The 72,089-nt window shown below is 42.5% G+C and overlaps 1 pseudogene; it reads left to right on the top strand.

Annotated features, from left to right (window-relative positions):
• Positions 1 to 53,497: 53,497 nt before the first annotated feature.
• LOC133748858 (cyclin-dependent kinase 2-interacting protein-like) lies at positions 53,498 to 54,109 on the top strand (annotated as a pseudogene).
• Positions 54,110 to 72,089: the final 17,980 nt, after the last annotated feature.

Genomic DNA, 72,089 nt, shown 5'->3' with positions numbered 1-72,089 from the left:
GGCTTCCTCCTAGCCCAGCCCAGCCCGCGCTGGTGTGGCTACTGGGGAAGTGAACCAGCAGATAGTAGATCTCTCTCTGACTATATCTCATCTTCTCTCTCTGCAATTGCTCCTTTCAGAAAAAAAAAATAGGTCTGTTTTTTATAAAGAAAAATGATTCTCACTATGAAAAAGGTGCTTGCAATAGACATGACAAGTCTCAGATGTGCTTGTTTGGGACACAGCTCTGTTTACTCTGCTTATACAGCCAGAAAAACCACTTATCTTTCCTACATGGGGTTCTCCCAGATTTTTTTGGTGGCTGAACAGGGTGAGTCATTGCCGCTGGGGCTGTTGCGTGGGGTTTGCATGCTTTCACGCTCAGTGCCCATCCTCGCTCTGAACCTGCTTCCAAATCTCGGGCTGGAATTTGACTTGGGCTCCAACCGCAGACAGAGCCCAGGTTTCATCACCTTCCCTGTCCTTTGTGGAAAGTAGCACTTTCAGTCAACACCTGAGACCTGCCAAGGACTCAGACCTGGTCTCAAAGGATGTCTGAAGCTGGGATTTGTGTCCAAATTAGAAGCTTCTCTGAACACTGTAAGGCTTGCCAAACAGTCTGCGTCATAATAGACTTCAAAAAATTACCTGAAAGTAGAACTGTTTCCCAAGAGATGGAAGATCTCTTCAGATGCCATTCACCTCCTGGCACACTGAAAACAAAATTTCCCTAAATGAGATCAACACAAGCTCCAAAGCCTGAACAGATCTCAGGGATTATTGTTGGGTCACGAAGCATTCTCATGAATTCTTATTTGTTCTTCAGGTGACTCCAGTGAGATGGGCAGGGCAGAGATGACCCTGGCCGTCCAGAGTATGGTAGAGTGGGCAGTGAGTAGCAGCTTGCCAGAGGTCCAGTCCTGTGCAGGCAATGGCCGCACTTCCTGGCCCCAACTACGATCTTCCAACTCTAAGTACAATTTCATTTTGCCTGTGGAAAACTGGGGAGACTCACAGTTGACTCTCAGCTTTTTCATTTAGTAGTTAACCGATCCTGCAACATTTCCTTAACTTCTCTGTGTCCTCGGCTTCTTCCCTGTGTAATGACTGTGACACAGATGTTCCCTGACTAATGATGTTTTGATTTCAAGATCTTTTGACTTTACAATGGTGCAAAAGGGATACCCATTCTGTAGAAACCATCCTTTGAATTTTGAACCTGGATCTTTTCCCAGACTAGCGCTGCATGTTCCCATCCTGGGTTTTGATGCTGGGCATCAGCAGTAGCTGTAGAACCTGTTCAGCCCCACAATTGAGAACTCACCTTCTACGTGTGCTGTTGTAATGAGCTACGCATAATGTCTGGAAGGGTATGTGGCTTTGATGCCTTTTCAGCTTATGATATTTTCAACCTTTTTTTTTTTGTTAAGATTTGCTTGTTTATTTATTTAAAAGGCAGAGTTAGAGGGAGAGAAGGAGAATGAGAAACAGAGGAAGAGGAAGAAAGAATGATCTTCTATCTACTGGTTTATTCCCTAGATGGTCATAATGGCTGAGACTAGGCCAGGCTGAAGCCAGCAGCCTGGAGCTCCATCCTGGTCTCCCATGTGGGTGGCAGGAGCCCAAGCAGTTGTGCAGTCTGCTGCTTTCCCAGGCACACTAGCAGGGGGCTGATTGGAAGTAGAACATCCTGGACTTAAACTGGTGCCTAGATGGGATGCCAGTGCTGCAGGCAGGGGCTTAACATGCTGCACCACAATACCAGCTCCAATATTTCCAACTGCTGATGGTTTTATTGGGGATGTAACCCCAAGTGGAGCAGCAACTGCATTTTTCTCGCCTGGTAATTAGGAGGTTCAATGAGATTGCTTTTTAAAGTACCCAGCATAGTAGACATTCAATAAATCTAAACACCTTTCTCCTTTTCCTTTACTTATTTTTACTTATCACAAATTGTTTAGGTGTCTAATATGTTCTGTTCCAGAAGCCAGATGAGGTCTGGGGATAGGAGGCGTTAACAGCATATACATATGTGGTCTCTTTCCTCAGAAAATGCATTGCTCATTTCATGTTGCCTCTTAAGCAAAGACACAAAATCTCTGCACAGTGTTGTTCCTCAACATTTCTGCAGGTGCACCTGGGGCCACTCCTCCCACCTTTGTCTTCTCTTTCTGGAACATTCCAAGCTCATCTGCCCGTCAGGGATGTTGCCCCTGCCAGTCTTCCCCTCCTCCTTGTCACATGGCTTCCCTACTCCTTCAAGCCCCAGATTAAATGACCCCTCCTCCTTCCCTCTCTTAGAGTTTCCCTTCTTCTCCTTCTCAGTACTTGTCATAACTGATAAATAAGCTACTGATATATATTTGCATGCCTGTTTGACTTTGATCTCACACAAAGCCATGAATGCCACACAGCATCCATTTATCGATAGCCTACCATGTGACTTGACACCCATTGTAAATTTGGGAATGGAAGAAAAAACTACGCACATAACTGAGTGAATAAATTTTCCCAAATATATCATTGAAATTAGATAAATAATTAGGCATATATTCTATCTGATTCCTTGAGAAAGTAAACATGAGTCATTCATTCATTCATCATAATTATGATGGCAAAGATGTTCCTGCTTCACCTTAGCTTGTCCCTGGCACCCATTAGCATCAGTTTTGGCAGCTTTTCCACTTGTTGAGTGGAACTGCACTCCTTTGAATGTGGCGTTTCCTGTGCACACTATCAGTCGATCCCAGTGGGCCTGTGAGACCTCTCAAAGGCTCAGAGACCATTGTTGCTCTGTGTCCAGCCTGCAACCAACCTCCAAAATCCCTTTGACACAGAAAGCTTCTGTAGTCGCGAAGACATCACTGGTGTGTGAACGAATGTTGATCATTAGGTTGGGCAGCATAGTGATGAAGTTACTGGGATAAAGTCAACAAGAGCTCCTGGAACTGCTTCCTCTCCCCTTTCTCTGTTTACTTTCATTGCCAAGCATGCCAGTAACACATGAGAGATTTCTTCTCGGCTCCTTTGGAAATTCAGAAACAAAAGTCCTTTGAGCAGAATCACCAGGCACCACCAGATTGTAACTGCTCTTCCTCTAACCCTAGCACAGAGAGGCTTTGGAGATTTCATATCGCAGTTGTGTTGAATCCCATCTTACTTCTCAGGGCATTTAGCACCTGGACTCTTTTCTTAGAGATTTCTCTACTGCAAATGTCCTAGCCTATTTGCCTTCATGCAACTTCCCAGCAGACTGCAAATCCATGATTTCTTATGTTGCATGAACTTAAATGTCCCTAAAACCTCTAAGTTCAGTCTTTCCCCTTTCTCTGGAGCAGAGGTTTTCAGCTTGGATTTGTTTTCCACTCCAGGGGACACTTGACAGTATCCAGAGTCATTTTCCCTGTCGCAGCTAGGGTGTTGGGGGATAGGTGCTACTAGTGTCTAGGGGGTACATATTGGAGATTCTGATGAACAGGACATCCTGCAAACAAAGGCTTCCAAAGCCAAGCGTGCTGAGATTGGGAAACCTTGTTCTACAGCAGTTGATTGTTCCTTCTGGTGGTTCCCCTGGAAATCTCACCAGGACTGGCATACTCCCTGAGTGCATCTCCTTCTCTTCCGTTCTGTAGCTCCAGCAAGCATAGGGGTAATCAGATGGTGGGAGAGAGGGTCTCTTGAGCATGCCTCCACTTTGTTGTCTAAAACAGAGAGCATAACGTGAGACTTAAATAAGAAAGCGGAGATACTTAACAGGATGCCCTCCCCAGTCAGGGATCTGTGCACAGAAGCTGTCTTGCAGGATCCTTGTTACTCCTGTACTTGCTGTCACTATTATTTTCTCTCCATGGTATCTTTCTTTGATCTTCTGTGCAAGGCTGTTTTATCCCCCCCAACCCTCTTTTCTTTTCACACTGCCTTGGGAACCTTGATACCTTTTACCAACTCCAAGTTTGAGGGGAAAAGTAAATTCAATTTCCCATTGCTATTTGTCTACCCTGTGAATCTCTTGGGCCCAGCGTCAAGTTTGCATCTGAAAGCATCCATTTCCAGAATAGGATTCGCAAAGCAGAAGGACAGGTAACCCAGGACACCTGAGAACTCTTGATAAGGATGGGCCATATCAAGGCTCAGAGACTCCAAGCAGCTTTTTGCTGACTCATAAGGACCCAGCAACTCCCCCAGAAAGGGCAGTCATTAGCAAAAGAGGCATTATATATTCTATATATGGGACATGAGTGGAATTTCAGGGAGATCTGTGTAAGCTCAGTGGGCATAGGCTATGGCACATCAGAGCCATTTTAAAATCTTTATTTTTACAAGTTCAATGGATACATATTGCTGGGTACCTCAGATCCATTTTCAAAAATGTATTATTGAAGTATAGCAAACATTCCAAAAAAGTGCACAAATCATAGGTGCACAAAGACTTAACCAAAAGAATATTAACATCTGACTCACAACCCAGATCAGAAAATGCACTTATTAGACCCCCAGAAACTCCATTCACTGCCACCCCTGTTCCCCAGTGCTCACCCTGATCTTGATTTGTATCATCTTAGATCAGTGTTGCCTGTTTTAAAATTTTATGTGACTATTACATGGATGCATTATTTCTTATTTGCTTGTTTGCTTTTTCCTTATTTAAAATTCAGTCATGTTGGTATGTGTAGCAGTAATTTATTAATTTTTATTATTACAAGTGACTCATCTTAAAGTGCATACTTTAGTATAATGACCCATTCTGTGTTTGATGGACACTTGATGTTTTTCGTGTTTAACTATTACATAATGATCTCATAGACATTTTTGTCACTATAATTTGGAATATACATTTTCTTGGGTTTATACACAAGAGTGGAATTGCTCCATCATAAATGTTGCATGTTTTTGGTTTTAGGAGATACTGCATTTGTCTTTTCCTTTTATTAAATGACAATGAGATTATTTTTAATCCCCTTTGGACATAGTTAATCTGTGATGATACTCTGTGAAGTAAAGACTGCTGACATATATTTTTGGTGAGGCTTAGCATTATTGCATTTTTTCTTTTTTCCTTTTTTTTTTTTAAAGATTTATTTATTTATTTGAAAGTCAGAGTTACACAGAGGGAGAAGGAGAAACACAGAGAGAGAGGGGTCTTCCGTCCGCTGGTTCACTCCCCAGTTGGCCGCAACAGCTGGAGCTGCGCCGAACTGAAGATGGGAGCCAGAAGCTTCCTCCGAGTCTCCCACATGGGTTCAGGGGCCCAGGGACTTGGGCCATCTTTCACTGCTTTCCCAGCCACAGCAGAGAGCTGGATTAGAAGTGGAGTGGCCGGGACACAAACTGGCATCCATATGGGATGCTGGCACTGCAGGCAGCAGCTTTACTGGCTACATCACAGCACTGGCTCCTGCTTTTTTTCTAAGTGACAACTTGATAATTCAAACAAAATTCTATGTAAGCATGCCTTCTGAATCAGGAAATTGACTTCCAAGAATTTATTCAATAGATATATGGACAAGATTAATCAAGATTTGTATAATGATTTTTTTGGGGGAAAGCTATTTGCATGATTTTTATTTTTTTTAATTGTAAACTTCTTTATGATACTGTATTTTTCAGAGTGGTTGTAACAAGTTACTCAAGTATAGATGAATTCTGATTGCTCTACATCTTTGCAGATATTTCGTAACATCCATCACATTTCTTTTCATTTTAGCTATTTTGGTTGGTATGTGGTGATATTCCTACATTGGCGTTTCTCTCATGACTAAAGGAGTTGAACATCTTTCATAAGAATGTTGTTCAGGTGCTTATTCACTTTTTAAAGTACCTATTCAGGTCTTTTGCTTACTTTTCTGTTGTTTTGTTATCTTTTAGGACCTTGACTGATTTAATCTTCAGCTTTGTTGACAATCCATTTGGAATGTATATTTATATATGGTATGAAAGAGGAATAAAACTTCAAGTTTTCCAATAATGGATCCAGCACTATATATTGTAGAAAAAAGATTAAAAAAATAGTTCCTCTCTGCACTGCAATATCTTTTATATAATTGAAGTCTATTGTTTTTTACATATATGGAGCTGTTTCTGAATTCTGTATTTTGTTTAATTGATTTATATACTGTTGTATCAGAAAGTATGATTTAATTACCATGCATTTGTCCCAACTATTCCAGAACTTGTTCATTTTCATGTAAATCTCAGAGTTTTCACAGCCACCTGTTGACATTTTCATTGAGGATTTATCCACTCCACAGATCAATTTGAGCAGGATAAATATCATAACAATTTTTTATTCTTTTACCTTCAGTCTTTGATGACTCTTCATATTTTTGATATATCTCTTATGAGCAGCATAAAATATTCATTTATGTTTAATGTAATTATACTACTTGTACTCTTGAGTTTTATTTTGCTATCTAACTATTGTTTTCTTTGCAGCTGCTTTTGGATTTTTTTAAGGATTTTCTGTGTGTATGATATTGTCAGCTTCAAATAGACATACTTTTAGTTCTTTAATCATAATCTGGATGATTTTAGTTCTTTTCTTCTTCCAATATCTTGTTGAATTGAAGTAGTGAGAGAAGACATCCTTGTCTTATTTTGGATCTCAGAGGGAAAGCTTTTATTATTTGAGTATGATGTTAGCTGTGGAGTTTTTATAGATGTCCTTTCATAGATTGAGAAAACTAATTTCTATTGACTGTTGAATGTTTTTATCATGAAAAAAATGTTTTATCATGAAAAGATTTTGCCAAATGACTTTTCTACATCAGTTGAAATGATCATATGTTTTCTTTTCCTTCATTTTATTGATACGGTATGTTACATTGATTGATTTTCATATATTGAACTACCCTGGCATTGTTGAGATAAATCTCACATGGTCATCATATATAATGCTTTTAATATCCTGTTGGATGCGATTTGCTTGTATTTTGTTGAGATTGCTTTATCTTTGGATTTTAGACATTTTATTAGGATATCCATAGTTGTGTATGTCTTTGTATTTTCTGGCCTGTGTGTTTGTGTATTGTGGCTTTAAGTCCTTCCATCACTTCTGGCAAGTTCTCACATACTGTCTCTTTAAATATTTCTACTGCATCTCTCTTCCTTCTCTTTTTGTCTCCAGTTACACATGCATTAAACCTATTTTACATGCCTCATTCATGTCTTACACTGTTTTATGTGTTTTTAATTTTTTATTCTATTCATATTTCTTTTTTTTAAACTTTTATTTAGTAAATATAAATTTCCAAAGTACAGTTTATGGATTACAATGGCTTTTCCCCCCCATAACTTCCCTCCCACCTGCGCCCCTCCAATCTCCCGCTCCCTCTCCCATTCCATTCACATCAAGATTCATTTTCAATTCTCTTTATATACAGAAGATCAATTTAGTATATATTAAGTAAAGATTTCATCAGTTTGCACCCACACAGAACATAAAGTGTAAAATACTGTTTCAGTACTAGTTACAGCATCACTTCACATTAGACAACACATTAAGGACAGATCCCACATGAGGAGTAAGTACACAGTGACTCCTGTTGTTGACTTAACAAATTGACACTCTTGTTTATGGCATCAGTAATCTCCCTAGGCTCTAGTCATGAGTTGCCATGGCTATGGAAGCCTCTTGAGTTTGCCGACTTTGATCTTATTTAGACAAGGTCATAGTCAAAGTGGAAGTTCTCTCCTCCCTTCAGAGAAAGGTACTTCCTTCTTTGATGGCCCCATTCTTTCCACTGGGATCTCACTCGTGGATATCTTTCATTTAGGTTCTCTTTTTTTTTTTTTTTCCCCAGAGTGTCTTGGCTTTCCATGCCTAAAATATCTCATGGGCTCTTCAGCCAGATCTGAATGCCTTAACGGCTGATTCTGAGGCCAGAGTGCTGTTTAGGACATCTGCCATTCTATGAGTCTGCTGTGTATTCCGCTTCCCATGTTGGATCGTTCTCTCCCTTTTTTATTCTATCAGTTAGTATTAGCAGACACTAGTCTTGTTTGTGTGATCCCTTTGACTCTTAGACCTATCAGAGTGATCAATTGTGAACTGAAACTGATCACTTTGGCTAGTGAGATGGCATTGGTACATGCCACCTTGATGGGATTGTATTGGAATCCCCTGACACATTTCTAACTCTACCATTTGGGGCAAGTCCAATTGAACATGTCCCAAATTGTACATCTCCTCCCTCTCTTATTCCTACTCTTATATTTAACAGGGATCACTTTTCAGTTAAATTTAAACACCTAAGAATAATTGTGTGTTAACTACAGAGTTCAACCAATAGTATGTACAATTCAATACTTCATCCCTTTTAGTATTTTTTGTTCTACTTAATACTATTCTATTCATATTTCAATCTAGATAGTGATTGTTTTCTTCCAATTATATTGATTCTGTGACTCAAAATAACTGTTAAATTTATCTATAGATTTCTTAATTTCAGCAATTTAATTTTTCAATTCTAGAACTTCCATGTTATTCTTATCATATATTTCAGTTCTCTTGTAAATTTTCTATCCTCTCATATTTACCTAAAAATCTGTCTGATAACTTCCCTATTGTCTGATGTGTTCTGTTCCATTTGTTAGTCATTTTTATTTGTTGCTTAGCCCTATTTCTTATTATTCCTGCTAACTTTTTTTTCCCAAAGATTTTCTTATTTATTTGAGAGGCAGAGTTACAGAGAAAGGTAGAGACAGAGAAGAATCTTCCATCTGCTGGTTCACTTCCCAAAAGGCTGCAATGCCTGGAGCTGAGTCAATCTGAAGCCAGGAGCCAGGAGCTTCCTTGGAGTCTCCCACATGGCTGCAGGGGCCCAAGCACTTGGGCCATCTACTTCTGCATTCCCCAGCCATAGCAGAGAGCTGAATTGGAAAGAAGTAGTTGGGAGTTGAACTGGCACCCATATGGAATGCCAGTGCCCAGCCCCTCCTGGTAACTCTTTATTGAGTACTGGATACAGACACTGTAGAAGCACCGTAGATGTTCCAGATGACCATTCAGTTTTTGGAATGCAGTGAGAATGAGCTGTTTCAAGCTCAGAATTCAGCCTTGGAAAAATCTTGTCCTTTGCCTCTTTGTATTGTACCTAGAGTGTGGTTCTCTCCAAGTTCTGATAGGACGCATGCATTTATCTCTGCTTAGTCTGCTTGGTGGAAGCTAAGCTCCAAAATTCATCTCCCCAGGCCCGTGAGACACCTGAGAGCTCTACTTGTCCCTTCAAGTCTCCTGCCTCCTCTCTTGGTCTGTGGAGCTTGTGAATTGGAGACTGCCTGCTGGGGAAAAATGGCTCAACCCTGAGGCTTTTACATCTCTGTTTCTTTTTGCAAGATTTTAGCCCCTCAAGTCTTGGTTATTTCAGAAGGCTAAACCTTAACTTCTCTCTGCCTCACCCTTGAATACTGTCAAAATCTCTGTTCTACGTCTTTGCTTCCTACCATCTAGCAAGCACTGCTCTGCTTCTCTCTGTCTGTCCTGCATTCTTACAGATTGGTAAGTGCCACAGAGGAAAATGTTATGCAGAGTGTTGTGATAGCTTCAGTGAGTTTTTATTCTCTCCATATCTTGGCTTCTGTTGTTTTGGTCGTCTCTATAGATCTTAAATGGTATTTAGGTTTTCCAGCCATTCTCAGTGAGTGGTGTAGACCCTGGGCTACTCTGCTATTATGGCAAGTAGAGCCTGCCCTGAGCTGCATGTGGCTATCAGCCATGCCTTAGAGTGAATTCAGTAATCCATTTGACCACAGACAGCGCTTGGAGAAGTTTCTTCCCCTTACATCTGTGAGGAAGCCCATGCTCAGGTCATCGTGCCCTACTACCAGTCTCCCTGCCTCAGTCTTTCAGACCATAGGTTTGGTGTTAACATTGAAAGTGGGAAGTTCAACTAGGTGGTTATGCTTTAAAGTAAGCCGTTGTCTCTTAGTGATTGCTCTCACATCATTAGTGATAGAATGAATACCACCTAAAATTTGCTTTAAAATAATCTAGCAGGGAATTCCAGTGGGTTGAGGAGGTTTGCCATATATTGCTAAGTGTTGAAACAGGGTGATGCAGATGTTATACTTCGTGGCCCATTATAGTATTTTCTGTCAGAGTGTTTGAATATTTCCTTAATGAAATTACTAGACATGTAAGAAAAGTCACAGACATAAAAACACACCCACTTCTGATGGAATAAAAATTAGAACTCCTAGGCTATTTTCCAAAGAGCCAACTATACTCCTTCCAGTACCTGGTCGTTCCATGCTCAGTCCCTTACCCATCCTGGTATCTTTGCTTATTATAATTTCTACACTTGATCTTAGCTGAGAAATGATGCTTATTATGATTTCTTTTCTAGTATCTTTTTAAAGAGTTGGTTCCCATTGTCTTTATCACTGCTAGGGTGAAGAGTTCACAAACCACTGGAGGTACAGCAGAGGCCTCTGAGGAGTTTTGTGAGCTGCCACGGTACACAGACACAGATAGGCATCCTCCCAAGCTTCCCACACTATTATGAGGTCACTGCCATCAAAATCAGGACTAACCTTCACCAACGGCTGTGTCCTCCCATTAGATGCTTTCAGTGGGCTGCTTTGCTAATCCTCACAGTGTCTCGTGGTTATTATTATGTGTAGTCCCTTTTACAGGCTGGGCAACTAGGGTGCAGAAAGCCTAAGTGGCTACACACAGTGGAGCAGTTACCAAGTGACTGAGCCAGCATTGAAAGCTCAGGCGTCTGACACCGGAGCCTCAAAACTGATAGGAGAAGGAGTGTTCAAGCTGAGCAAGCATCCTGATCACCGGAGGGCTTGTTGCAGCACGTGCTGCTGAACCTCACCCCCGGTGTCTGATTCAGTAGGTCTGGAGGGGCCCTAAGGATCTGTGTTCTAGTTGTTCCCGAGGTGTTGCCAGTATATGTCCAGGGACCACACTCTTAGAGATCCATTGTACTAGGATCAACAATAGTACGATCTGTTGCCCTCAGATCTGCACAATGATCCTGATGATTTCTTCTAGGCCCCAGGGTAGTAAGGGACACAACTCTGTTGAGGATGGAAGAAATGATCCATGATTTTGAGTACTTTTGCTTGTGAAATGTATTTCCCCCTGCCAGCTGCCATAGGCAGGCAACTGGACCTTCTTCCTGGACCTGGAATGCACTCAGAATCAAATGGAGAATGAATAGTTAGGAAGGAGGGAATAAAGTATTTTCCACCTTCCACCTTAAGAATAGCCCAAACCATAGGCAAACCAGTGTATTGCTGAGACTTGTTGCCCAACATGTGGTCCATAGGTGAGCAGCTACTGCTTCCCCTGACGACTGTTAGAAATGGGGTCTCAGGTCCCAGTACAGGCTTCCTGAACCAGAATCTGCACGTAAAGTACATCACTGGGGGACTTCTGTGCACTTTGCCATTTGAGAAGACTGGTCTAAGAAAGTTTAGGAGACTAGGTGTGAAATCTTGCTCTGCTTCTTACCAAGTTGTGTGGACTTAACTCTCCATGGCACTTAGTTTCCACATCTGTCAAATGAACAGAATAGTAGTAGCTACTTCATTGTCTTGTTGCAAAGATTAAATATATTAACAGATGTCAAATGACTTGCACAGTATTTGTCAAATGGTAAGTGCTCAGTAATTATTAGGAGTTGTTACTATCCAGGTCCCTGTGACTGCCCATGAGGTCATGAAGAAAGAAACAAAGAACACAGAAGATCTAAATAGGTTCTGTGCCCTTGTGTTTCCTCTTCACACCCTGTAGCTTGTGGTGGGCACCAGCAAGCTCTAGGTGGCCCCTTCCTGTGTGGGGCTCCCTTAGAAGGGCACTGCTGACGTGAGCTGCACGGCCTTCCTCTCAGCTGAATGCCCTAAGCCCAGAGCTTCCTGGAGCTGAGGACACCAGCCAGACAGGGAGAACCACCCTTTCCCGGCGCTGAGTCATGCTGTCTCTATTCAGACAGGGATCAGGGCAGGTGGGAAGCTCAGCAGGCCTGGCAGAGATGCTCCAGGCAAGGGATTGGGTGACTCACACTGGAGCATGAGTCATACGATTACATAAGGACAGACCAAGAGTATGCAAATGCCACACAAGCCCAAATCTGTCCCCAGAAACTGAAGAGGGGATGTTGGGGGTTGGGGGAGAGTTACCCAAACGCTTGTCCTGGAATCTTGAAAACAAATGGGCCCCACTTCACATGGATTCCTTCTTTCATACATGCCCAAGGATGATATCATCCTCATCCTCATCCTAGTCATTGCTGTGGTTATAATTAGAAACAGAGAAATTGCCTTTCAGGGCAACAGAGATTCTGTAGGTAACTTATTTTAGCTTAAGGAGACAAAGATTAAAAGGCATCCAAACACCAAAAGTATGAGAGACCAATAACTTCTTCTTAAGAGCAAAATAAAAATATTTAAAAGCTATTCAATAGGGAAATAAATTTATTTAACCAACACGAGAATGTAGCTTTTACACGGACTCAGTTGACTAAGTTCTTCCTTTAACATATGAGTGTCAGGGATTGAGGAAGCACAGACCGTGAATACCGCCATTCTGAAAGGGTGGCAGAAATCAGTGGATGCTTTCAACCTTAGAAAGCCTGTGACGTTGAACCTTCCAGGCTTACACTGAAGACATGACCTGAAACAACAAAGAGATTCATGAAAGGAGGAATGGTTCCTCGACTATCAGCTGTTATAAGGGAATATTCAAATCACCTTTGAACTCGAGATTTGCAGTTTGGTTTGGTCTTTAAGTGGCAAATGTACTGGCCATACTGCTATTGAAAAACGCTTTTATAGTCCTCAATACCATAGAAAATTCTATTGCTGAAGGACTGGGCTAAATAATAAAGCAGAAAACAAGATCTTTTTATGTTATAGGCTCAAAGATGCATTAATAACAACAAATAATTTAACGCTGAAAAAACCCCCATCAAACTATGAAAGAGTAGAATGTAGCAGTTCAGTGTAATAGACATTTCCTTCCTTGTATACATTTTCAAAACTTTCTGTATTAACATTATTTTAATGATGTAAATGTATGTATGTAAGATATATAATATATGTTGTACATATATAAAATCAACATATGACATGTATGAGATATAATACACTGTGTGAGTAAGGAAGGGAACTCTAGATAGCTAGTACTTGTATTAATGAACCATATTCTTTTTTATATTTATGTGCAAGTGGCAACAAAGATCAGCCAGTTTAAAACTTCAGTACATTATACTTTAGAAAATAATTATATGGGTGTGGATTATGTGCTGTATTAATCCCTATGGATTAGATATTTCTGTGTAAAGAACTCTGTTGGATTTCTCTGTGGCTGGCCTAGCTGGGCAACAGCTTGTACTCAAGATAGTTACAAGTGTTCTGACCTCACAGTAGATCAAGTCGGGTGGCAGTAGAATTGGTACTCACTCCCTTTCATCCTTTCCCTTCCCCTTCAATAAATGTCAATGAACTGGGTTCCTCTGGGCCATAGAATACACGTCATGTCCAAAGACCAGATTCTTTGGCATTCCCAAATGCAACCAGAGTAGTGGCACTCTAAGACTTCCTGAATGTCATTAGAGCTCTGGCCTTCTGCCCAAAAAATGTAAACAGAAGAGTCCCTCACCTTCTGCATGATCTCCAGATTCCATTTTATGTCAAATGGTTGGTCCCATTAGAAGAAATTGGGCAGAATGAAATACCAATATCCTGATACATCAGCCTGGCTAATCTCTGATGTCGCTAAGCTCTCCACCAGTCATTCCACCAACGATGCGGCATGAGGCTCTTTCCCAGCACTCATCTCCCATGCAAACAGTGGTTGCTGACTTGCAGTCCACGTGGTCTGCGGGACCCATAGTCTGTCTCCATCCTCAGCATTTCCCCAAGCTCTTCTCATGTTGTTGGTCCTTGTGACTTTTCCTCTGTGTATCCAGCTCCTAAACTGCTACATGCTAATTTTTTTCTTTAAATCCTCTCACCTTTTTTCACTTGCTGTTTTGTTTATCAGTCTGTGCACACTGGACTGAAGTCCTTGCACAGCCCAGGCTCCTCACTCTGCCTGGCTCCCATCTGAGCCCCTGTCTTGCTGCTTTGCATATCTCATGGGAAGTTTGGTGCAGCTGATCATCAGAGTGACTCACGGTGGCGTCACTCGGAGCTTGCCATGTCCTCAGCTGATCCTAGGATTTGTTTAGGTGGTTGAGGACACTGACCCTCAGAGAGGTATAGGAGCTGGTTGAGACAATGCAGTGAAGGAAGCAGGCAGAGCAGGACCTGAAGTCTGGGTGGTGTTCTGGTGTTTGTTTTCTCCAGGTGCAACTCTTCACCTGAAATGAGCATTCTTTATATCAGGATACAGAGAATATCAGATAGAGACGTCCAGGAAGGAATAGAGGTTCAGTGCTTTCGCTGCTTCTCCACAACTGCTCAGGGAATGAGTAGTGACCACGAGGCCCTATTGAAGTGACCTGTGTCATGCAATGCCATGTGGGAAGCATTATTGTGTTGGTCAGAGGAGGAAAAACTTTTCTCGAGAGAGGAAAACATCGGACCAGTTCCAAATCAGCAACGAATAAAGGGTCCTGCTTATTTATTTTATTTTTTACCTGGTGCAAACTCTTATTTATCCAGACAACGCATTTGCTTTGCTTCTTTTATCCCCGCTTCAAGGCCATCTCCCTTCAAGGCCGAGGAACGAACAGAGCTGTGAGAAGTAAGCTGTGTTGTGGGTAGGCAGCCTGCCGTTCAGGATCTCTCTTTATACAACAGTTATTTGTAAACTAATCAATAAACTTTTCTTATTTTGTTTGCTCCTTTAGAACTCTTAGCAGCCGCTTGCTGAACCATGAAGCAACTTAAAATAGCGATGATCTCCCTTGTGCGCTGCACCGCTTTCCCCCCTTAGAAGCCGCGAGCCAATCTGTGATGTTTATACTTGAGGCCATATGAAGCTAATCTGTATGGAAATAAAGGATAGAAATATTCAGATTGAGTTTTACTAAGTGAACCTGAGGTTTTTCTGTTCAGCAAAATAGGCCAGGTAAATGCGTTTCTGATACAGAATAAATCACTGGTTTGAAGACCTATATTTCCCCTTTACCATTTTGCTTAGGAGCGAAGAATTCACAGCCCTCTGCACGGACTGTGAAAAGCACCAGTCCCTCTCCCGCAGTAGTTTCCTGAACTAAACTCACTTCCCTGGTAGAGTCTATGAGTCCTGTTCTCCCAGTCTGTGGCTGAAGGTGCGCTGGTCTTTGCAGAAGGCCAAGGAACAGAGAGGAAAAGAGCAGAGCAAGGGATGCATTTTTGAGATGAGAGTAGGGGCTCCCTCGAATTCTGAATTCTGGGAGTGTTTGGAGGTGGCTCAGTGTCTGCAGGGGTTTCTCACCTGCTCCCTCCCTCCTTGTCCCTCGTGCCTCAGCACAGACCTGGCTTTGTCAGGAAGTCTGCCAGGACTGAAGTGTTAATGCCAAAGCTCTTCTTCAGATCCTCAGGTCTAAGAGGAGGGTGACAGCAGTCAGGATGGGGAAAGTCATGATGTGGAGGCATATCCTCCAGCTCTCAATATTGTGATATAGTCTAAGTCTGTGTCTCTGTCTCCCCAGTCCTCCTCCCCACACCCCATCCTTCTGTCTCCTGCTACATCTCCAGCAAGCATCAACAGAAAGTCTGCTTATCAGAATAACAAAATCTCCCTGGGCAAAGGAGGTGTCCTCTCTGCTTTCATTAGTACAATCACATTCTTAAGATGACAGCCAAGCTGTTTTTGGCTCTTAAAGATGCCACCAAGAAATTATGCATGTCACTTATGCCTATATTTTTTTAAAGCAGAACAAACCATGTGGCCATTGCTGTCTTCGAAGAGGTTAGAGAAATACAATCTTACTATGTGCTTAGAAAGAAGAGCACAGAAGTGTTTCAGAGAGAGCTCCCATGACCTCTCCAGCTGTTCACAATAGTGTGGAGAAATGTAAACCCACCTCTTGGCTATTAGACATGGCTCTGCCAAACATATAGCCTAGTTGAGGGCAGATGCAATAGGACTAGGCATGGTTGTTCTGTATCTCAGGACCAGATTCAATATGGCAAGTTTTGAAAACCAAAGAAATCTGGAGGGCCTATCTCAGTACAGTTCCAGCACCAAGTGTTGCTGTCATAACAAGAGGCTAGAACAAGTGAGCAAGGAATTGCTTGATAGCAAGTCTCTGTATGGCTCGGGCTGCCCTTTTCTCTTCTCTTGCAAATAGGCCTGATATCAGAAAGTAGCCCTACTTGAATAATAAAACTTAGATATCACATCCAAATAATCCTAGCATATGAAAACCAATAGGCCGGTGCCATGGCTCAACAGGCTAATCCTCCGCCTTGCGGTGCCAGCACACCGGGTTCTAGTCCCGGTCGGGGCGCCAGATTCTATCCCGGTTGCCCCTCTTCCAGGCCAGCTCTCTGCTATGGCCCGGGAAGGCAGTGGAGGATGGCCCAAGTCCTTGGGCCCTGCACCCACATGGGAGACCAGGAGAAGCACCTGGCTCCTGGCTTTGGATCAGCACGATGCGCCGGCCGCAGCGGCCATTGGAGGGTGAACCAACGGCAAAAAGGAAGACCTTTCTCTCTGTCTCTCTCTCTCACTATCCACTCTGCCTGTCAAAAAAAAAAAAAAAAAAAAAAAGGAAAACCAATAGCAATTTTTATGGAAGAACATGCCAAAATACCTCCCAGAATTCTCCTTTGAATTATATAAGGCAGATCAATGTCCTGAAATCTTGCTTTGGACAGATGTCAGTCACTGGGATTAGTTTTACACAACAAATTAGTAACCCTTACTATTCATGTCATATAATTTAAATCTGCTTTTATATATATCTTACAGTAACAGAAGACAATGATTAGTTTATCCAACTTCTGATGTGTTTGGTATTTACAGACAGTTTACAGACAGTGCTATAAGAGAACAAGCTATGGATTTGGTATGCATTGTGATGTGACACTGTTCTACCTCCCTACTTCTTAAATACCATCTAAATCTGGAGGGGGTAAAAGTAGTAGATGAAGAGGTTAAATCAAATGTATATGTTTAAACCAGCTGATGCCTTCTCAGTTTCCACTCTTATTTAAGCCAAATTATTACATCTAACGTGACTGCAAAAAAAGTCAAAGTGTTGAGCACATTATAATTATTTATATTAACTATCTGTCATTTATTCAAAAATATTTAGTGTCTATAGTGTGTTGTGAAGTGAACACTGAACAAGATAGACAAGACCCTTGATTTCATGGAAATTACAGTGGGAGACACAGATAGTGAGTGAGTGCACAAATACATGTATAATGGAATTTCAAGTGTTGAAGAGATTTAAAAAAGAACACAAGGAATGAGAATGACAGGTTGGTATTAGGCAGAGAGTCAGGAATGCTTCTCTGCAGAGGTAATATTTGGGTTAAGAAATGAACAAAGTGAGTGGGTTGAGTCATAGGAAAGTTTCAGGAGAGGATTTCATGCAGGGAAAGCCACAAATATAAAGCTATGAGGTGGGAATGAACCTGGTATGTCGATGAGCAAGAAAGACAGTGTGTTAAAGCAGGGTGAGTGAGGCAGACTGCAGGAGATGAGACAAGTCAGGTGGGGAGAGGCAGGACCATGAAGGCCAAGGTGAAGAAGAATCTTGATCATGTTGCATGTGTGACAGAAAATCACCAGAATTTTATGAAAAGGGAAATTATGTAATTTAATTTGTGTGTGAGTGTGTGCATGTGTGTGTAGACGTCAAGGTCACTTTTGCTGCTATGAGGATAATTGATTGTGGAGACAAGATTGGAAGCAGGTTGAACAGTATAGGTGTAGGTCCAGTTTAGAAATTATAATGTTTATAGAGATGGTCGAGAGAATCAGACTTTACTATAATTTAAAAGGCCTATAGGACATTCTGATTAAATGTGAGAATGATGAACTGAAAGAAAAGGATAACTTTGTGGTTTGAGGATTGAGCAACTGAGTACATGGCAGTGCTATTTACTGAAACAGGAAGGAATGAGTTTGCGGTGGTAAATCACGATTCTGCTTTGCATCTCTAACATTTGAGATGCTTGTTAAGCATCCAACTGAAGATACAAAGTATGCAGATGAATATATGTGTCTGGAGTTCTAGGGAGACATCAAAGCTAGATATATCAAGATATAAATTTGGAAGTCATCAGCAAAGCGATGTTATTTAAAGCCTAGATACCATGTGAGGTCACTTGAAAAAATGGATGGTAGATATGGAAGAGAAGAGGACTAAAGTCAAAATCTTTGAGGAAACAAACATTACAGGTTGGGGGAAAAATTCAAAGGATTTCAGTGACCAGCGATGAGGAAGGAAAACCAAGAATGTTTTGTGATTCAAAAGCCAAGCTAATAAAATGTTTCAAGGAGAAATAACCTAATAATATCAAATGATACTGATAATTCAGTGAAGTCTTGAGATGTAGGAACTGGATGGATGAAGGTCATAGGGAGATTAACAAGAGATTTCTTAGTAGGAGAGCGGGGAGGAAAACTTTGAAGAGAGCTGAAAGGATGGCAAAGACATAGGCAGAGCTGCTATGAAGAGTTGTGAGATGAAGGGAAGGTTTCTTTTTTTTTTATTTTGTAGATGGGAAATCTTGTGTTGTGCTTCAGTGCTGATGGAAATGATTTGGCAGGTTGTTGATGCAGGAGAGAGGAAGAAAGCCTTGGATGGATGAGAGAGGGTGAGTTTAGGTAGCAGCAGGGATGTCTGGACCATTATAATAGGAGAGAAGAGTAATCCAAGTCTATATGTAGAAATGTACATATAAGAGAGAAATTATCTTCTGATTACTTCTAGTTTCTCAAAAAAATGAGGATCAAGGACTGAGCCTTGGCTGTTTGCAGAGTGAGAAGAAGGTATCAGTTGTCATGTGGACAGGTGGGAGGGGTCATTGACCTGGGTTTGTGGTTGACTTTTCAGGTGGTACTAGAAACCCATCTGAGATACGTGGTCTTAAATGTGGAGCTAGGACAGTTATCATGTTCATGACTTTTTCTGTAGCAACAATATTATACTTAGGTTTAGTGATGAAGAAAGAAAAGAGATGAGTCAAAACATGGTTGGAATTTACCACAGCAGCAACATAGGGAGAGGGAGCTTAGGGTAGGAGAGGGAATTATCGTAGGGATGGACAATAGAATCCAAACTGGAGAAAAAAGGCATAAGAACTGTTGGTTGGGGTAAGTAAATTAGAGGAAACGATATGGTTGTGGGTAGGAATTCTGATATTCGAAGCCTAGATATTGGAAGTTTGTCAGGGTTTGTCTTAAGAGGAGGCTGACTGTTGTGTCCTGGAGGAAAGTCACTAGAAGGCCAGTGTCCAGTGGGCAGAATGTACAACAGGAAAATATGGACATATTTTTTTAGACTGTGGCTACTGAAAAAAAAAAGATGAAAAAGAGGGGATTGAGGATGAATTCCTAACTTGAATAACTTAGTTATTGTGGATGGTGAGCCCCACCCAAATGCAGTGTCCTCTTCTGAAGAGGTTTTAGGTCTGCACTTGCAGTTTGTTCCCAATAATGTAGTTGTGACATTTGGAATCAATGATTTTTTAAAAACAATGAAAACCTACTTACAGTTTGACATAATTTCAGTGTATGGTACATGTGTACCACTTATTATTGAATGTGAGAGAAAAGAGATTTAGAATGGAATGGGAAATACTTTAAGATTCCACATCTTCCCCAATGGTCAAACAACTGCAACTAGTGAGCTTGAACTGACGTGTTAATAGTTGTGTTGATTGTGAATTTTTGTGGAATTTCATACTTACCATGGAATTTTGGGGAGAAAGAAGGTTTGTAAACATCTGGACACTCCCTTGTATGCCTTTTAATCATGCAGAAGGCATTTAACATGAATAATTTTGGCAAAAATAAGATAGGACATTGTTGTGGACTACTGCTGTAGCAAACAATGTGGTTGGTTGTTACAGAACTAGCCCCAGTGAATCATACCTCCCTATACATAGCCCCTTTGCAATGGAGCTTAGCTACTCCTTACACTAAGAAGTGTAACATCCCATGCTTTGATTCTGAGCCGATCTTGTGTCTTAATCTGACTAAAAAAAAAAATGCATGGTAGAAGTATCAGAGAGTGATTTTGAAATCTAGGCCTCAAATGACCTTCTAACTCTTGTTCATGGCTGCTTCCATAGAGAGTTCTAGAGTCTAGTGTTTTACAGCATGAATACTATGTACAGTGGGAGTCATAGAAGACATCCAGGACTAGCAGCTAGACAGGTGACTTAAGGCCATCTTGGATCATCTGGTGTCTACTAAGTTCACTTGTAAGATTCCACCACATAAATGACCACACTTGAAGCAAGCAGAAGAATCACACTGCTGAACTCAGACCAAACTGTCAACCAGTGGAGTTGTGAGTTAATGACTGACTACTGTTTTAAGCCTCTAAGTTTTGAGATGACTGGTTACATGATAATAAATAACTGTTGCAACCAGTAACAATTTAACCACAGAGACAAATGCAGAAAGAGAAATAATGTTAATTGACTACCTATTTGGTGTTAAGAAACCTGTGAGAATTTTGTCTTGATTTTACCTGGTGCTCTCTAAAGTGATACCGTTTTCTCCACAACGAAGAAAGTAAAAGTCAAAGATGCTCAGTGTCTGCTCCAAAGTCACACATCTAACGTGTAAGAGAATTAAGATTAAAAATCAGAATCTGCACGCACCAGTCGGACTTTTAAATATGCTAGTTTCCTTACATTACTCACAAAACATTTTCATAATTTTTGGCAGATCTTTATATTAACTAAAGCATTATATATTTAATAACATTTTCTTTAAATTGACTCACTTGAGTAACCAAAAAAATATTCAAAGCAGAAATATTTTGTTGTTGTGACTAATAACCACATCTAGTATTTTTGAACAGTTTCCCTGGGATGAAACATCTCCTGATTGCTTTATATGAATTAATTCATTTGATCGCACAGTAACTCCATGAGGACGGAGCTGTTTTCACAATCATGTCCATTTCACAGATGAAGAAAATGAGGCATGAGAACTTGAGTAGTTGCTTGTTGTCACCATAGAAATAAGTGTCTGGATAGAAGTTCTAACTCCAGCATTTGCTGCCTTATATCTGAGACTGGAGGTTCTTGACCAGTAGCACTTTTGCCATGGGACTTTTGGCAATACCTGGAGACATTTAAGGTTGTTATGACTGGGTGGTGTGTGTGATACTGGCATCTAATAGAAATCCAGAATCTTGCTAAATATGTATTCTGCAGCATATAGGGGATGTCAACAGTACTGAGGTTAAAAAAACATGTTCTAGGTTACTGGAATTTTTTAAATGGTAAACAAAAATTAGTGTTGCTTGCTGTAAATAGAATCTCCCTATAAACCATTGCTTGCCAAGACTGTAAACCTTGAATTTCTCTTTTTGTTAAAAAAAAAAAAGGCTCATGGAAACTAGAAAGATAGTGAAGACTGATAGTAAAGATTTCTCCTTGGTGTAATAAGATTGTAAGAAACTCATAATTGGAAATACATCTCCTTGTGTGATCCCAAGTTACTTATACCATAAGTATGTGCCTCGCAAATCATCCCACAGTCTTCAAGTACATATCCCATCCCTTGGGAGATGTAACAGTATATTCTGGGTAGGGAGATTGTGCCCTATGGGCCAGATGTAGCCCACTACCTGTTTTATGGGAACAAGGTCACACCCATTTATTATTGTACTATCTATGGCTGGTTTTGCACTGCAGACTACACAGTTGCATACTGACAGCATAGACCGTATGGCCTGCAAATCCTCAATATTTCCTCTGGCCCTTTATAGAAAATCTTTACCAGCTCCTGCCTAGAACTATGCCTGGACCATCATTGATGCTGAATAAATATTTGCTGCATTAAAGTCTTTGAAGACCGAACTTGGGACTAAAACCCTCTTTCTGCATTCCCTTGCTCCCTGTTTGTCCCAACCCTCTCTGTCAGAACCCATCCTAGCCTGCCCAGTCTACTTGTTTGTTCATTTTTTTATTTATTTATGCATTTCCACTTTGCTCAACATGAAGTGACAGCTCCATTCTTAAAACAAACACTTGTCAGCCGTGTCGTTGATCACTGTAAGCTGCTCAGTTTTAGGGCTCAGAGATATAAATGGATCTGCTTGAGAGGGGACGGTGATGGATCACCCTCTTCTCAGGAGCCCGAGCTGCCTTCTTCCTCCCCATGGTTGTTGGCATTCACCACACTCTCTCAGCTCCAGCCTAAGGGATATATAATAGACACAGGAGGGCCCATAAAAGTAACATCTGAAACTGCCGCAGAGATGAGTATTGATTTATTCATTACTATAAATTTTTTGTCATTACTATGCAATTGCTCTATCTCAGGAAGAATTGATAGATGTGGTTGGAGGCTGCAACCCACTGTGCAAAACTTTTTCCCCCTTCTATAATTTCCTGTAACTCTCCTAAAGAATCATTATTCCTTATTACATAGCTCTGGCATGCCACCTATTTAGATAAATGCGTGAACAAGTGTGCAGTAAATATTCATAGTGGTCCATGTGTCAACGATATATGTCACTAATTAGATAATTTAGTGGTTCAGATAAATAAATAAGAAAATAGAAGCACACCCAGGAAAATAGTGAAATAAAACACAGTCTCCTTGTAAGAATCTGGGCATACAGATCTGCTTTGCAAGCTCATGCATAGCAGCGTCTTGTATGTCAGCAGCCTGTTAGAAGATCACAGGAGAGCTCACCAGGGTTGCTTACACATGGGAAGAAAACCGGACCCTCAATTGTATGGTTTATCTTCCAGAAGCAAGACCCCTGAGGAGGAGGACGGGGGCCTTTTTACCTTCTCTGCGCTCTTCATTTTGTTGAGGCTTCCATTGGCCATTGTGCTGATACAAAGAGCACTGGGCTCAGAGTCAGGAGATGATGGATACATGTCCTCACTCTGAGAAGAAGTGTACAGTTCCTTATTCAGCTCGCGTCTCAGTGTTCCTCTTCCGCAGAATAGCAGTGTTATAATTCTGATGATAATGACAGTGGTGGCAATGATGGAGTTCAAATGAGGCAACATCATGGAAACCCTTTGCAGGGTCTGCATTCCAAACAGACATTAAGGAAGGTTTTTAAAACATTTATTTTATATAAGTGGTATCAAGGAAAGTGAACTATGCATATAAAGCAATTACTTAGAGACTCAAGTAATGAGTAATTTTTGGGTAACCTCCTTGATACTTGCATACTGGCTAGGCATTTCTGTCGGGGCCGGCCTCCGACACATTTCCTTTAGCTTATCCACGAGAATTCAGCAAGGTGAAGTAAAGGCTGTTTTTCCACGTTTTACAGAGAAAGAAACTGTGGATTGGAGAAGTTCAGTGTGACAGATCTAGGGAGTGAAGTACTGGACTAACATCTACCTCTCTGGCTTTATTCTTCCCTTCCCCATCCCCCATGCTGCTAGTAACATGCTGTATTGCTCTATGTTTACGTTTATTTTGTTTTTTAAGAAATAACAAGGTTCCCATCTGAGTTCTCCAAATAAGTGTATTGACCAAATTCATGGGGTGATCCTCCTCCGCTGTATGCATACAGGACAAAGTCACAATCTTGTTTATATAAGTGCAGTTATCCCAAACTTAATGAATGTGAAGAAGGATCTCTGTGGTGACCTCATCAAGTAGTGTTACAGAAATAATTGGGTCTGCTGAATCCTGAGATCTGGCTGATTAACTCCTAATGCATGAATCTGGCCTTAGCCCTTTCCAGTAGTGTGTTAGAATACGAGGGAGATGGATTCACTTAATCAAACAGTTAAATTCCTATCTTCTAGTCATGGCCTCAAATGGGTTTATTAATTTCTGCAGCGTAGATAGGACGAATCCTATGAGTTGCCATTAAGCAATCTTTACACAAAACATGAGAGCCCTATTTATATAGCCCAAATGCCAGCCAAATTATTTCATCAATATGATGAGGTTTAAGTTTATCTGGTTATAGCCAAGAGCATATGCATGGATCCGATTCAGGATTCTTCTCTATTTCTCTCTCCCCATCTCCCTTGGATCCACCCAGTACCCAACCTGATGCCTACAGGAGTGGAATTCTGCAGAGAAAATTAATGAGTAAATGCTAATCATTGTTGGCTTGTGGATGGGTGGGGAAATGATAGCTATATTGTTTATCCTGTTCCTCTTACATCAATAACAGTTCCTGGTTCATGTTAGGTAGTTATAGATTGAGCGAATAGGTGGTTAGATTATTAAGAAAATGATTCGGTGACTGGGTGCAGAAATGATGGTGATTGAGTTGGTGATGAATGAATGGATAAATCACTGGGTTAGTTACTGTGTCAGTGGAAAGAGGGGTGTATGAGTGGATGCCTATACCAGTTAATTGGAGAATGGATGAGTAGGTGAATGGGTAGGTGAATATGTGGATATATAACTGGGATACATAACTGAGTAAAGCTTGAGAAAATTTAAGGATAAATCAAAGAAAGAATGGATGGCGGAGTGAATGTTTGGATTGTTGCACTAAAGTCTTTTGGGCACTGGGAGAGAATAGGCTGAGCCTTTAATTCTGCCCTGATTGTGGCCAAAGTAAACAGTTCTCTTGGTTTAGGGAAATGATGCTGTTGACTTAGGGAAGATTAAGGGCATCACACACAAGGGCATGGAAAGTCTGACTAGCTGGCCAGAAGAGTGATAATGACCTGTGGTTTTCAAGCACTATTTATAAAATAACCAAAAAGGCAATGAGTATATTTCTTGGGTTCCTTGAGGCCATGGTGAGAAGGGATGTAATCTCACTCAGCAGGGATAGACTCATGCAAAAAGCCAGCCAGTAAGAATGCGTGACTGCCTCAAGGATGCAGACCTACTGTTGACTAGATGGACTTGGCTAGTGTTGTATTCACTCTTTTGCTCTCTCCCTCCCTACCTCCCTGCCTCCCTCTCACGCATCCTCCATCACTCTGTCATTTCCTTCTTTTTTACCCTCATTTACATCATAATCATCATCATCATCATCATCACTTTTTATCACTACCAAGCAGGGATGATCCAGGTCTAGAGAACAGAGGCTTGCTGGAACTCAGTCATGTTTTGCTTTGACATTTGAAATTTCACCTGAGCACCTAGTTCAAGCCTAAATAGAGGCCTGGCTGGATGATTTCCCTGCTTGGGATCATTTACCTCTGATGTATGTGGGTTCTGATTCAACAAGAAGAGCTTTGGTGTCGTAGAATGAAGAAGGGGCTTAGAGCCAAAAATATATTATTGTTTAGTGACCTTGGGAAGTCTTCTATGTTCTCAAAATTTGTGTGTACTTATGTCTCATGTGGGATCTGTCCTTAATGTGTTGTCCAATGTGAAGTGATGCTATAACTAGTACTAAAACAGTATTTTTACACTTTGTGTGTCTGTGTGGGTGCAAACTGATGAAATCTTTACTTAACATATACTGAATCGATCTTCTGTATATAAAAATAATTGAAGGTCCTGAATGGTGGTGGATAGGGTTTGTACATCATTAATAAGTTGTTGGGACAATTCTCTATATTTTTGGACCGTGATTCCCAGTCCTGTAGATCCTGTAACCACAGCTGTGGAAATTCCTAATGTGGCCAATAAAGGAATAAGTTGAAAAAAAAAAAAGATAATTGAAAATGAAAAAAAAAAAAACCCTGGTGTTAAATTGGAAATTGCATACAAAATTAATCAATTTTTAAAAAATATCATGTAGGATCTCTGTCTTTAATGTGCTGTACACTGTTATTTAATGCTATAACTAGTATTCCAACAGTATTTTTTTCACTTTGTGTTGCTATGTGGGGGCAAACTGTTGAAATCTTTACTTAATATATACTAAACTGATCTTCTGTATATAAAGAGAATTGGAAGTGAATCTTGATGTGAATGGAAGGGGAGAAGGGGCGGGAAGGGGGAGGGTTGCAGGTGGGAGGGAAATTATGGGGGGGAACCCACTGTAATCCATAAGCTGTACTTTGGAAATTTATATTCATTAAATAAAAGTTTAAAAAAATTTTTTTTTCTAACATTAATGGAGCAAGGTTATGGGATTAAAAGCACTTGTCTCATATGGTTGTTTTAAGAATGAACAGAGATTATATGAAAAAATCAGTACCTGATTCGCAAGCACTAGATGTCTTATGTAAGTTAGCAAATCTTTGTTATGTGCTTGACCTCTTTCCCATTGTCAGGGTGTGCCAACCCATATGCAATATGGACATGAGTTAAATATTAGGTGGGCCCATTCATCTAATCTGTTGAAGATTTGTGCCCACAAACTATAAAGATGAAGACTGTTGTACCCCTATTTCTGTGGTCAGACAGCCTAGATCACCTAGTTAATTTCATCACAGAACTGAGTTACGCTACCACAGGTTGACTTTCCAAGTTGGGAAGCAGGGGCAGTCAGCCTTACATGGTCTTCATCCAAGTTACTATATATACTGCTATTTTAGTGTTAATTCCATTGAGCTGAATGAGATAGCTATTTATGATTTTAGAAAGTAGAATTAAAAGATAAGTATATTTGGGTGCAAAAATTTTGAAATCCACACATCATTTTTTTTCATAAATATACATTTTCCATGATTTTTTGAAGACTTCTCATGTTTATTATCCCATAGATTATCCAAGTCCACCAAGGGCAGGGATTTTCCAGGTCCTTAGAGGATATTAGTCCTTGTTGATGTGCTCTGACAACACTCAGAGCTTCCCTCAATTACACTCTCATGTTGTATCATGATTGCTTATATAGTCTGTTCTCCCCAGTAGCCAACAAAATCTGGATGGGAAGAGGCAGTATTGCTGATTTTTTATGGCTGGATCCCAGAAACCCACACATAGAAGGACTCCAATGAAGATATTTGTTAAAAGATGAATAGCTAAACTTTGGTCTTTTTGAAAATATTAGAAGAGAGATTTTATTCAGCATTGAATCCCCAGCTGCTAGTACATCTGGAAGAAGGATGTCTTTAGAGAGCTTTGAATGTAAGCAATGGAAACTGACTTTGATGAACTTGTGCATAAATTAGGGGAAGTGTTGAAAGGCACCAGGTAGCTCGCAGATTACTGGAAGAGTCAAGCCAATGAGACACACAGAGGCTGATGGCCAAGAATTCACTTTAATACAAAGACATTGGAAATGATTTAACTGTAGTGACTTTTTTCCTACTCAAAATTGAAGTTCCAGAAAGTGAAAGAGTGATTGGTCTATGCTGTTAGTAGAAGGCAAATGGAATTTGGAGAAATACGAATGATAGGGGTCCACAGTGATGAGAAAGGATATAGTGTGCATGCTATTTTCACACCTTCCCAAAGAGAGTAAACTCCCCCATCATTGCCCAAAAGTCTTAAAAATCTTCTATTCCATCACTCTTATTGGTCTCACATATTTAAGAATGGGAAAAACAGTGCTGCTTTAGACTGGGGAGGCCACAGAATAAAGCAAGACATTGGGGCCTGAACATAGCAAAGCATACGTGGAAAACCCACACTCCCCTGGAATCCTGTTACAACACAGAGAGAACTAGAGCCCAATTATGGGTACTCTGAGAACAAAATTTCAGACTTTGCTCTGGCTTTTGTCAGCTTACAACTCTTAATGCAGTTTACACAAAGATTTGTATGTCTGAATTTTTTTCTGGCAGGTTCTCATTATAAGCTAGATAGCACAAACCCCAAATATTTGTGGTTAGGAACAATAAGGAATCTTCAGGTTGTCTGACATCTTCCGTACGTGTAGATCACCACCTAGGATCACTATTCCGCCCTGAGACAAAAGGGGAGAAAAGGACAGTGGGAACATTGTCCATGATTTGCACACCATGTCTGGGTCTAAGCTTCTCTAACAGCTCTCCCCCCACTCCCCCTCACCCCCCCCCAACACACCACAGCTTTTTGCCCTCCAAAGGGCTCTTTTAGAGCTGTGCAAATTTAATGCCTGATCACCTAATAAAAGAATCATTAAAATTTGTTTCCCAACACTGCAGAAAGGTGAGGGGGCATCTAAAAGTGAGTTTGCACATTGTCTTTCCTTTGCCGTCTCTTGATCATGGGTTCCTTGATGATCTGCATTCAGATCTTCCAGGGTAAAGCAGAAGCCCTATACCACGCTGAGTAAACAGAAGACTGTTTACATAAAAAAATATAGATTTCCTTTAAGCGCTTTGCTTAAGGCTTTACTAAGTCACATTTACATTATTATTGTTTATGTTCCCAGAAGTCGGCAGGAGAATGGCATTGTTGCAGTTATGTGGTTTCATGATTCACACTTGATGAGGCAGCTATCACACAGGGCGGGGATGAGGAGTGGGGTCGAGTTAGGAAAGCACAAAGAAGATTATAGCAAGCTCACTTGTGGGATCCATGGCCTTAATATAATGATGAAGCCAAGGGCCTGGGGATTTTTGAGTCAGTCTTTCAAATTCCCAGACATGTTTATCAGTTTTGAGTTGCAAAACTGGCCCACCCAGAGCAATATGCTACTGCACCTGAGGTTTCCTTTCAGCTGCACTGAGATGGAGCTCTTCCCCAGATGTGAGTTTGACAATGTGCTGCACTAATTCCAGGGCTCTTGGAATGCCTCCTGTGACCTGCTCTTCCTGCCCTGTGGAAGGCTGCTGCTCTTTTGTGCAAATAGCACCCATCCAAGTGGGTCCCTGGGCTTGGATGTTATTGGTGGGAAAAAGGAATCCAGTCCCCACCACTAGAGATTTTCCTACCTTGAAATGTGGGATGCATTGTAAGCCATATGCTGTGTTCTGTTGGGCTCAGGGCCACATCATAGAGTTCAGAGCCAGGTTTCAAAGACCAGATGGGGCAAATAAGAAGGAGTACACATTCTCTTTTACGAGGTACTGAGGCAGAATGGTTAAGAACCTTTGTTTTGGAGACATTCAGATCTAGTTTTTTTTTTTGTTTGCTTGATTCTTTTTTTTTTTTTTTTTTTTTTTTAAGGCTAGTTCTGCTACTTCCTAACTCTATGGCTTTGGGCAAAATTCTTAGCCAATTTGTGCGTTAATTTACTCATCTCTAATTGGGAGATACTCTGTACCCTGTAAGCTACTGAGAGGATTAGATGAGATAATGAGTATAAAGTACTTGGTGTGGTACCTGATAAATAATAAGCTCATAATACCAGGAAGAAAGACATAAAACAAATTTTTATTACAGAAGGGCAATGAGCAGGAAAACAGAAAGGCATCTGAAGTGGGAGGGAGGTAAGTCAGGAGGAATGAACTGGCCATACTTTGCATACATGCTGCTAATGGCTTTGGTGTGGAATACTGGGCATATTTAAAGGAGACTCAGAGCAGAATCCCCTGGGAGCAGCTCAAGAACCAGAGGGATCTGGCTCATCCTCTGTTAGGAGTGTTATAGCTATTTGGGGATTCCTGATCCTCTGAGACTTCAAGTATAGTCTTTTATCACCTCTCCTGGGCACCCCACATCCTGGACTTTTGATATTTTAACTTGTTAGTCTTCTTTGATGGAAGTTCTAGTCAAATATATTCACTGGAGTTAGTGTTTAGGGACAATACCTGTTACCCAAGTATGCTACCTTGGGCAGCTGGATCTCTACTTTGAAGATAGCCTACTCATTCTTTTGTTCTTTTCTCCAACTAATAGTAATTGAGTACTTCTGTGCCAGGCTACATGCTCAGTGCTAGAGGTATCAAGGTGAGCAAAATATAGTCTCATGAAAATTTGTTGCCCTTGAACATAGGTTCTGCTAAGGGAGACCATCACAAACAATCATATAGTAATTATTTAACTATAACAATTTAGCCATAGATTATCATAAGTGCAGTGAAGAAAAAGCACAAGTCCCTATGAGAATATAAGAAAAGGTAACTGAGAATCTAGGTTGAGCACCATCAGGAAAGGAATGATGTTAGAATAAGGAGTGATGTTCAAGAATAAGAAGGAATTAAAGAATCTCAGTGGGCTAGAGATAAACAGAGAAAGGTCATAGCTCTGGTTATCTTCTGCCATATAACAAATCATCCCAAGATTACTAGCTTCAAACAAGCTGATGATGGCATCTCCTAGATCTGTGGTTGGCTGGGCTCAACCAGGTTGATTTTTGTCTGTAGTTTTAGTCTAGTACAGCCTGAGGCTACATATGTGTGAAGGTTGGCTTTGATGGACTGGATAGCCAAGATGGCTTCTCACATAACTGGCAGGTGGTGCTACCTGTGGGTTGAGAGTTCAGTTGGGCCTGTGGAACACATATATGTAGCATCCTATGAATTTGAGATTCTTGCATTGTGGCAACTTGTTATTGGAGGGGAGCATCCTATGAGAGTAGCACAGGAAGCTCAAGCAGGAGCTGTAAGACTTAATATGCCCTAGCCTCCCCCTGGAATGTAATTCTGTCAAAGGTATGGACAAAGACAGCCTAAGTTCAAGAACAGGGACAAGTAGATGAGTGGGAAGGAAAGGATCATTGGCAGCTACCTTGGTAACAAGCTACCGCTGTGCCTTGTGCCCTTGCTATTTCCTTTGCCTGAAGGGATGCCCCCAGAATATCCATATGACCTGCACTATTTAGATTCCAGTTTAGAACATGGCCTCATTTTAAACTGTCTCCTCCTCGTGTAAAAAGGTTTCACCAACCTTTGAATCTACTCTGTCCCTCTCCCATGATCCTGTTACTCTAAAGTGATTCCAATATTAGGTTTTTGCTTGTTGTCCGTGTTTCCACAACTGTTTCCCTCCTTGTGCTCCTATAAAACATAAACCCCATGACAGCGTATTCTTGCTCAGCAATGTATTCCCTAGAAAAGTGCCTGACACTTCATGGACACTGAGTAAATATTTGTTGGATGAAAGAATAGGGATCTAGGCAAAAAGAGACAACAAAAGCAAAGACCTGAGGCAGGAAATAAGCATGATGAGCATAGAAATGAATGAGAGAGCATAGGCATGAGGGATAGCCATGTGAGGGCCTAGGGACCACATCCAAATGACCCACTTGACCTTGACTTGAGTCACCATTTCAAAAGCCCAAAAAGCATTCCTTATCTTCTGCTATGTAAGCCATGCAGTTTGAGCATTTCTGAAATGTGCCCAAAATGGCTTATTTCATGGCTAAATGAAGCCCATTGAATTTGGGTTATTTCTCAGTCTTTACAAAAATAATTGAAATATCAAAAACAATTAACTGATGGACCACCTATGTTTAAAGAAGAAGTTTTTCACTTTTCCATGTACACACGATAATATAATTTTATTTATTTCTTAAAACTTCTCAATGAGATGGTATTTTAACCTTTTTTCTCCCTGGCTATTGGAACATAGGAAATGTGACCAAGTTTTGCTAGTCTTGGGGCTAGGTTTGTGGTGCAGTGGATTAAACCTCTGCCTGCAGGGCTGGCATCCTAGATTAATGCTGGTTTAAGTCCCAGCTGTCCCCACTTCAGATCCAGCTCCCTGTTTGTGTGCTTGGGAAAACAGCAAAAGATGGCCCAAGTGCTTGGGCCCTTGCACCCATGTGGAAGACCTGGATGAAGTTCCAAGTTCCTGGCTTCAGTCTGGCCCAGTCCCAGCCATTAGAGCCATTTGGGGAGTGAACCAGTAGATAGAAGGTCTCTTTCTCTGTCTGTCTCTCGTTCTGTTTGGTTCCCCACCACCACCAATAACTCTGCCTTTCAAATAAATAAATCTTAAAAAAAAAAGTTTCTCCAGTCTAACACAGGTAGAGGCAAGGTACACATATAAGTCTGCTTTACTTTAGAGCCCTGCAGAGTTTTGGGTAATAGCAGGAGATGAAAGGAACAAGAAATCAGAACACATTAAATGTCCAAAATAAAACTAAAGATGATATAGTTTCCCCATGACATTGAATCAACTTGCTGAGCCCCATGATAACCAAGTCAGCCCCAAATGAGGGGAGATCAGCTGTGATTATAAGGCAAGGATCTGATTCCTGCCTCAATTATGACTGAATAACCACCAGTTAGAGTCACAAAAGGGCCAACCTTAGTCCAGCGGAATGAGGAAAGATCTGCTGGTTGCCAGAGACAGAGGCAAAGGCAGTCAACTTGGGGACACTTTGGTCAAGCCCAAACCATCCTAACAGCCTGTTTGTGACCAAAGGCCAGAGGCGGGAGCTGTGGTTGGGAAGACTGTAGGAGATCCATCTGGTTTAATTTGGAGAGAAAGCGGAGGCTTCTCTTGTGAGAGTTTTAAACATCAACCTCTGTGACTGCTGCAGATCTTCTCTGACAGAGAGCAAGGGAGGGGGTTACTCAAAGCCAATTGCTGTCATTTTTAACGTGGAGTCTGGTTCTTGGTGAAGAGAAGTGTGTGTCACTCACACCGGGGGACTCCCCGCTCACATTACGCTTTCCAGCCCCAGGGCTTTCTGCCGTAAAACCACATGAAACATGATGATTTCAGTATTTTTGTGTGCTTCAGTGGTCTCTTACTTGATATCTCAGTCTAGGTTTTGAGCTGTTTTCCTCTTTACTTTTCCTCCATGTGGGGAAAACTTAAATACATTTTTGTAAGGAGCTGGCTATAAAAACTTCCCTTAAGTTGGACCATCTGTGTGGGTGGAAACTTTAGACATTTGTCTGGGAAGCAGAATTATATTTTCTTGGTTTCTCCCATTCTTTGGGAAATCCAGGGAAAAACAATAACACAGATCTCAAAAAGAAAAAAGGATATCTGAAAGAGGGAAAAATGAAGAAAATTCAGAAAAATTTTAATGATTGCTAATATTTTTGAAGGGTTGGACAGGTAAGGGCAGCACTTAGTTATGAAAGAGCTTGTACTGGACCTGGAGAGCCAGTGGTACTTATTTCTTCTCTAAGATCTGGGAAGCCAATGTCAGCTTCCCAGAGAAACATTAAATAGGTTTGGAATTCGAGAAGAAAAATAGTAGGTGAGCAGTGTATCCCATCTTTGAAATGAAATTGATATTCTTGGTCTATATTTTGAGCCTGGAAGACGACCTAGGTAACCATGACCTCAGAGGACCCTGGGTGTCCCAGAAGAAACAGTGACAATGCTTACACATACCAAATCCATTCTCTCTCATTCCTATGACCATTTTTGACACCTTGTCTCCTTTTGTAAATGGTGAATGGCTCAACTGAAAATGAACCAAGGAGGTACAGGGGACCTCCCAATCACTGGACCAATGTGCTAATGGTTGACAAAATTCCAGTAGCTGCTCTGATCTTAATGATGGTGACATTGAACCTAGACACAGGATGGGATAGAGGAATGTGCTGCTTATTTCTAATAACCTTTAACCAAAATTCTTCCAGTCAATGGAAGCTCCCAAGATAACATTTTAAAAGCACTTGGGAAGTCTGAGCCTTAGACCAAAGGGAAAGTGAATTTTATCTGGACTGGTGAGAAAGAGATTTTAAAATAGACGGAGTTGGTCAATGCTGTTTGCTCCATTTGCCCAAGTTAAGTCTGTTCCTATAATTGGTCCAATAAGTGGTATTCCTCCAGAGAGCCAGACCACTGCGTTCTGGGAAATGCTGACGTGCAGCCTACTTGCTGTGTGGCAGGGGAGTGACCTGCTCACTCTGAGCCCGTTTTCTGAGCTATGAATTAAGAAGCCAGTGTCCCTTGGAGCTCTAAGTGTTCTTCAGACAGAGATTTTTTTTATTCAGATGTATTTTTTTCTTTTTAAAAATGATTTATGATTTATTTACTTATTTGAAGGCAAAGTTACAGAAAGAGAAAGGGAGAGAAAGAAGAGAATCTTCCATCTGCTTGTTCACTCCCCCAAATGGCTGCAATAGCTGGGGCTGGGCCAGGCTGGAGCCAGAAGCGAGGAGCTTCTTCCAGGTCTCCCACATGGGTGGAGGGACACAAGCATTTGCGCCATCTTCCTGTGCTTTCCCAGGTGCATCTGCAGGGAGCTGGATCAGAAGTAGAGCAGCCAGGACATAAAGTGGCACCCATATGGGATGTCGGCATTACAGGCTGCAACCTAACCTGCTGAACCACAAAGCTGGCCCTGAGGGACTGGGATTTTTAGCCCCCCACACTCCCCAAGCCAGATCACTTAGGGGAGTCTGCATGACACTTTTTTTTTGTTTAAGAGTTCTGTTGTTTAGACAGGGAAATGTCTGAAAACTTCTAGGCTGTTGTTTCTCAAATTCTAATATGCATGTGAATTCAACTAGAGGTCTTGTGAAAACACCGATTCAGATGCAGTAGGGCCAGGGAATCTGCATTTATAATCTGTGCATTGTAGCATCATCTTAAACCTAAGTGTTTCTTGTAAAATGTATTACCTTGGTGCTCATTTTATATGGCAAAGTGACCAGTGAGAAGGCCCCATCCCCGAGTTGGAGGAGTGAATTGTGTAGGGAATGATTACTGGACTCCAAGGGGTACGAGTGCACAACTGTCTTTAGCAGGTAGGATTTGAGAGCAGGAAACATAGGAAATTGAGGGCTGGGGGGTCAAGGGTGGAGTGAGTGAACTCAATGCAGAGTCCTTTGTGTGGGCCTCTCTCACCCTTCCATTGCCAGTTCTGGGGGAACAGGACTGGAGTTCTGCTCCAGCGGTGAGAAGAACAATAGGGTGGAGTAATAGGTAGAAGCCAAAGCATGAGCCAATCCCTGAAGATTTTTGATTGGCCTATTTGCATTACTAATGGCACCAATAAGAACAATGGTGGTGCCATGGAATGTTCTGGAAAGACTGATGTCCAGAGAATCTGTGAGGCCTTCTGGGATCCATAGATCCCATCCTGGGTCCCATTCCAGTGGGGAGGCCAGAACACATACAAAATGATCCCTCTCAAGTGGAGTTGCTCTTTGGTCTGTGATGGGTCTGTTACAAAAGAAGAAAGTACAGGAAGAGGTGTGGTGTGGGATCAGTCCTACTGCTTGATTACAGAACAGAGTAAGCCTCATTTCATCCTGCAGGTCACAGGTCATCTTGGTTTCATTATTAGGTCTTATCTTGTCACTGTTTTAATATGTATCAGTGCTTTCAAACTCAACATGACTCAGATGCTGATGCCCATGGGGCAATGAGGCAATGTCAGATGCAAAAATCCAAAAATGGAAAATCACAATCAAAGAGGGAAAATAAGATTGAAAATCAGAGGGAGAGAAAATAAAGACAGAGAAGACAGCTCAGCCTCAGGATGGGAGAGGCTGAAGAGCAGCCAGCAGAGCAGAAGTTCCCAGACAAGAATGAACAGTGAACTCCCCTTTGTATTTAAGGCTCTGGCTTCCTGCTGTCCGGTGTAGGCTGGTGCTGAATCAGATAATAACCAGGTCTAAAATGTGAACTTGAGTTGATGACATTGTCATGGGGAATAGCCACAAAGATTTGGTAAGAACTTAAAGAGATTCCTGGAAATTAATGAGAAAAGAAACAGCTCTCTTTAAAGAGAATGTCTGTGTGTGTGTGTGTGTGTGTTGTTTCACAGGACAGAAGAGCAGGGAGAAAACTAAGAAAATATCTCATTTTCTATCATTTGCTTTAAAATATCTATTTAAAGTATATGTGAAGTTCTAGAGTGCTATGCCCATTTTATAGACCAGAAATAACAGCCATGAACTCTGTTCTCGTGGAACTCACTCTTTGTTGGAGTCTTACTACTCAAAATGTGCTCCTGCTTCAGCCTCCTTGGGAATGTGTGAGAAATTCAGAGTCTCAGGCCTCACTCCAAACCACCTGAATTGGAGTGCTCTCTTTTAGGTGGTCCCCAAGGCCTTTTTAGACAAATAAAAGTTCCAGTAGATGCTTAAAGTCTGAAAGCAAGGCAAATGGATAAGACAGGGGAAAACGGGAGCTGGCAGCACAGGCAGTGAATGGGCTGTGTGCGAACCATCTTTATATGGTCAGGAAAAGTGAGTATTTGAAAAACAAGGAAGCAAGGAAAAGTGCAGAGAGAAATGGCTGACTGTGGGTGTTTCGGCCTTGATGCGTTTTTGCCCCTGTATGAGCTCCCCGAGCCTCTGTGTCATCCTCTGTAACAGGAGGCTAGCATACGGAGAGCACCCATTGCACGGGGTTGTGGTGAGGAGTACATATCAAAGTTCACAAGATGCTTAGTAAACTCTTGTCCCATGGTCAGTCCTAAGCTGGTTGGATCATGACTGTCTTTACTGGTCCTGCCAAGCAGCTGCTCTCAGACTGCCAGGGTGCAACATACCGCCTCCCTGAAAATATGCACTTGAAGTAAGATCTCCGTGTTTGAGACTGAACGCAGATGTCCAGCAAGGCGCAGTCTAAGCTGTCCTTGAGTCCCCACCACTCTGTTTCAGATCCAGTTTCCTGCTAATGCCTCTGGGAAGCAGGGCCCAGCCCTGGCTGTTTTGCCATTTGAGAGTGAATCAGTGAGTGAAAGATATTTCTTCTTCTCTTTCCCTGTCTACCTGCCACTGTGCCTTTTGAATCTTAAAAAAATTGTCCTCATTGACAAGTTTAAAAGTATCACCTCCTTTTATTACTACATTTTTATTAGTATGAATACTATTGCCTCTACATAATCGTAGAAAATATCAATAATGATAAGCAATGTTTATTGAACATCTATTACTTGCCAGGCACTGTGTGAAACTTTTACAAGTGTTATCTCATTTTAATTTCCTCAAAACCCTTACCAGGTTTTGAATGTTACCTCCTTTTATTTTTTTCGCAAATGAGGAAATTGAGGTCCAACAGACAGATAAGCTGTTGATGATGGGTCATGTTTTGGAGACCTAGATAGGACTCAGTAGGACATTGGGAGGGCTGTACAGTGTCCCCACCACTGTCTCTAAGACAGCTGGGACAACTAACGCCAACTCCCACTTATACCTCTGTGGCAGGCAGAATCCTGGTGATGGCTGCCCTCCTCCAACCCCCCTCCCCGCCCTTCAAGAATTCCATCCCTCACTTATTTAATAAAACCTTGATGTAGATACTGCTATTAAAGGAGCTTGAATATATCATTAAATGTTGAGAGAGTGACTTCCTGACATACAGATATAATGCAGGTGAGCCTGACTCGGTCAGTGAGCTCTGCAATGGCAGCTAGTTTCTCTACCTGCTGGTGGAAGGGAAGCCAGAGAGAGCTGGCGAAGAGAGGCTACCTGAAGCTGACAACAAAAGGAAACTGATACTTCAGTCCTGCAACTATAAGGAACTGGATTCTGCCAACACCCAAATGAATTTGGTAGCAGAGCCTCAAGATAGGAATTTGAACTGGCCACACTCCCACATTGGCTTTGTAAGACCCGAGGCAGAGAACCTGGCCAAGTCCCCCTGGGAATAGTATGTGCAGGTCGTTCACAGTTGCTAAGGTTGTCTTTCTTCCCCTAGCAGCAGAACCTGAACACAGCCTCTCTCAAGAACACTTTACAGAACACCACTGCTTTCGTGTTTTTGTCTGCATCATTTTTTGAAGTTAGAGGATATCATTTTATTTTTCTTTCAAAGAAATAAATGTAAGATGTGATCAACATATGTTTCCTGGATAAATGATGGATGGGCTGTGGAGTGTGCTGCTTTCGATTGTAGGTTCTGGCATCAGCTTCCTCACTTCAAAGTCCGATTTCCAACCTCGAGTGTTATTTGGCTTGAAGTGTTTTAATTTTTAATCAGCCTCTCTGGGCCTCAGTCTCTTCATCTATAAAATTGGCATAACGATAGGATTGTTGGGAAGACTGAATGACATAATACTCAGAAGATATTTGATGTATCACCCAGCACATAGTGATCCCCGATGAAGTGTTACCAGTACACATGATTCTTACCTGGGTGGCTTAATGAATGAACGAACTCTGGCAAGGAGATAAGACACCACCATTAGCACAGGCCTCAGGCTTTCAAACTCAGGCCATGCTTTGTGCTAGATCAGGTCAGTAGGCATCCTGGATTTGTGAACCTGCTGAATCAGTCACACGCCAGACCCTGGGATGCAGGACCACACCCCAAGAAAAACAGTTAACAACTGAACTGCAGGCTCCACTTGGAAACTGGGAGAAGCAGATGGCTTTGCTTGGGGTGCCCCTGAACATAGCAGAGTCATTGCCAACAACTGAGTCATCCAGACTGCTGGCTCAGGGGGTGAGTGACTCGCAAAGGGTCCTCTGAATAACAGGACTGTTGACTGAATCAGAACTGTAGAGCCAGCAGCCCCCGGTGGACAAAGCCGGACTCCAGCCACAGCCTCATTTATGACAACTATTCATTACAAGCTTTGGTGAGGACCCGAAGGCAGAAATCTACAAATATGCTTGTGATTTAATTGAGTGTGTATTATTCCCTTCTTTCTAATTTTTACAAAAAGACTCAGGAGGCAGCATTTCTTGGTCTATTATTTTTTCAGCCCTACCATGCTTTTCCGGAGGGGGAAAAAGAAGTCTATTAAAATAAATTTGTCTCACACCCCCCCACACACACACACTCACACACACCCACACACACACACACGGTGAGTGGGGGCAAAGCAGCACTATGGCACCTGGATCTCTTAATGAGGGCTGTTTGCAACTGCAACCCTGGTGTCTGCCATAGAGGGAAAGAAGGAGGGTTCCAGCCACACTCAAGACTGGAGCTGCTTCTGTGCTGTGACAACCACTTCTGGCAGCCGTCTTCCGTTCCCCTTACCCATCTGCAGGACTGCTGTGCAAGTGTCATTTGCTACCTGTCTTCTTCCACTTCCCTTGTCTCTAATTTAAGCAAGTTAGGAAACATCGTGCTGTGCAGAGGAGGGGCAGGCTGGAATGTTTGTAAATAACTGGCAAATGCAGATTTATTTCAGCTGAGGGGGAAAAAGAATGCATAGTGCCGTGTGGTCCCATATGGGGGAACACTCTGGGTCTGTCACACGGAGGAAGGAACAAAAGCCGAGAGGGCTGCCCGGAACAATGGCCCGTCACAGACGCCCTGTTATGTAACTGGGTTGTTTGAATTCACAATTGTGAAGGCAACAATTGTAGGAGAAAGCCTGTCCTCCTGCTGTAGGGTGGGAGGGAGGCAGGCTCCTGTGCTCCCACCAGCTGCCCTGGGAGCCAGCTCTGTCCGTCCCTGTGACGCCAACAGCTGACATTCAGGAGGGAAGGGCTAGATTACTCCTGACACCAAGAAGGTGCTCAGCCACACTGCGCTGAGCTGCAGCTGCGTATGTTTTTAATAATAATAATTTTAAAAGGCAATGAACAAATGAGATACCACCTTCGCTACAGCAAGGGGCCGTTTGACAACGACCGGATTCTTTGTATTCAGTGCCTGCTCCTTGAGCTCATGCGGTGGTCTCTGGACAGTACATGGGAACTATAGTTCCCTGTTCTGTCTGCAGTTGGGTGAAGATGGAGACACAAATGTGTGGAAAGGTCATCACAGGGGCATCGAGGAACCCTCGAGGGAGGTCAGCTGTGAGGACAGCAGGGCCGAGGCCATGGGAAAGACACCATGAACAATTTTGAAGGTTACTTGCCCTTTTGGTTGCATGCATGTGATGTGGGAGGTTGAGAAATTCCCCTACCTGCCTTTGCAGTCTGGTGTTGAGCTGGCCCTGTGGGCAAGCCCTGAAGTGCAGCCACACCCAAGCAGCTTATTCTGACCCTGCATGTGCTCAGTCAGGTGTCGGGGACACTTCCCCACCTCTCTCACTCCCCAGGCCCAGCTAGACTCTCTCCTCTTCCCCGGGCACATGCCAAACTCCTATCCTTCATCGATGAACTCTCCCTCTTTCGTGAGTTCCTGTGACTTCAGGGTTCAGTTCCTGCAAGCCACCATCAGGGTCTGTTTGCAAATGTGCTTCCTAGCAGGAGACTCTCTCACTTAGTGCAGAGGCCAAGTCTTTCTGCTGTCGTGTCTCTCGTGTTCAGCGTTAAAGGTGGCCTGATCGTGTCAGTGACAGGAGCATTTCTTCTGAACCTGGGTGGCTGTGAAGATACTTTGGCATTGGTCAGTTAGCTCGCAGGTGCAGACTGAGTCCTGTTTTGCATTGTGATTGTGGCTGCATTGCTGTTGTGAGTTTAAGCTGGACATGCAAACAGAAACCTGGCTCTGATTCTTCAGCAATTGCATCTGTCTGGGCAACTCATCAGTCCGCAGGAGGCTATTGTCTCCACAAGTATGAACTTTCCAGGAAGGCGCATAGGAACAAATAGGTCCAAGGCTTGTCTTCTCACGGGCGTCCATAGTTGGATGTGTGTGGAGATTGGTGATGGTGGTGATGACAGTGATGATAATTTGAATACTTAAAGGGGGGCTCTGCAGTGCTAAGCACTTTCTTTTTTGTTTGTTTAAACCTCAGAATAAGCACAGAAGTATGATTTTTATTTATATTAAAGCAGGAAATGATCTACACAGGTCACTTAGCTTAGGAAAGCTAGCACTGTAGGCTGAGAAGAACCCCTCCAGAACCCATATAAGCACATCTGCTCTAATTCCTGCTGCTGCAAGTGTGCAAGCAAGTGCACACTTCAGCTCGTGTGCACACATGCCAGCGAACAGAGTTGTGTGTGTTATGTGCATAAGTGTGTGCTAGGCTGTCTCATTCTGCTTGTGCACCTGAGCAGGTCAGTGTGTGCACATACTTCTCACTCAGAAAAGGCCTCAGGGTTCCAATAAGGCCAATGTTAACATGGTAAAAAGATTCCGCACGGGAGCAGAGCACCCACCAGTGGGTCCTCTGCTTCCTTGTCCAGTTTGACACAGGAGCACATTATAAGTAGAGTCTAAATTGGGTTGGGTGGGGATCCTGGCCTTGCCCCGGTGCGGTGCTTTAGAGTCTGTAGATTAAGGGAGGTCAACTTGCACTAGTGAAGGCTTGCTTTTCAATGGGAAAGTTGCATGTATATGCATCCTGTCCCGTTTTAATCTCAAGCACTTGGCACAATCCCCTCTCAAGGAGCAGACTATTTGTAAGGCCTGCTTCCTGTCAGACCCCAGGCTGCTGCAAGCCCCCTGCAGATTGTAGAGCCCCAAGGCATGCGTGGGTGGGTGTGGATGGAATATCCTGGTGATGAATACAAATTGCACTGTCAGTGGTCCTGAGCATAGTGCCAAGTGGCATTTTGTGTTACTGGACCATGGGTGGTATCCCCTGAGAATGGAGTTCTCTGGGTTGGAGGTGGGACAGCAGAGTGACTCATTCAGTCCCGTTAAAGGTGAGAATGCATTGAAGGCAGCTGGCATGGTGGAGGAGCTGACAGTTCAGAGAGAGAAGCACACTCCCCACGCAATCCTACAGCTCTGATTTAAGACACACAAACCTGGCTGATAAAAGTTTTTCTTTATTGTCAAAAAGTAAACTACTTCCTCCCAGGATTTTTTTTCTTTGCTTTATTTCATTTCATTTTATTCAGAATTACAGGCTAACAGTTGTGTTGGCAATGCCCTCAATGATACTAATAGATACATGAGGGTACCATACAGACTTGGTGGTGGGGTAGGCCTTTGGTCTAGCAGTTAGGATGCCATATCCTACATCAGAATATCTGGATTTAACACTCAGCTTTGCCCTCAATTCCTGCTTTCTGCTATGAAGATTCTGGGAGGCAGCAGGTGCTAGCTCAAATAGTTGTCTCTGTCATCCGTGTAGGACACTGGTGTGGAGTTCCCAGTTCCTGGCTTCACCCTCGTCCTGACCCAGCCATTGTAGGCATTTGGGGGAGGGAAACAATAAATGGGAGCTCTCTTTGTCTCTCAAATATATGTATATATATATATATATATATATTAAAGTTTGTGGAAAATGAAATTAAAGGATAAGTTTATTTTGGTAAAAATATTTTGAAATCCATTTTTATGAGATTGGTTTTTCACGAACTTTTTGAGGATCCCTAATAGACTATAGCTTTTTTTCCCCTACCTTGTGCCTACTTGAGACATCTCACTTGAATCTGTGTAAAAGTATGTTTTTCAAAAGTCCTCATTTGAATTGAAATTGCACAACCTCTCTTACATTATCAAGCAACCCAAGAGAAGTTTTCCAATGTTCACTGTGGGGCTGGAGCCATGAAAAGCTTTATTGTTTTCTCTAGGAAGATGCTGAACTTGGGGGCTGGCGACATGCCTGAGGCCGCTCAGTCCGTGAGGGAAGGAGAACGGAGAACCCAAATGTGATGGGCAAAAAGGTCCAGTAAAATTTTCCACTCATAAAGTTGGCAGACCACAGAACAATATGAAATGAATACCCGTAATGCAGGATCAGTTAAGAAAATACAGGGCTAGAAACAAGAGATGAATGTCAGGTATATGGAAAATGGAATCGCAAGGGAAAAAAAGTGTGATTGATTTGTGAAACCGGGTCTGTGTAATTTTTGGTGACATGAAAGTGATTCCAGTGGGCAGCCAAGTTGAGAAAATTTTGGAGAAAATTTGAACAACGACCATGTTAGAAGTGCCCATGGCAAGCAGGCTCAGGCTTATCAGTTCTTGAATAGAAAGTGAATATTATCTCCCCATTTTCACAGATAGAAACTGAGTCTCAGATGGACTCTCTCACACAGACTGACACAACTAGTAAGGGGTGAAGTTAAAACCTGGACCTCAGTGTGCCTGAACACCAGGCCTCCTACCAGAACAGTCCTTCTCAGTGTGCTCATTCTTCTTAGGCAGCTTAGGTGCGATTCTGGTCATGACCATCTACATGGTCTTGGTGCCTCTGCTGGTGAATCAAGTCTTGAATTTCTTGAAGTTAAATATTTGTTAAAATTATTTGACCAAGGAGTCCATGATGTTTGGCCATGGAGGAGACACGGAATTTCTCTATTTAGAACTTTCCTGAAAATTCCATTACAGGGACTAGCCTTTTTTGAATGGAACCACAGCACAGAGACCCTCACAACCAAGGAGGATGGGAAAGTCATTCCCTCAGGTTGGGGGTTGATGAAAAGCCCAGCCTACTGAACTGCACTTTCAGCATTCAGACTGCCTTCCCCCACCCACCAGATGGGCTCTCTGACCATTGTACCTATGCTGTGATCCCCAGACTACACGTTTTTGGAAATGCTGTGTCCTCAGCTTGCATTCCCCCTCACTGGTGCATTTCCTTGCTGGAGTTTAATTTTCAACTTCTGCAGTCAGTGGCCGTTCCTCTTTCTTTACATTTCCATGACTGACAGTATTCTTGGGAATGGTGGAATGACACCTTTCACCGTGTGACTCAATATCAATTGACCCAACATCATCCACACAAAGGCTGGGACTACACCACATTCCCTTTGTTATTGCAGGGCCTAGATTCAAGAGCAGTGTCTAGCATAGAGAGCCTGCGACTTGCAAACATGAATAAATGATGAATCTCTGGGAAGTTAGATTCCTCATAGGTATGTCAAGGGATTTCATGAAACAAGGAATCCCTGCTCATCCTCAGACCATATTAAAAATAAAAACACCAGAGAGATGTTTGGGGCCATTTGTTGTCAGCCTGTGGTTCATTTTATCATGGGGAACTCACTTCAGCTTGGAGCCTGATATCTTGCTGTTGGGAACGTGTTCTCTGCCCCATTAAGAGGATTTCCCCCCCAGTAATTACAGGGTAAATGACTTGTTAAACCCAGAGCCCTTGCAATACATCTCTTGACATGCAGTTCATATTCCTTGGGCGGTTTATCGCACTTTCGGGTAGTACATATTTTATAGAGAAGGGAGAGCTCTCCAATTAATAGTAATTGTGATCGAAGCAGTCATGCTCATCTCCAGCCTCATTCCGCAAGAGGAGACTGGAAGGCCCATGTTAATTGCCACAAAGAGCTCTGTCTTTCTGCGGCAGTATATAAATAATAAATTAGAGGAAGAGAGCGCTGCAACTGTTATGGTCTTCGAGGAGGTATGGATATTTATGTAGTGCTGATTGCTAAAAATCTTCTCCAGGTAATTATCAGGAAAAGTGGAAGGTCTACATTTGTAAGAGAATTTTAATTAAAGGGAAGGTGACTCTCATTGTGGGGAAGAAGGGGCATTTGGGGATTAATATGCAGGTCCAGGACCTAGTGTCAGGTTTGATTGGCCCTTCCTGCTGCTGCTTGGACAATGGCTGGGAACTCAATTCCTCTGGGTTCAATTTCCCCCGGTTTTTAAACAGTTATAAGTGCTTGAAGTTCTATTGGATAATCAAGTCCTGTAGTCGGCGGCTTCTCATCTGCTGGAGCTGAAGACTGTCCAGCAGGGCTGGGCCAGAAAATTGCCTTTCGGAGCGTTGCTGTCTTCATGCATAACCTTTGAATATCGCTGTAGCCGTGTCGGCTTTCCATGGAGTAGATAGATGAGAGCACATATACAGAAGGGCATGGCACCATTTCTGATACACCCCAGACTTTGAACAGTGTTTTGAGAACAGCATCTGGTCTATTGGTTTAATTTCCTTTGGTTTAATTTAATTTAATTTGGCTGTCATGATTCAGAAGTAAGCAGGGCATTGTTCTTGACCATAGTCGCTCACCATCGGCGTCTGAATGAGATACTCTCAATTGTGGTCATTTCTCATGTCTACAATGAGTTTAGTGATCTTAGCATTTTTAGTTATTTGTGAGGAGTGTGGGCAGAGATTCTTTAAAGGAGCTGTTACAGACAATTCAGTTTCTTCCAGAAGGTTGTACTTACTCCATATGGAATTATAAATATTTCATGGAATTCCTATGTTTACCATCCCTGTACCTTCCATAAGGTCCTTTGGTGCACAGGACTGGACTGAGGAGGTTTTGAGAACTGGATTAAGGAACTAGAGAAGATGTCTTGTCCTCACGGGCAGCTCCCCTTCCCACAGAAGAAGCAGGTTAGTTCTAGACCCAGCTTTGCCTTTTCACTACATACCAAAAGAAGAAAATTTTATTTTCGAGCATATATCCATCAACATATGGTCAGGATTTCTCATGTGGCCTGCTTAGTCTTGTCTCCCAACTGCACAGGGAAACAGACAAAAGAGGTCAAACAACATTTAAAGGAAACTGGTCTTTGGAAGGAGGGACAGAATCCCAGCAGAAGAGGCAATGCTCAGGAAGTAGACTTAATGGAGGAAACAGCTGAGTGCAGGTATCTCTAATAACCCTGGGGTGATTCAGTGGCATAGTATCACTTCAACACAAGGGCAATTCCATTGTTAAAAATTTGAGTGCTTCGAAATAAAAATGTCAGTAAATTAAGGAAACGTCTGGCAGAAAGAACACAGTTAAAGGTTCAATTAGTAAACTAGAGCAGGGGTTGACAAACTTTTCCTGAAAGGATTAGAGAGCCAATATTTTTGGCTCTGTGGGTCATAAATTCCCTGTCACAATGATTCAACTCTGCCCTTGTATTCTGAAAGCAGCTACAGACACCACAAGAAGGAACAGGCGTGGCTGTGTTCCAACAAAATTTTACTTGTGGACACCAGTATTTGAACTTCATGTAATTTCATTATCAGGAAAAATTATTCTTCTTTTGATTTTTTCCTAGCCAATTAAAACTGTTAGAGCCATTGTTAGGTCATGTGTTGTACAAAAGTGGGTGGTGAACTAGGATGGACTTAGGAGCCATAGTCTGCTGACTCTTGAGATAAAAATGGCATTGAGTATTTTTTAATCCATCTGAATCAGATAAAATGTGGAAATTTTGAGGGAAGAAATAAGAAAGATAGGAGATTGAGCTGATTTTTTTTCTTACTAGAATTTAAAATACGGACCGTTCCATATTGTAGTTCATTCATTCACTTACGCATTCATTCACGCCACTTGGACTGACTGCCATGTGGACACAGAGTTAACATTGGACTGCTGACTGTGTGCTAAAAGACTTGCTGTTTTTGTGTCTCATCTTCCTGAGAGATAAGCATCATTGCAGTTTTAAAAATGAGGGGCCGGCGCCGTGGCTTAACAGGCTAATCCTCCGCCTTGCGGCGCCGGCACACCGGGTTCTAGTCCCAGTTGGGGCGCCGGATTCTGTCCCGGTTGCCCCTCTTCCAGGCCAGCTCTCTGCTATGGCCCGGGAAGGCAGTGGAGGATGGCCCAAGTGCTTGGGCCCTGCACCCACATGGGAGACCAGGAGAAGCACCTGGCTCCTAGCTTCGGATCAGCGTGATGCGCCGGCCGCAGCGGCTATTGGAGGGTGAACCAACGGCAAAAAGGAAGACCTTTCTCTCTCTCAATATCCACTCTGCCTGTCAAAAAAAAAAAAAAAATGAGGAAATTGATACAACATGGGAAACTCAACTAAAAGTACTTGAAGTAGGGCTAGGAGCTAGATCCAGGATTGTAAACTTCCAAAGTCTGTTTTCATTCTTTAACCATGGGATAGTTTTGATGATTGTTAAACCAATCCTGGGTTCAGTACTATATTTAGAACCCCCATGCTATTGAGAAAATCAGAGATTACCGGGACAGGTCAGTCCTCGCCAGCTGGTAAAAGGCAGTTCCAGGAATCACATGAAGAATCTGAATTTATAGAGGCACAAACAAACCCGCCAATCTTAGAAAGGTGGTAACTTAATGAGTCAGGTAGTTGTGTGTCCCATAGAAATTTAATTTGCAAGGCCAAGCAAACGTATGGAATCCTTCTAAGTGAAATAAACAGCAGCCAGCATGTTTGGATCCCTGCACTTGCCCAGAAACTGTGCTGAGGGTGTCTCATGTGTCATCTTCACGATGGCCACATGGAGGTTAGTCCTGCAACAACCCCAATTCTGCAGATGGGAGACCAAGGCTCAGAGGTGAAAGGGTTTGGCATTCTGGAAGTAGCTTGAACTTATTTTCTTGTTATTCATCACTTCTCACCTTTAGAATACAGGCTGCATAGGGAAGGATTTTCATCTGTTTACATCATTGCTAAATATCTTGAATTTAAAACAGTGCCTGGTACAGAAATAGATACTTAAAATATTTGTGAAGGGGCCAGTTTTGTGATGCCTGCATCCTGTATTGAAACACTAGTTTGAGTCCTGTCTGGTCTGCTTCTGATCCAGCTCCCTTCTAATTCCCCTTGGAAGGCAGCAGATGATGGTCCAAGAGTGTTAGCCCCTGCCACCCAGGTAGGAGGCCTGGTTAGAATTCCTGGCTCCTGGCTTTAGCCTGGCCCAGCCCCTACCATTGTGGCCATTTGGAGTGTGATCCAGTGGATGCAAGATATCTCTCTCTCTGTCACTTTGTCTTTCAAAATAACGAATAAATACATCTTTAGAAAATATGTTTGTGGAATAACTGAATTAGTGAAGGAATGAATAAATGAATGATGGGTGAGAGAGCTTGCCTTCCAGTACACACAGACTAAATATCTGAGCAGGAATGCCTAAGTGTCCACATCTCATTTAACAATCTGACACTCTAAAGAACTGGGAAGAAAGTGTGATGAACCATTGGCATAAAATGAATGAGCAATAAAGAGGAAAAGGGCCATTTCTAGGTAGCTTTGTGAAAATGGTATACATGGTTTTGAAAACCCAGTTCCACCTTCATGGACATACTTAAGCCCATAATCAAGACATGGAATGGTATTTTCTCAACCACATCATGTTTTCTTAATGTATTTTAGGCAAACTAACCCACAGAGGAAGAGCTCCATCAATATTAGCTGCACAAGAGTGTAAGAGGTGGTTTGCTGGTGTGGGAAGAACAGAAGACTTAGTAAAGTTGTCTGTAGACAGTTTTGCCTCAGTGTGTCTACATTCAGGGGGAGAGGAGGAAGGAAAAAAGGGAAGGAAGGAGGGAGTTAAGAAAGGAGGCAAAGAGGCAGAGTGACTGGACGGTGGGGAAGGGGGCTGGCAGGAGAGGAGAGGATAAAGAAGGAAGGAAGGAAAGAGTAAAGAAAAGAGGGAGGGAGAGGATGAGGGGAAAGAGGAAGAGAGTAAGAAAGAGAAAGAACTGTTGATTTGGACCAGTGGATAAGTGCACCAGTAAAAAACGGGGGCAGCCAGAGGTGGCACAGCAGTTACTGAGACTTTTCATCATGGCATCTTTGACGAGTGGTATGAGATCTGTGTAAAATCTCTATTGGGCCGGCGCCGTGGCTCAACAGGCTAATCCTCTGCCTAGCGGCACCGGCACACCAGGTTCTAGTCCCGGTCGGGACACCGGATTCTGTCCCAGTTGCCCCTCTTCCAGGCCAGCTCTCTGCTATGGCCCGGGAAGGCAGTGGAGGATGGCCCAAGTGCTTGGGCCCTGCACCCCATGGGAGACCAGGAGAAGCACCTGGCTCCTGCCTTTGGATCAGCGCGATGCACCGGCCGCAGCACACCGGCCGTGGCGGCCATCGGAGGGTGAACCAACAGCCAAGGAAGACCTTTCTCTCTGTCTCTCTCTCACTGTCCACTCTGCCTGTAAAAAAAAAAAAAAAATCTCTATTGAGGGTAGAAGAATCTGGAACACTTGTGGAGGGGGCTGGTGGAACATTCTCACTTGCTGGAGTGGCTGTTGTATGCAAGAGGGAACTTACTTGATCCTGTCAGAGGTGGGAGGCTCTGCAGCCATTAAGCTGCCTTGTGCAGCATACCCTCTCTGTGGTCCCATGGGGATTCCTCAGTCCCAGCAGCCAGGCTGTCAGGGTGGGCGGGAGATAGGCAGGCAGTGAGTCTTGGAGCCAACGTCTCCTCTAGGAAGGGTTGACCAACTTGAGTCAGAACAAATGCAGACCTTTCAGACAATGTGCAAGCCCACCTGTTCACACGCACACTTACACACACAATAGCTCAGGTACACCAGGGCACCTAAAAATGTTCACAGGAAACATGTATCAGGATAAAATTATGCATAGTTCTCAAAATTTTTGCACCCGAACATTTAAATCCTGTTTTCCATAAACTTCTTAAAGTACTATTGTACATATCCTGACTCACATACACTCACATGCAGAGTCTCATGCACACATAGATACTCAGTCCACACCCTCACATACAAAACTCTGACATGGCATTGTCATGTACATTCACACCTGTATGCTCACACATGCAAATACATCACACTTTGTCTCTGAAATTCTCGCCTGCACATACAATCATACACTCACACCCAAGTGTGTATACACACACATAATGGCATATGTAGTTCTCACAGCTGTGCACTTTTGCACACACACATACATACACCCAACCACACTCCCATGCACTCAGACCTACGCAGGTGAATTCTCCTGAACAGGCTACTCACTCTCAAGCCTCAGGAACCAGTTTCCTTCCTTACACGGAACTCCCAGGATGTGCCTCATAAATGCACACTGCTCACCTCCCACAGAAAATTCCTCTGGGCTGAAGCGTGCCTCTGGGACGTGTCAGGCTACCTGCACCATTCAGGTTGTCTCCTTCCTGCCAGAAAAATCTTGAAGAACCAGGTTGGGCAAATGCATTGAAACTCTGGAAAGGGTTGGGGGAAGGGCCCCAATGTCGTCAATAACAGAGCATTTGTGTGGCTTCTATTATTCCCCCGCTTTTGTATTATTCAGAAATCTATACATTGTGTTTGCCTTTTGTGTCCAGCTTCCAACAAACCTCCTTTTGTCCCTGTCACAAAGGCCAATAAACTCTGTGTGGCAAATAAGTTCCAGGGGCTGCTGGGCATCATGAGTAATTGTAATTCAGTCTATATCCTTGAGACTATGAACTGATATCAGGAGACAATAGCAGAGAGGGAGCCCATTGAGCCAAGGGAGCCCCAGCTAGCCCCCCAGGGGCCAAGAGGGACAACAAGGAGCCTATTGATGGTGGCAGTTCCAGCCCAGAGCCTGAGCAGGGGGAGCGGGTGGCCTGGCCACATTGCCCAGCTCCACTGCTGCTTTTGTCCATCTGACAGTGCAAGCTAACACGTTAGAAGTCGTTCTGTTTATTTCTTTGTGACTTTATGGAGGTATAATAGAGAAATGAAAATTGCCTGTGTTCAAGGTGTACAGCATGATTTTGGTGTGCAGAAGTATTATCATCACAGTCAAATGAACACCATCCACATGCCCCGTTTGCATGTGTGTGTTGCTGCAGGGGAGGAAGCTGGTAAGGACACTTAAAATCTGTTCTGTTATCAAATTTCCAGGAAACAATACAATATCATCAATGAAGTTCATAATGCTGTACATTAGCTCTCACAACTTATTGATCTTATGACTGAAAGGTCATGTCTTTTGAGCCACATCTCCCACATTCCTTACCCTAGAATTAATTCTGTGTAGGTTGCTCAGAAGCTAGGAGAGGAAAAGGGTGATGAGGAGAGACAGACAGACAGACAGACAGACTTTCCCAACCCCCTATCCAGCCCCTGTGCATTAACCCAGACCTGCTCTGCTGTGGCTCCTTAGATCTTAGATGTGGGGCCATGAGTCATGCTAAACGATAATGGATATTAAATGATAGGGAGGGGAGAACTGATCGATGCCCATCTCACTTACTAAAACACATCACTTCTACCTGGCTTCTTTCTGCCTCGGCACAGGGAGTATGGCTCCTCCTGGGACACCTGTTCAAGTAGGAGAGAATGGTCTTTGCAGCTGGCCAGATATCCAGTGCTGGATTTCTGGAGGGAGCAGATCATTCTCACAGAGGCAAATATCACCTGCTTATTTATTGCACAAACATTTACCATGTGTTTTCTGAATGCCAGCAATGAGAAAGGTACCAGAAGAGGAGCAGAGAGTGAGCCAGTGAAAGGTCTTACCCTTTCAAAAATCAAAATAGCATTTTTTTCATCTATTATTTAACTGTTTTAAAATCAAGCAAATGTTAAGATGACTTTTTTTGGTCACAAAACATCCTTGAACACCGAAGTTTTGCACATCTATTTAAATGCACAGAGCTAGGAACAATCTGGGTTTCTGAATGGAAACCCAAGTTGGATTATATTCGTTTTGATATCACTACTGATTAAAGTGTACCTCCAACAAAGCAGTCATTAGCATATCTTCATTCCTGTATAAAGTTCATTATTTTAGTTTTTATTTCCCTAACTACTCATTAGGCTTTTCTGTCACTCACATTCCTGCTCAGGATAGGGAGAATGGAGTAGACTTAACCTGATTTTTCACTGAAGACCACGAAGGTCAGCAGGTGATACCTGCTTCCTGGGAGGGATGCCAGAGGCTGTGACTTTTAAAGTGGCTTCCTTGCATCAAGCAAGTTTTTAATTGTGAAAACTTTTTGCAACAGAACACCAAAACATGTTCAAGTTTTAAAAGCATATCCATTTTAAACAACAACTTTCATAGTCTTCATTGTGTGATTTCAGCTGAATTGGCTTAGGGGAGAGAGGATGCCCTGAAGACCAGCAGTCTCTATGCTGGTCCTATGAAGGTGGAATGGCCTGTTTTATTTGGAGCCTGCAGGAGGCTCCCAGGGGAGGTGACCTGAACAGACACGCACCAGCATCCTTTGTGTCAAGTCTCTGGGGGAAAACATCAGGAGTAGGAAGGATTTGAGAAAGAGTTGGGGTTGGCTGTTCCAGAGTGGAGGGAAGTCAGCGAGGCTGCAGTGCACGGATGGGGAGAGTGTGGATGGTGGGAGATGACCTGTAGGGGTGAGGAATGAGATCGGGGAGGGGCTTACCATCTCTGTGGTCCCTAATGGATAGATGACAGAGGTCCATGTTCTAGTTTTACCCTCTACAACTCCTTGTCCACATGGCCACAGATGTGCTGCCTAAATTCCTGAGCTCCACTTTGTGTCTAACCTGCATCACCACCTTCCCAGAGGGTTCATGAACCAAGTCCATAAAAGACCGTTACTGGCTTAAGCTCAAGAAGAAGTTACATGCAATGTCTACTGATCCTGAAAACTCTTCTTATTAAATTGCAAAATAGGGTGGCAATATTGCCTGCCTCCCATATTCCTCTCATGGCAGCCAAAATGTTATAAAGAGCAGAAATCCTAGGACTAAGGTGACCGTTGTGAGTCCTCATTGTTTTCTCCACCTGCTCTCTGGATACAAAGTGATGAGAAAAGACTTAATGAGAAAACTTTAGTGATATGAGGTGGGAGTGTGTGCCAGGTGCTGGGGTGCACCAAGGAAGGCACCAAATCAATTGGAAAAGGAGAGGGAATGCTCCTTGGAATAGGTGCCAGTGGATCAGAGAGGGAAGATTCCAGTGGGTATGAATCAGGCAGTCAGAGGGGGAAACAGTGTAGGCTCCATGTCTGACATGTTCAGAGGCAACAAGGTACCCATTCCTACAGGCTTCTGTGCTACATGGTCAGCTGGAACATAGACAGAGACAGAGGTGGTGCTGTGATGTGGGCATGACATGAGTGTTCCCCAAGGGTCCTTTGTGATTGGAGGCTTGGTCTACAGGGTGCTATTGATGGATGGTGGTGGAAACTCGGAGAGGCAGGGCTTAGTGGGAGGTCCTCAGGTCGCTGGGATGTGCTCTCAGAACATAAGCCCTGTGAGATTGCCTGCTAGTTCTCATGAGAGGTCCTGACTTTGACTCTACCGTTCCACTCTCTGCCTCTGCTTCTTTCAAGGAGAGAAACTTCCAAGTCCAGTTTCATTAACCAGGGCCCATCAAAGAGTTTTATGATATGAAATAATAAACTTCTCTTTCTGCTTAAGCCAATTGGAACTTGGGCTTTTGATACCACCCAAAGGATCCTTATACAAGCCAGGGTAAATAGGAGGCTTTGCAGAGCAGAGAAACAATTCTACACTCAAGTGTGACCACTCAGGGCTCCTGAGCCCTCGGCTGGCACTCTCAGAAATCATCAACCAGCTAATCCAATTTCCAAAAATTAATTACATAGAATAGTCTGTCAAATAGATGGGCATGGTATGTGATTCTTTGTTTCTGGCATTTAAAAATTGCATCACGTATCTCTCTCCTGAATTACTGCAATTTGTTCCTAGCCCCAGGGGCTTCAAATCTTGCCCACCTATTGCCCCCATCCCCTGCATTCACACTTTAGCCAAATGAATTTCCTAATATGCAAATCAGACAAGGCATCACTCCTCTGCCAAACGACCTCAGGAGAAAATACCAAGTCCTTCTCATGGGTTATAGGCATTCCCTAACATGCCCTCACTTCTTTCCAGCCTCTTCTCTTACGAATGCTCCCCAGTGTCCTTTCCCCTAAACCACCCAGTCACAATGAAATAACGTACAGTTTCTGGAACACACCAGGCTTTCCCACCTGGATCCATAAACATTGTATCAGCTGCAATGAACCATCCATTTGGGAACCTTCTTCCCTCACCCTCTCCTTCATCTACTCAGCTCTCACTTGCTTCTCGGGTCTTCCCTGTGATGTCACTTCCTCTGAGGAACCTCGAATAGGAGCCCTTCCTTTGGATGCTAGAAAACCTTTTCCTGGCAAAGATGTTAGATGTCACCCAGCTCGTGTCCTCTTTTCCTGGGATCATGTCTAGCCTAAATTTCCTGGACTCCTTAGCAACTTGATGGGCAGTGCAAAGATGTTTTGGCCAACAGACAAAGTGGTGAGCATTGGGAAACAAAATACAAACCCTGTGACTGCTGTCTCCACTATTTGTAAGGGAAGATGGTTTATAAACAAGGAATTAAGTAAAATAATCTCAGGTAATATTATATTCTGTAAAGAAATTCAGACTTCCCAGGATACCTGCAGACCACATGGAAGCAAAGACTCTTGGCATTATGACACTCAGAAAACCTGTTTTATCTGTCAGTGCAGCAAAACTTAAGGAAAATGTAGCCAATTGGCATAATTTTAATCCAGGTTTTAATGCAGGTTTTACCACTGCAAATCATATCACCAACCTAAAAATGAGTTTATTGAATAAAGAAAAGATAGAATTAGAGAGCAGCAGCCCAGCTTCCAGTGAAAATGAAGAAAAGATGAATCTGGAACAAAATAAGGAGCAGTTCTATGAGGAACTGCAGGACACCTTGGCAGGTTTGGGCAAAATACAGGTGAAAATGGAAAAGCTGTCTTCAGCTACCAAGGAAATTTGTGAACAAGAAAATTACCGTTATGAGGAGCCGTAGACTACTCCCTCTGTTTCTCACATGGCCAACAGCCCATTTCTACAAGGTTTCCCGCAAGCTCTCTGATACGTACGGGCAGGAGCTGTTCCTGAAGCGCACCCTGGCTGAAGAGCTGGCACACACCGCACACTGCGACCTCACCCTGAGCTACTTGTCAGTGTCGCTGCACCAGCCTCACGTGACAGCAAGCTGCATCTGGAAAGCATGCTGCTCAAAATGGAATATCGAGCACTGTGACCTCCCAGTGGCTTTGCGTGAGCTCCATCTCTAGGCTTCAGGCTGCTGGCTTCTTCCACGTCTGTACAGGTGGCCGGTCCCCTGTGAGGGCCCACTGCCATGTCGCAGCAATGGTGCCTTGGCTCTGGTGCAGCCACATACCAGCTTTCTGCAGGTCCTCCCCGCTGGGTCATTCTACCCACTTCTCACAGCCTCTCCATGCACGCCTGCCTCTCCTGCAGCTGCCTTTCGTGTGGCGCCCCCTGCCACTTGCCCTCTTGTGAATCTGGCACGCATACAAATGCTTCTGAGTTCCTGAACAGAATGATTGAGTGGCCTGGTTTTTGTAAATTAGATATGCTTTATATGTTACATTTATATAATTTACATAGTTTATGCTTCCCGCATCCCAGAGTGGGACCAGTGTGAGTCCCAGCTGCTCCACTTTTGATCCAGTTTCCTGCTAATATGCCTGAGAAAGCTCCAAAAGGTGGCCAAGGGACTTGGGCCTCTGCCATTCATGTGGGAAACCCTGATGGCATTCTAGGCTCCTGGCATCAGCCTGGGCCTGACCCTACCCTGGCCTTTACTGCCACTCAGGGAGTAAATAAGCAGATGGAAGATCTCCTCCCCCCGCCCCCCACTCTACCATCACTCTTCTGTCAAATAAATAAGTAATTATATCTTAAAAAAATTCAGAGTAATAGCTTACAGGACAAAGAAGTAGCAGAAGAAGTGGTATAGCCCTTAGCTATAGCAGCAAGAGGAACCATTTTTGGAGTGACAGCAGGTACTCTGAGAGATGAGTAATGGCATTGTGTTCCCGACTTCAGATGCATATTAATTCCAACATGTAGGAAGCCTGAAAATACGTATGATTAGTTCATTCCCACTGAGATTTTTATTCCATTGGCCCAAGTTGAGTCCCCAGGCATTTTATATCTAGATCCTCATTTGATTCTAACCTGCAGTTCAAGTTTACTATGCACTGATAGAACAGACCACCTCTCCTAACAGAAACAGAGCAGCTCAGATGTCTTTATGAAGAAACAGACTCAGAATCCAAGAGGAGGAAGGGGGTACTGAGATGCTAGATGGCAATAGGAGCAGGAAGAGTGAGGGGGAACCATCCAGAAGTCATGCAGCAGAGTCATGGCTCTGAATGTCACTCTGCTTGCAGGGGATGTCACCAGAACAGTGTCCCAGACTAGATCTGACGTACAGCTTTAAAATATCCTGCCCATGGAAACAGTAGGGTGAAGGTGTTGTGGCAGGGAATCCAGGAGGCCAGGGTGGATGGGAGCTTGTACCAGAGTGAGGAAAGGAAGATGCTGGAAAAACTGGGTGGCTGGTCTTCTCTGGGCATAGAATCCTGGATGGAAGGTGGGAGGAAAAGTGAGAATGAAGAAGACGTCTAGGATTTTAGGTCTGAGCAATGGGGTGGATTACAGTGCCACTAACACAGATGGAAGACATCGGCAGAGGAATGCTCTGGAAGTGGTGACGGCGGATTGGGAGAAGAAGTAGTTAACGAAAAGTTCTGTTTTGGATGTATTATGTTTCAGATTCCTAGTAGATGTTGATGTGTAGAAGCCCAGGAATATGATAGGTAGATAATCCATGAGGCAAAAGAAAAGATGGAATTGGAGCTACGAATGAGAGGAACATTGTGTAGAGATGGCGTTGAAAAGCTGGGTGCTTTTAGAAGTAGGCGGGCAGTTACATCAAGTGAAATGGAGCTACTGTCTCAAAGTCATTCAGGAAAATGATCCCTGGGATTGGCAAGGTGTATATCTTTGGTGGCCTTCATAAAAGCAGTGTGAGTGACATGCAAAAAATGGACATTGAGCAAGTTAATCACGTGGGCATGGACGACTCTGCAGTTTCTTGAATGTTAAAAGGACTAGGAAATCTTGAGATATGATTATTGTTTATAGCCTTTGTACTCTTGAAGAATAGTGGTTTTTCAATGTACTACTTGTTGAATTCTATATTTAGTAGAGGATTAAGCTAGTGATTATAAAGAAAATGGAAAATAGGTTGTTGTAAATTTTTTTAAAGATTTACCTGATTATTTGAAAGGCAGAGTTACAGAGAAGGAGAAGGAGGAGAGAGGAGAGAGGAGAGAGGAGAGAGGAGAGAGAGAGAGAGAGAGAGAGAGAGATACAATGCACTGGTTTACTCCCTGAGTTGCCACAACAGCCCTGGCTGGGCCAGGTCAAAGCCAGCAGCCAGCAGCTTCTTATGGGTCTCCCACATGGGTGCAGAGTCACAAGCACTTGGGAAATCCTCTGCTGCTTTCCCAGGCACATTAGTAGGGGAGCTGGATTGGAAGTAGAGCACCTGGGACTTGAACCAGTGCCCAAATAGGATGCCAGCACCGCAGGCCATTGCTTAACCTGCTATGCCACAGTGCAGGCCCCCATTGTAAATATTATAAGAAAAAAGTAAGAAAAGGAGAAGGAGAAGGGTAGGAGTGAGGGATGGAGGGCGGGAATGGTGGGAAATATCATTATGCTCTTAAACTGTATATATGAAATACATGAAGTTTGTTCCCTTTTTATAAATGAAGAATTTTAAAGGAGAATGAGCTATAAATGAATGAATGCATCTATGAATGGATGGGTGGATGACTTATCCAACTGCTAAGCCGTAGGTGAAGCAGAAAGGTAGTTTCTTTTTTTTTTTTAAAGATTTATTTATTTATTTGAAAGTCAGAGTTACAGAGAGAGAGAGGCAGAGAGAGAGAGAGGTCTTCCATCCGCTGGTTCACTTCCCAAATGGCCACAACAGCCGGAGCTGTGCCGATCTGAAGCCAGGAGCCAGGAGCTGCTTCTCAGTCTCCGACGTGGGTGCAGGAGCCCAAGGACTTGGGCCAATTTCTGTTGGTTTCTCAGGCCATAGCAGAGAGCTGGATTGGAAGAGGAGCAACCAGGATGAGAACCAGTGCCCTTATGGGATGCTGGCGCTTCAGGCCAGGGCGTTAACCCACTGTACCACAGCATTGGCCCCAAAGGTAGTTTCTTGATGGTGTGCCTGTGGTACAAACAATCCTCCAGTCTTGTGGCCTCCACACAGTTTTGGCATTGGCTTATCAAAGAGCCATTTCTCAATACCCTCATGGAAAAAACAGCCATAAATTTCCCATTCAGTACTGGAGACATTTCCAGGTGTTTCCTGGATGATCCAGGTGGACTTTGGAAAGTACTTACTTCCCAGGGAGGCTTGGTACTTTCCTTGTGGACATCAGACTGGTGAATTTAGTTTCAGTTCTAGCCATACATATACTAGCACACTGTGATTGATTTTAGGAGCAAAAACAGACTTGATATCAGTGTTGTTCGCAGCAGGCCTTATTTTTTTTCTGCATAATTTTTTTCTTTTCTTTTTGCTTAAGAGAAAAGCAGGAAGAAACCCAAGGGGGAAAATAGGCAAACAAAACAAAACACGTTCCTATATCTTGCATTATCCTGAAGCAAATATCAAATAAGATGTTCTATCCTACAATCTATTATTTTGATGTAATTCTGAGTGTTTCACTTGCCTGTGCCTGAATAATGTTCTTTGAAGGCTGCCTCATCAATAACTGTTCTAGTGAAGTTTCACAGGCTTAGAATAATGAATAACAATTAGGGGTGTTTAAAAAGCAATATTTTTTCCTGCAATTTTGAAATTGATTTATGAATTTAGGGATCCTCTGATTTCATCAAATAAGTGGTTTCTTCAATTTAGTTCTTCTGCCAATCTGAGAAAAGCCCCCTGAAAGCTGGCAGGCTCATGGACTTTTCTTGCCAGTTTATTGATTTTTATAAAAAAAGAAACTTTTGACATTTAGCAAAATTTGTCTATGTGCAAGAAAAAAGTCCAGAGTCATTTTCACCTAGGTAATTATTACATGGGAACCATTTCTCAAGCAGTTTGGTGTTCTCATCACCTAAACCCAGCTCTCTTAAGAGTATTTTTCTAAGGAATTTGATAAGGATTTTAATAAATATTTCTCAAAAATTTATGAAAATAGGTCCAGTGTGTATTTCCGCGTTATTAGAAAGCAATACACAGGTAAACAAATGATCGAGCATTGATAAGAGAATGTGATTCTTAGCGTAAGAAGTAAACTTGAGGCAGGTATTTAGAGGATAAGGTGTCAGTTAAAACACCCACATCTCAAATTGGAGTGCCTGGACTCAATTTACAGCTGCTTATTCCAGCTTCCTGCTAATGTGAACCCCAGGAGGCAGTGGTGATGGTGCAAGTAATTTATCCCTGCCACCACAAGGGAGACCTGGAATGCTTTGCTGGATCCTGGGTTCAGCTTTGGCCCAGGCCTAGCAGTGTGTGTTTCTTTCTCTCTCTCTTTCTCTCTGAAATATAAAAAGAAAAAAAAAAAACAACTAAGTTTCCCTCAAACTTTTCTTCTTCCCTTGTCCCACTTTTTCAATCATCAGTAAGCTGTCTCCTTTTGTTGTCCATCTTTTTTTGATGTTATTACATCTCATAGCTGCAAACAAATAAGGAAGCAAGATGTGCCATCCTATGTGGCTAGTACATCAGGAAGAATTAGAAGTGTGGTTAGATTTGGCTTCTCATTTCATCTCCAGAATTGAAACAAAACACCACCTGTGAAGACTTTCTTGATAAATTTTTACATACTTCAGTTATTTATTTTAATATACAATGACTATCTTCCATTGACTTAAAAATTCATCCAACAAGTATTTATTGGGTATTGATAATGCTCCAAGAGTCAAAATAGGTCCTGTGTAAAGGTAAGAAAATGCACCAGATACTTTACTGCTCCATAGAATCCACAAGTTAGACTCTAGCACAGTTAGACTAGTTAAAAGGGAAAAATAAAATAATAAAGATAGAATCTGACTCATCTCCTTTGTACTCGTTATGACACAGAGACAAATTTATTTTCAATAAGATCTATTATAATAAAGATAGAGCATTTCTCCCCTTTTACTTTGGCCTAGATGTTTCTTCCCTGATGCGTCCACATGATGCTTCTTAATTGGCTTGACTCTTTAATCAATAGTGTTAGACCACAAGATCCACACAACATCTGAAGCGTTTTTTGGAGAATAGAACTGCAAAGAAGTAACTTCCAAATCTGGACTTTTCTGTGGACTGAGCTTCTGACTATAGTCACAGGCCCTGTTGAGCTACATGGGTGCAGCCACAGGCTTAGTCTGCATGCACCAAGCGACGTCCTGACTAAAATGAGACCCAGTTGCTTTCTCAGGACTGTCTTACACAGAGAAGAAGTTTTCAACACGCAAAAGTCATTTATGTTATCTAGGATTCTTCACCTTTGTATTCATTACCTTTGTTAATGCTGATAGAATCATGGTCTAACTTCCATCCTCCTATTGAAAATTTTAAGTCTTTATCTCTAGTGTCACTCTTGAGCTGCTCTATAGATCTGGGTGTTAGACTATATAACTTCAACAACACCCCCTCCTGGCTATTCTGCAAGCATTTAAAATTAAGTCCTGAGAAGTAGCTTGTTGGCACATGGATTCAGGTAGACCCCAGATCTACCTCTCTAGCCTGGGAATTTACAACTGTGGCTTCATATAACAGTGCCTGGATTAGATTAAATTAGTCTGAGGTGAGACTTCATATCTATTTCTTTACATGTTCTGCAGGCAGTTCTAACAAGTAGATCTCAACCTTGTCTGTTTTGAGTATCCCAGTGTGCATCCTATACCCTGCATTGACTACATCAGAACCCTTTATTGTTGGACTCAAGCACCAGTATTTTTTTAAAAACCCCAGTGATTGCAGTGCCCAGATAAAATGGAGGGACTTTGCCCAAACCATGCTGCTGCTTATGTTGGTAAGGGTTTAACCCAACTGAGCCTCAGTCTGCTAATCTCTGAATAGATACTAGTCTTCAGCCCTGTCTTAGAAAATATGTTTAGAATTATGTGAAGTAATTTATAAGGAATATTTCATGGTGTTTAGCACATAGTAAATATTTTATCAATAAAACTATCATTGTCAGCTTGACTGCCATAACAGAACACCATAGACTGGACAGCTTTAGCATAGATCATTATTTTCTCATAGTGCTGCAGACTGCAAGACTGAGATCAGAGGCCAGCATAGTTGGCTTCTGGTGAAGGCTCAGTTCCGAGGCTGCAGATGGCCACCTTCTTGCTGTATCGTTACATGCTAGAGAGGAAGAAAGGACTTTTTTTTCTCTTTCTTTACTAGGGCCACAGTTCTGTGATGTGAGGGCCTATCCTTTATGAACTTGTTTAAGTAAAAGCCCTATCTCAAGATAGAGCCACCTTGTGGATTAGGGCTTCAACCTGGTGAATTTTAGGATGACACAATTCAACCCATAGCAATTATCATCATCATTATTATTATCCATCTCCAAAACCCTATCGGTAGTGTTACTGGATTTTCCCAGTATGTTCTTGGTTTTAGCACTTAAAGTCCCACATACTGGAAATTCCCATTGCTTTAAATGCCAAATCCATTTGCTCAGCTATCCAAGCCAGAATCCATAGCCAGCCGGTAGTCTTTCCACACATCAACTTTCTACATCTAGTCAATAATTATTTTCTGCTGTTGATCATTTGTACCTAATCAATCATCAACCCAAGAAATTCTTTCACACAGTTTCTTATATCTCCATTCCAATTCTGTTGGTTATTTGCTATCTGCTATCTAGGCTGTTACAGAATCCTTTAAGTTAGTTTCACTTCACAAGAGACCAAACTTGAATGTGGTTCAGAATCGTTAAAACACAGATGACTGCTTCTCTGCCCCTTCCTGATTTCAGCTGGAACAGATCTGGAGTGGGGCCTGAGTATTTGCACTTCTGACAGGTGATACCGATGCTCTAAAATTCTGGTTCAGAGCTGGGTAGATTTCATGCAGCACACTCAGAGTCACTGGGGAGGTGGAGCCTGCTGGAGATTCCAGAAGCACGTGGGGCACACACATCCCTATCCAGGTCCCTTTGTGGACTGCAGAGTTCCACATCAGCAGGAAAGACCTGGCACCAGACTAATGCATTGTCAAGTGACTTGCTCAGCTGTGCGCTCTTTGTCCTCCATCCCAGTTCCCGTTCACAACAGTTATTCCTAACATAAAATGCTGAGTAAGTCAGTCTGAACAGATGAATGTTGGGAGATCCCTAACTTGTGATTAGGTATCATTCATTACGCTGAAGACCTTGGCACGTTCCAGACTTGTCAGCAGCCCAGGATGAGTGCATGTGTCTAAATACCTAGGAAATCACTCCTGCTAAAATTCTTCACTTGGTTAAAAATATGTGTAGTCAGTCAGAATCAGGTCTGGATTCTTCTTCCTCCATCTGTTCATTCATTCAAACATATTTATTGTGCCTGCTATGTGCTGGACATCAGGAATATACAGTGATAAGGGGGTCCACAACCTGTTCCAAATATCATGAGTCTTGGGGTCTAGTGAAGGGGCAGGCATTTCCATAGCAGTTAACATGAAGCTTCGGACTCCCACATCCGTATTGGGGTGCCTGGTTTGATGCCTTGCCTCGGTTTCTGATTTAGCTTCCTGCTCATGCACCACACTCTGGAAGGCAGCAGGTGATACCTCAAGCACTTGGGTCCCTGCCACTCACGTGAGAGACCTAGATTGAGCTCCTGAATCTTGAGTCCTGGCTTCTGGTTCTTGGCTTTGGCCTGGTCTGGTCCTAGCTATTGGGGGAATTTGAGGAGTGAACCAGCAGATGGATTCATTCTCTCTGTGTCTTTTTCTCCCCTCCCCACCCCCACCTTTCAAATAAGATAAAAGTAAATCAGTAGGAATTTGTAAGTGTTGTCTGCCCTATCTAAACTAGGGGAAGATGTGATTGGAAATTTCCTTGGTGGCTACTGGCAGCATGGGCTGAAGACCTCAGCCCTCTGGTGACTGCTCACTATAGGTCATCCTCTGTTTTTTTTGTTTCATGGGCTTTTCTCACATGACAGCTCTGCTTTGTCAAAGTACAGGATCCACAAAAGCAATAGGGAGAGCTTTCTAATATGAAGGAGATCACACCCATTTGTAATCTAACAACAATGTGATATTCCATCACCGTTTTCTTCTTTTATTGGTTTCAAGCCCGGTCTCCTTGTGGGGAGAAAGATATGACCAAGAGTCAGAGATCATTGAGGACTACCTGAAATGTCTGCCAGCCACACCCAGTACTCAGCTCGTGTCCCTCCCTTGTACACGCTCATGGTCCCCCATTCCTAATAATGATAAGCCCTGAGTGATTCATTTTATGTGCCAACTTGACCAGGCCTTGGCACCCAGATATTTGGGCAGACACTGGTCTAAATGTCACTTGAAGGTATTTTTAAGATGAGATTAATATTTGAATTAGTAGACATTGTGTAAAGCAGATTACCTTCAATAATGGGGTGGGCTTCATCTAATCAAAGGGCTTACAAGAAATAGGCAATTTTTGCCTCCAGAGTGGCTTCAGACTTGAACTTCAGTATCATCTCTTCTGTGGGTCTCCAGCTACCTGGCATGTTCTACAGATCAGACTTGCTGACCACAATGGCATGAGCCAGTTCCTTCAAATACATCTCTTTATGCACATAGTCTATTGCTTCTGTTTCTCTGGAGAACGTTGCTTAATACAATGTCCTAGCCTTATTGAACCAGTTAGTTATTTATATAGCAAGCCTGTCTTTTCCACAAGCCTGGCACTTTGTCAGTCTTTTTCCATGCTGTATTCCCTCTGGCCAGTAGTGTATCTGACGCTAAAAATACATTTAATGAACATTTGTAGAATTCACATAAACTCAAGGACACAACCTACAACATTTATTACATATTTGGAATCCTAACCGGCACCCACTTTGAACCAGTTCACTGTGCCCTAAGTAATACTTTGTACACTTCAGATACATATATAAGTATAGAGAGAATTTCCTAAAATTCTAGAAGACATGAACTGAATAATCCCTAGACTCTGAAAATTGCTGATGCCCCAGTGGAAAAGATGGTGTGCTTGAGAGAAGACATGTATTAGCTCTAATATAGGAGACATTAGCCTTTATCATTACTTCTCTGTAAAACCATGGTTTAAAAGTAGGGTCTCCTTATAGTACATTAATTTACGTGAACTTGAAAATCAGCTATAATTAACTGGGGTATGTGGTTTTAGTGAGAGATAGCTCTCTGACTTGGTGGCTCCTGAACTGTCCTGATGAATCAGCAACTTGCAAGTTGACTCAGCATCTCTCTATGGGTATAGAGATGTCCACTTTTCAAGTAAGAACATTGTCTAATTGCTGTTCTTTCAAAAGTTTTTCTGTGGCAAAGGCTCACAATGACTAAGGGGACAGAAAAGAAGGGTCCCCAAGCAAGAGATATTTACTCCGCACTCCATTTTAACGCTAACCTGTTTGAAATCTGCAGCACTTCAGCCCAGTACTGGTAATAAGGCATGGAACTGAGTTTCTAGAATGCAGGAATGACACTCGAAGCAGAGTTATTAGTGGCTTACCTCGTGTGATAACATCAGTTGGTGAACACTTCCCAGGATCCATTCCCACTGATAAGAACTTATCAGTGCACACATTGATTGGAGATTTATCTGAACCATCTGTGGCTCTGGAAATTAATGATTTGGGCCTGGTTTCCCCCAAAGCTGAAGTACTGAAAAGCACCAGGTGGATGTGTAAGAGGCTCACTCTGATAACTTCTTGTCCTCAGGTCCATATTGCAAAATGTTTTGTAAGGTGGTTTCTGGGCTGTTGGCCTGACCTGTGAGTGTACAGGTACCACGTGTCCCAGAGTCAGAAAAGGTGACCTCTTGGCCCAGAGATTTACACGGTCCCACCAGTTGTCAGAATTCTATGGAAGATTGGGGCCTAAGGCAGAGCACCAAAAAAGCAAAAATTATTAACAGTTAGCTACTTGTTTCTGGCCAAAGCTCTACTTAGGGTCTGAGACAGTCTCTGGATATTTATATATATAAATAAGTATATATATCATCCAATTTTTAACCGGTACATAGATTGTATATTTTTATGGGATGTCATATGGTGTTTCAATACTTGGAATACATTTTTTGACATTCCAGGCTACAGGCTGGAATTTCTGATACAGGATCAATGTAGTGAAATATGAGACAAGTATAAATGTTTACACTAATGCCAAAAACGCGTGCAACTTACTGAACACTGACTATAGGATCGGGCTTTGGACTAGCTACTTTATACATGTATTTGGGGGGTGCTTCAAAGGTTTCATGAAAAATGGAATTAAAAGATTTGTTAATTTTTGTGCAAAAATTTTTGAAATCTGGGCTTCTCAAAATGTTCATGGAGAATGCATATGATGAAAAATCTATGCATGGATTTAATAACTTTTTTTGCACTAAAAAGTCAACTAAATTTTGCATGAACTTTTGGAAGTCTCCATATAGAACTTTTGAAAAGTTATGTTCATGCTTTTAGGTATATGTTCTATGAAGAACGACCCTGGAAGGATTTCGATCTGTTTGCCTGTGGAAGAACCTTTCTATACCAGTGAGCAGCAAAGTGTGGCCAGCAGCCAAATCTGGTTTCTTTTTTCTTTCTCCTCTGTTTTCCAAATCTGCTTTTGTAAATAAAGTTTTATTGGAGCACAGCCATGGATACTTATTTATGTATTATCTATGGTTTCTTTTGAGCTCCAATGGGCAGAGTTGAGTAGTTCTGACAGGCATTGTCTGGCCCACAAAACCAAAAATATTTGCTCTTTGACCCTTTACAGGATAAAGGAGTGCTCATTATAAAAGCAAACAAACAAACAAAAAAGAAACCACCTGGAGGTATTGGAAAATGCAGATTTTAAAGTTCCCCCTTCCCCAATCCTACAAAGAACAAGGGGGAGATATTTGGATGCATTTGCAGTAGAACATAAGATGTTCAAAGGCAGGGACGAGGTGGCTTATTACTGGACAGAAGGTTTTCAACATTGCTGAAGCAGACAGAACAAGGGAAGTACAAGGAGGAGCTTAGAGCACATCACACAGGGTCTGGTAAGCTTCAGAAGACGTCTGGACTCACGTCCATTTGTTGAAACAGGGCAGCTATGTAGGACTGAATGTGATGTGGATATGTTTATGTTTTAAAAGGATCCCACCAGCTGCTGTAGGGAAAACCCAATGGGGAGGAGTAGGAAAGGACACTGGATGGCCAGAGGAACTCTCTGTCACCCAGTGGACCAGCAGTGATCACTTGGATAAGGCTGTTCCATACCATATATCCTGGCAAGAAGTTCAACAGCAATTGGTGAAAAGAATGGAAAAAAAAATTAACTGTGACCAGCCAGGAAAATCCTCATGGAAGAAAAGTAGATTGAATTGAGAAGGGCTTTAAAAGATGGCTAGAATGTGGAGACTCATGAAAACTCCAATGACTTATTTCTCTCTCAACTACATTACAATCTGAGAGGTGGTCTAAGAAAGCAGACAATAATTAAAAAAAAAAAAAACCTCCTACATTGAAACTCCTTTTCTTGGCAAAATAACAAACATTAAATTTACACTTGCACATAGTTCAACATTCTTTTTTCCAGTACATTGAATTTTGCTTTAGAAGTTTGCCATCTTGAGTATTTCCTATTAATCCATCCCCAATAATAATTCCAAATGGGATGTTTACTTTGCTTGAAAGCATTTGTAGTTCTTCTGGTTGGCTAATATTTGTTATTCTTTATTTAAAAGCTCTTTTTAGAAAATATTTGCTCAACACTTCTGAGCATTTTGTTTTATTCTGAAGCACATTGCACCACACTATTGTATGATGGGTGTGTGTACGTGACAGGTGGGTATACATACAAATAAGAGATGGGAGAAGAGATGTTTCTTCTGATAAAATTAATAGGAGCATTAGTCTATTCTATACCATCACCTTGTCTCAAACCAATTTTGACAATAAATGTGATTACTGACCTTTGCAGAGTTGAGTTTCTATGTTGGAATATGGGGAATTTTTGAGTAAAAAAAGGGTGGGTCTGTGACTGAATCTTATTTTGCTTCTGTCTCTTCCTTCCCATTGTCTAGGATTAACACCACCGCCTTTCATGGCTTGATCATGTATTTTAAATGAGTTGCCAAGTAGGATGCATTAATGCCTTGTGGAAAGGAAATGTAGTCTGTGACATCATAGGGGCCCCATGAGTGATGTGTTTCAAGGTAAATGAGAGATGCCCTGTAGGATGCCTTACTGATGCTTCACATTATCCTTGGCACTGAACCCAAAGGGTAATGCTCACTCAAGGAAGAGGAATTACAAAGTGAGGGCAGGGGAAGAGGGTGGCTCATGGAAGCTGCTGACCTGGGTCAGCTCTGGGGGTCCCTGTGGAACACACTATGTGCTTTGAGTGGGTGGAGGGTGCTCAGAACCCCTTTTGGCAGCCATGGTGAGAAAGGAAAAAAAGGTTGAAGAAGGCCACATAGGAAGGTGCTTATTCTGTGTGAGAACATGGTGACTGGAAACGCTTTGTCTAGGCCAAAGGATGCACCAAAAGACATTGGGCTGGTGTCCTAATTATGGCCAGGAAACATCTGGCTGGATCAGGAAACGGATGGAATTTGGACATAGGTACAGCTGTGGTGATAGTAGGGTGGGTTCCAAGAATATGAAGAAATTTCAACTTCTGGAGGAGGAGATATAGTTGAAAAAAAAATAAGAAAATGTCTGATAACTTCTTTTTGGAAAAATCAGCAGTATTAATTTATTTTTTCAATTGGATAGGGTTTACTTCAGGTATATTATGAATTTTGAGAGAGAAGACTCAAGAGGATATGTTTTCAAGAAAAGGCCAGAGAAAAAGGCCCACCAAAGTCTTCCGGAAGAGAGGTCTCAAACTTTATTTTTCTGAAGAACTATTATCAAAGCTCACTTGGGAATGGCAGATTAGATGCCCAATTAACATATGGCCCTGCCCTGTATTTATACTTGATGCCTCCTCTCCAGTAGGAAAGAAAATATCTTCTTCAAAATATTTTCAAGATTGCTGAGTCAGATAAGAGACTTTACAAAAGGATTAAACAATTCAAAGCAAAAGGGAGATTAGCGATGGTTGATTTGGATGCTTTCAAGTACATAGGAAGCCGATCGAGATATCAGGGAGGCATCAGAGGCAATTTAATAAGAAGTCAGGAGCCAGAAGCCCTCATCCAGGGAGGTTTGTATCTCCCACTAATTTGATTCATCCCTGAATGCACTTTGCCTTTTCCCTCAAAGAAAAATCCAACTGTGTAAGACCTCATGCATTCATTTATGGATGGAGAAGGGAAAAAAAGAAGAGAGAATTCAAGAAAAGATAATAAATAGAAAGTTTTAAATGTATAGAAGCAGAAATATCTTAATAGCTCACATCTTTTGAAAGTTTCAAGTGTAGACTTTATCCAAGCCTGGAGGCAGAAAAATCCAGAATGCCAACCATTAGGTGAAACTTTGAAATGAGTGAGAAGAGACTGTGACTTTATTATTTTTTCAATATTTATTTATTTATTTGAAAGGCAGAGTTACAGAGAAAGAAGGGGAGAGATAGAGAGCTTCGATCCACTGGTACTCCTCAAACTGTTGCAATGACTGGGGCTGGGCCAGAGTGAAGCTGGGAGCTTCTTCTAGCTCTCAACATGGGTGCAGGGGCCCAAGCACGTGGGCCATTCTCTGCTGCTTTCTCAGGCACATTAGCAGGGAGCTAGATCAGAAGTGGAGCAGCCAGGACATGAATTGACACCTATATGGGATGTTTGCATCTCAGGTAGTGACTTATCCACTGCAGGACAATGCCAGATGCAAAAAGGAGGCTTTAAAACTAGAAGAGAGGAGGGAAAAGTTGTGATGGGAACGTTTTCAGTCCTGACCTCTGAGACAGCATCAGGAGGGGCTGGCTTCAGGGCATTGCTTAGAAACCAGCCAGAGACTGTATCAGCATCGCCAGCAGCTGGACCTGTGTTGTTTGGCAGGGATGGACAGTGTCACAGAGAGCACCATTCTGCCAGCTCTGAGAATTCTCTTTAAATCCTGAGCTCCTTGGGAACAGATCTCTGTCTTAAACCTAAATATTGATCACTCAGGACTTAATTCGCTGCCTGAGAAACAAATGAATGCTCAATAAATATTTGATAGAATCCCTTATATAGCAATAAATTCTTTCCAATGGAAATCTATGTGCAGGAAAATAGCTTTGACCTGCCATTACCATCTCCTTGCCTTAGTTTCCCCTTTGGTAAAATGGAAATGTGTAACTATTTGTCAAGACTCTTGTGGTAAGTAGGACCTAACTTGGGCCAAACACCAGCACTCTGCCTGTTCTTATTGATCTATTTTGGTGTCCCTCCGTTCAGAAATTTTCTAGAAAAGCTGAAGGGTATTCTGATGCAGTGTCAGCTCACTATGTGTGAGAAAAGTGAAACGTGAGGCCTTGGGTGAGGTCCAAGTCATCCACACTGAGGCTGCTTCCCGGTGGGGAAAGTGGCCCTGGGGGCTGGGGAGGATGCTTCAGGAGACAGGTGCCAAAGAGAGCAATAATTCTAAAGGACCAACCCTGCTTATTCCTGGGGGAGGGGGGGAGGGTGGGGATGTGTGCTAGAGTCCTTTGTTTCTTGTTTTGCTTTGTCATTGTGGATTGGTTGGAGGGTGTAAGAGTTTACTTGGAACCCTGGCTAAGGCAGTCCTCTGTGAGGTTTCTGCTTGGAATTGGTCCCCCTGTTTTGGGGCTCCAGCTAGCTCATCAGGAGGCTATGTAGCTAAGCGGTTAACCACCCAGGCTTTGGAGTCAGGTAGACAGGGTCAACCTTTCTGTTCTGCTATCTGGTAGGGTGTCCAGGCTTGCTCAGTCATGACCAGTTGCACAGAGCAGTGACGGGACATATCTCTATTGTTAAGGGTAGTCTTTTTTTCCCCTTCTCTGTTGTTCCTTTAGGGAAGACTTTGAAGTTTCACACTGGATTTGAATCCTGGCGTCTGCACTTCATTGCTGAGCAACCTTGAGAAAAAAAATCCCTTAATCTCTCTAGGTCTCAGTTTTCTCAAAGGAAACAAAGATTACATGTTTAAACAAGATAAAGTGTGTAAAACACCTCTCAGGGTTTCTGTTACATGGCAAGCTTTCAATAAGTGCAAGCTATTACCATTGTTCTCTTAGACAGGGATACCCTGCCCTAGGTACACAGATGGCTTGATCACTCACTCACTTCGGGACTGTGCTAAAGAGCTAATTTCTTGGGTGAGGTTTTCCATGGTCAGTTAGAAAACACTGAATCTCATCCCTGTTCCAACACCATCTCACTCCTTGGTATGCCTTCTTTTGTCTCTCTGATGCTCTTCACAATCTGACTCATTCATCTATATCCATCTTTCTGTTTACCCATCCATCTCTCCATCATCCATTTTTGTCCATCTTGCTGTCTAGTCATTCATCCATCCATCATCCAGATAGCTGGCTGTATCTATCTTGTCTGTATCTTCCCTCTAGAATATAAGCTGAAATAAGGGATGTATTTTCACCTGCTTTTTTTCTTGGTTGTATCCATAGCACTTAGAAGAGTACCTAGCATTTAGTAGTGGGCAGTCAATAAACATAAAATGGCTTAATGAATAATATTATTATTTAAGTTCAGGTCTTGTGATATAAGACTTGGTTCAGAGTTGTTAAATTCATACAATATTGGCCGACGCCGCGGCTCAAAAGGCTAATCTCTGCCTGCGGCGCCAGCACCCCAGGTTCTAGTCCTGGTTGGGGCGCCGGATTCTGTCCCTGTTGCTCCTCTTCCAGTCCAGCTCTCTGCTGTGGCCCAGGAGTGCAGTGGAGGATGGCGCAAGTGCTTGGGCCCTGCACCCCATGGGAGACCAGGAGAAGCACCTGGCTCCTGGCTTCGGATCAGCGTGGTGCGCCGGCTGCAGCGTGCCAGCCGCAGCTGCCATTATGGGGTGAACCAATAGAAAAAGGAAGACCTTTCTCTCTCTCTCACGGTCCACTCTGCCTGTCAAAATGAATAAATAAATAAATTCATACAATAACCTGAGAGCTAGTTATTATAACTTCTATCAATGTCCATATTTGAATAATTACACATATTTTCTACATTATATTGGTGGGATGATTAACACTAAGGTACACCATCAGACCACCTTCAGGGCTGAAATGCTCATGCGTTCAGTCCACCAGCTGTCAGAACAGTGTGTGTTTGGGAGTTGCCCTCCACGATTCTAGCTGCCTCATCCAAAGTCACAACTTCTTCCCAAGGGCAGCTCACATCCAGTGACTGGGAAATGCAGTCGTAGAAAGACCTGGCCCACTTGCTCCAATTCAAGAAGACTTTGAAGGGCAATCCTGGAAAATCCCACGAGATTGGCTGAGGCTTCTCTTGCTGCTAAACCGCTGCCCAGCTCTCTGCTCTGCCCAGTCCTGCTGTGTTCACTCCTGTGCAGATGCTGACCCTGAGAACTTTATCTGGCCAAGTTTCTGCATATGAATTTCCATCTCAGAGAATCTGCTTCCCACTGACCTGCTAAATGACTTTATATTCACCTTCCCTCCCCCCCCTCCCCCCCACTATTTGTGGATACCTCTCACCCTCGGCATAAGCAAATCCCCAGGCTTCACATCAGAGGTCCCAGCATATAGTTTCTCAAAGCCTGTGCTGCTTTCCAGTGGAATGCACACAACATTTCTTCATTTGCTTTGCTTGTAATTAGTTTATCTTACTCATCCAAAGAGCAAATGCTGAATGTCTGCTGTGCATCCGGCTGTGTGCCCAGTACTGTACTCGACACCCTAAATTGAGAAGTTCAATCTATCTCTGAGTGTTCCATCACAAGAAGTGTTTTGTTATCCCTGGAAGGGTTATATGCCATTCCATTCTCTAGTTGGCAAAAATCACTTGTTAACTATGACCCAAGTTTGAAAAGCGTGTTGCTGTAAAGTAAAATTTTTTTCCCCATGCCATTTCCTGTGCAACTTCCTTCAAATCAACTCAGGAGACTACATCTGTCTAAATATACATACGTATCATTTAACTCAAAAATAACTTGAGTCATTCTATGCATATTTCCCTTGGTTATGTTTGTCTAATATGTCTGGGAGATTTGTTCATTCATGCAGGTCTCCCTCATTCTTTTGTAAGGCTCAATGGTAAGGTGGCAGGGTTTTCATTTGTCCATCAACTCCCATAATCGTCCAACAAATATTTATCAAGTGCTTCCAAAGACAGTGTGCCTTTTCAGGTCTGAACAAAGCCAGCAATGTCTCAGTCTTCAAGGAGATTAAAATTATACTTGGAAAATCAGAAAATAAATAATAATGCAAGTATAAGAATGAGATCTTTTCAGAGAACAGGAACCGTTGTGAAGAAATGAATCGGAGACAATGGATAGTATGAAAAAAGACTACAAACAAACAAAAAAATGCCGGTGAAAAAAATGGGCTGGGGAGAAAATCTTTCTGAGACGATACTAATAAAGTGGAGTCGGGAGAGATGGAACCAACCATGGTTCCATGGACAGGAGAGTCATGGTGCTGAGTGTTCCAAATACACAGCAGAGCAGGTGCTGATGTTTTAAGTTGGGAGTGACGGTGGCTTCTTCAGGGACTCGGTGGACACCAACACACCATGGTCATGAGGCAGCATATATCTGTTTATTGAGGGGAAGAGTCTAAAATATCGCCTAAGCACTAACAGAAATATCTCATGAAGTTTTTTATCTTTGAGAAATAATATTTTGAAATTCATTCAAAATTTATTATCCTTTCAAAAATATTTATTAACCATGTAATACGCCTAAGAATTAAAAGGGTAAGCAAAGCTGGCCTAGTATCTGCCTTCATTGAGCTTTTGTCCAATGAAGGGAGATGGAGACTATTTTGAAATGTACTTTAATTGAACAGTAGATACCTGATAACCACATGTTGGTTAGACTGTTAAATTTGTAGATGGTTAAATTCCCGTCCCTTTTCAAAGTCTCTCACACAAAGTCAGAGAATGGCCATGCTCCGGGTC

Source organism: Lepus europaeus, chromosome 19, assembly GCF_033115175.1.
Source record: "Lepus europaeus isolate LE1 chromosome 19, mLepTim1.pri, whole genome shotgun sequence".
Lineage (NCBI taxonomy): Eukaryota > Metazoa > Chordata > Mammalia > Lagomorpha > Leporidae > Lepus > Lepus europaeus.
This window is presented reverse-complemented; position numbering and strand designations above follow the sequence as displayed.